The sequence below is a fragment of the Ceratotherium simum genome, chromosome 1 (genome assembly GCF_057802395.1).
Source record: "Ceratotherium simum simum isolate JZ-2026a chromosome 1, ASM5780239v1, whole genome shotgun sequence".
Classification (NCBI taxonomy): Eukaryota; Metazoa; Chordata; class Mammalia; order Perissodactyla; family Rhinocerotidae; genus Ceratotherium; species Ceratotherium simum.
The window spans coordinates 55,696,376-55,768,464 of NC_141900.1; the positions used below are offsets into that span (position 1 = coordinate 55,696,376).

A 72,089-nucleotide genomic window follows, 5' to 3' on the forward strand; every position below is an offset into this window, starting at 1 on the left:
TCTTTGATCCTCCAGAACCATGAGAAAATGAATTTCTGCTGTTTAAGCCACCCAGTCTGTGGTGTTCTTTTATGGCAGCCTGAGCTGACTAATACACTACCTAACAGGGTTGTGTGTGAGAAAAATTAAATCAGATAATGTAAATGTATTAATAAAAGTATCATGTATTGTAAATTGGTGCAGCCACAATGGAAAACAGTATGGGGATTCCTCAAAAATTTAAACATAAAACTACCATATGATCTAGCTATTCCACTTCTGGGTATTTATCCAAAGAACATGAAAACACTAATTCCAAAAGATATATGCCCTTCTATGTTCACTGCAGCATTATTTACAATAGCCAAGACATGGAAACAACCTAAATGCCCGTTGAAAGATGAATGGATAAAGAAGATGTGGTGTAAATATATACAACGGAATACTAGTCAGCCATAAAAAAGATGAAATCTTGCTATTTGCTACAACATGGATGGACCTTGAGGGTATTACGCTAAGCAAAATGTGTCAGACGGAGAAAGACAAATACTGTATGATTTCACTCATATGTGAAAGATTAAAAAAAACTCACATAGATACAGATAACAGATTGGTGGTTACCGAAGGGGAAGGGAGTGGGTGGAGGGTGAAAAGGGTAAAGGGGGACATTTGCATGGTGACAGACGGAAACTAGACTTTTGGTGGTGAACACGATGTAGCATATACAGAAGTCGAAATATAAAGAAGTACACCTGAAAGTTATATAATGTTGTAAAGCACTGTTACTTCAATAAAAAAACAAAAAAGGAACTGAGGAAAAAAAAAAAAGATGTGTTAGGCACCTCCGTGTGCCAGGCACTTCAAGTACATCATCTCTAATCTTCCAGAACTCATGCTCTTTTCACCACCTTACACTTCCTGGTACATAGTTGGTTTGTTGAATTTCGAATCTGAACATCAGAGTCTTATTAACGCCACTTTTATAAGCCATAATTGTTTTTATGCATTTATTCGTTCTGGAATATTGAGTACTGACAATGTGCGCCTCTCTGCACTATGGATCATTACATGTGGAGAAACAAGAAAATGAGGTGCAGTCTTCCACTTAAAGATTTTATGATCTAGTTAGAGTAAGACAAGTATATTAATAAGTTACTTGTCCATGTGACTAATCTTTAGAAAAACAATAACATAAAGTCAAGATTAAGAACAGGGACCCAGAGGGCAAAAGGTCTGCATTTGAATCCTGGCTCTGTCACTTAGCTGTGTGATCATGGTCAAGTTGTTTAACCTCTCTGAGTCTCTTTTCTCATCTGCAAAAGAGGATAACAATAGCACCCACCTCAATCAGTTACTGTAAAGATAAAGAGATAATATGCCTGAAATACATGCCTAGCTAAGTAAAGACAATCAAAGTAAGCTATTGATTTATAGTTTGATTGATTGTTGTTTGTTTCTTCATTCTTACCAGTTCCAGTTTCAGAGATCAGATGTTTTTCAGAAGTCTTTTCTCTAATTCTAAGGCTACCCATCAGGAGCCTCCCAAGAACCAGCTGCACCTACCACATACACTGCCACAGAGTGGGCAACGGATAGACTAATGCAATACGCAATAGAGTGTAAGCTCCTGGAGGAATATACATCTCCATTAAATCTTAGTACAATGCTATGCAATGGAGGGAACGGAGGGAACCTAACACATATCTGTTGCTGTGAAGAGAAGAATATAGGCTTAGAACGTTGTTCTGAGACCAGACCTGCCAAGATTTGAATCCAACTCTGCCATTTACTCAAAATGAGAACCTCGAGAACCAGTTGATAATGCAGAAAAGCTAATTAATTCACCATGGTTACCAGGAAGATAGGGCCTCTTTTCCAAAACACAGCCAAATATATGAGCCAAGATGAGAAAGAAGGAAAAACGTCATCATGCATCTTGTTTTTCAGAAATGTTATATTTAAAAATATATCAATATTCAAACACCATGTGCTTTCTTGAGTTTTAACTCTTACTTTGTTCTCTTTTTTCTGCTAGGGTGTTTTTGGGTGGATACACAATTTCTTATTGCCGTGATACAGCTTGGGACTCTTAAGCACATCAGGCAAGCATATGCATGGAATAAAATATCCCCAAAGAAGAGATTAGTCAAAAAGCATCACTGGGACATCAACCAAATGTAAGGCTCTGCAGGGAAAACTATTCATCAAACTATTATCCTCAGCCACTACCCACAAGGATTTGGTAAATTTCTTTGGAGACAGACTGCACATAACCTTGATAAGACAAGAGGGTATGGGATAAAGGGCAAGTATGTAGGGAAGACTATATATTGTTATAGGAATTGGGAAAAGAGAGAAGTCACAGAGCGCTGGACTGTTCAGGGAAAACTTCACAGAAGTGAGCCTGAGCTGATTTCTGGTGGCTGGGCAAGAGGAAGAGAAGAAGAAAGAAATGCCAGAAAGTGCATGATTATGAGGAGAGGGAGTGAAACACTTTAGGTGGAACAGAAAGCTCCAGGCAGGAAATAATGAGACCAAGTTATAAAAAGAACCTAAATGTCAAGTTAAGAAATTTGGATTTTAGCCAGAGAGTAGCTGGAAAGCCGCTGAATATTTTAGAGGGAAAAAAAATTACAAGGTGCAAGCAATTTATTTTTAGAGTTCAATTTTTTCAATTTTCTTTATTTTGTTGAAAAGGAAATAAATTCACAGAGTCTGAATTTAAAAGGCACAAAAGGGTATATAGTGAAAGGTCTCCCTCCTACTTCTGTCCCCTGCAGCCGACCCATTTTTATCCCTGGAGGCAAACCAATGTTACCAGTTTCCTCTATCTCCCTCCAGAGATATCTATGCACGTGGAAGCAAAGACACACATTCCTCCCCATCTTTTTTGTAAATAGGATGCATATGCACTGATTTACCTTGGGTTTGTCACTTCAAAATATAACTTAGAGATTATTTTGCATGAACACATAAAAAGTTTCCTCATGGCCTTTTTTTAAAAGAGATGGATTGGTACAAAAGAACATAGGTTCAAATTCTCTCTACTTCTTTTACAATTTGCTGCCCAATTCTTCTCCCTGGAGGCAACTCAGTGTGTCTAGTTTCTTATATATCCTTCCAGACATATTCTAGGCATATGGAAGCAAATTAACACAAACTCACACATCCTTCCCCTCTCTTGAAATAAACAAATGAGATGCATACTATACACTATCTCACCCTTCTTTTTTATTTAAAAATATTTCTTAGAAACCTGAATTAGTCTTTATTTGAATTAATAGTATGGTACCAATGTCAATTGTTTGGTTTGACAAAGTATTATGGTTATGTGTAATGTTATCATTGGGAGAAGCTGGGTGAAGAGAGTTCCTGGCGCACATGAACTCTGTGTACAATTTTTGGAACTTCTTGTAAGTCATAAAGTATGTCAAAACAAAAAGTATTAAGAATATTTCTTAGTGATTATTCCGTATCAGTACATAAATAGCTTCCTTTTTTATAGATGCATAGTAGTACTTTTAATAAATAAAATATTTAACTTGTCCCCTACAAAAGCAAAATATTTCAGATTTCCTTTAAATTCCTCAAAATTGGTACAGTGTCCATCTCTGTGTGCTTGGTCTTTGACTCCGTGGTTAAGAGTGGTCTCCGTACCAAACTATGTAACCACAATAAAGATTCTAGTGGGAAATCAGTGGCTGGGAAATGAGGAGAATCCTGTTCTCATCCTAGTCTGCTGCTCACTAGTTGGTTGACATTGAGCAGGTCACCTAACCCTCCTGTCTGGGATCTCTCATCTGTGACATTGGGATTACCTGTTCTGGCTACCTTTAAATTATCTTGAGGGTTATATGAGATGACAGATGGAACACTACTTACTTAAGTTGAATCCACTGTGCAAACAAAAGATTTGGCAAGTATGACTGTCACCTGGAGCCTGTGTCATAATCCTCTATCTGCAATCAGAAATAGTAGGAGTTATCTCATGCCAGATTTAATCTCAGTTTAAAGAGTGTCAGAGAGCTGTACCCTAATCCGTATTATTTTTCATTTAAAATAAAATTACTTTCTGGGCCCTTCTGTTTCTTTATCCAGTCACTAATGACTGTCAGAAGGTGGCACAAAGTAATAGTGATAAATAAAACATTTTCATTTAATAGCCATTTAAAAGGACAGTTTAATAACCCATCCAACCGGTTTACTCCTAGGTAATAGTACATTTTGCACGCAAATCATCCTGTTGGACACATCAAGAAACAATTTTACTTAAACAACAGACATTCCAAAGGGGTCTCACTCAGGAGTGATAATCAAAATATTGGCTTCCACCAATTAGAATGGCATGCAAAAGTCACATCCACACTGGTTCAGCTGGGCTGGAAAGCAGAGTGCAGATTTTATTTTTATCCCAAAGGGAACTTCAAGTTGAATTTCTCCAAAACAAGACAACTACATAGCCAATACCTGCCTTTAAATTTTTTCAAGCTAAACATTTTCTTTTCAGTATTCTATGGTGCAGAACTTGGAAAGATTCAAAGCCTTTTTTTCTAAGGAAATATTTGGCTCCTCCTGCAGAGTTGCTTGCTGCACATATCTTGCTCCAAGTGGGTGTCCGCTAGCCCAGCGAGAAGAACAGCTTATTTAAATCTTCATAGCTGTTCACTAGCCCCGCATTGGTGGTATTAACCAGATAAACGCTTATACCCTTGGATCCAGGAGTTCTACTTCTCAGGATTTGTCCTAAGGAAATGATGGACACTTTGAGGAAGGTGTCAGTTCACTATGATCATCTTCACTGCCCTCCTCACCCATAGGGATGGGTCCCCAGCAGCTCCTTCACAATTGGCTCACCATTGTGACCACACCATTGGCCACAGTTGATTGAACAAAGCATAGATTCCCAACTCAAAAAAAGCCAATCAGAATCTTTTTCCCAGAGTTTGGAATTGGGACAAAGAGATTCTACTTCAGTTTAAAATGGGCTTTTGAAAGACAACAATATAATGTCGAAAGAGGGAAGGGAGCCATCTTCTCCCACTACCACCGCCTAAGTAACAGGAAGCTGGTTGGCAATGGGAGAAATGAAGCACATCCAAAAAAAAGCGCCCAGAAAAGGCTCATCTAGCTAGTGAGTCCAGTCCTTTCCCAGGGCCCTTTGTCTTTCCTCCCTCTCTGTGACACCCACTCTATCATCACCAAAAGTTCACCAATTGGCTGAAGGTAACTTGAATTGGTTTCTTGCAACTAAAGAATGTAACTAGAAAATAGCTTTCCTAGATATTCATTGCAGCATGATGTGCGACTTGGAAGCAACCTCAGTGTTCAGCAGCAGAAGAATCATTATCAATGCTGGCATACACAGGTGTGCAGCCTTTGAGAACACACATTACATAGACCATGTAGCAACAGGCTTAAAGAGTTGTTAACTGATACAAGGACAACACAAAATTTTATGAGATCTTGGGTTACAATTATATAAACATATGTTTAAATATATTTAAAGGCTGGAAGAGAAGAGAAAACAGAAACAAACAAACAAACAAAAGATAGATGTGGAAATATGAGATGGTAAATACCTGAAATTGAACATGGCATAGGAAATGGAAAATGAAAGTAAGGATGTAAATGACCTATTAAAGGAAATGTTGACTGGAAGGCAGCAATTCAAACAGGCTATGAGATTTCAAGTTTGAGTGATTATGAGTATTTTGATGCTATTAACACAAATGGAGAAGGAAGGGACGGGAGGGGAAAAGAAATGAAAGGAAAAGAATATAACATCCCTGGATTAAGGGCTCTGCTTTGTGGGACAGTTAACGCTGCTTTGTGAGGCATAGAATCATATCGGAACACAAACCTGGAGATCTTCAGGTTTTCATTCTACAGATGGAAAATCTGTGGTCCCCAGAGGTGAAGTGACCCACTCAAGGTCGTCTAGCTAAGATTTTGCAGACCCAGGTGCTTAAAATTCAAGTCCAGGGCCGGTCCCATGGCTTAGCGGTTAAATGCATGTGCTCCGCTGCTGGCGGCCCGGGTTCGGATCCCGGGCACACACTGACGCACCACTTCTCCGGCCATGCTGAGGCCGCGTCCCACATACAGCAACTAGAAGGATGTGCATCTATGACACACAACTATCTACTGGGGCTTTGGGGGGGAAAAATAAATAAATAAAAAATCTTTAAAAAAATAAATAAATAAATAAAATAAAATTCAAGTCCAGTGTACTCTACATACACCATCCTGTCCATTGTTTCATAAGAATAACCAAAAAATTTATTAAAGCCACAGTCTAATCGGTTTGATATGTAAATCTTTTCTTGATGACCTATTAATAAATTTAGTTCTCATTTTATAATCAAATTCTTCTCTGAGAAGCATTGCTATTAAAGGGTATTGATTTCATAAGTGATGATGAAGGTTTACAAGTTGTTCAGCTAACTAACCAAACAGCGTTTTGAAATGTTTTCCTTTCTATGAAAGATAGGTCAAAAGTTGGCGATGAGGGCAAGACATATAAATGAAAGCTCCTCCCAGCAGGAGGCACTGTTGCATGGTGGAGTCAGGCAGTGCAAGTGCAAACCTTAGCTTCGCAGCTCTCACTAGCTGTGTAGGCTTGGATGTGTTACTATAGTCTTAGGCAATACATAGTAAGTGCTCTATAAATGTCAGCCCTTATTATTAGCCAAATGAAGTGCAGGACTACTTGCCATGGCTGCTGGTTCCAGGTCAAGGCATTAGGATGTCTTACAGATGTTTGGGGCAAGCCTGGAAGAGTCCAGTTAGGCAGACTAAGCCACACCGGGCCCTGGACATGTAGGTGGGTGAGTAAACAGATCAGGTGAAATCTGAGCAACAGCTCACACTGGGTTTCCAAGAGAAAGTTCAAGGTTAAGTTTAAAGGGCAGGATACCAGGACAGGAAATAATTGGAGAATACTCAGCTTAAACCTAGGAGAGAAGTGAAGCAGGCCAACAATGGTGGTAGTCAGGATGGGGAAGGATATAATGGAAAAAAACAGTGCTCAAAAGCCGTTCAAGACATAGGAAGAAACCCGGTTACCTAGCAATATCAAATGCTATGTTGGAGTTAGGGTCTTAGAGGTAACACTTGTTAAAAATTGCACAGGGTGGGGCCGGCCCTGTGACATAGCAGTTAAGTCCGCACGCTCCTCTGCTGGCGGCCCGGGTTCGGATCCCGGGCGCGCACCGATGCACCGCTTGTCAGGCCATGCTGTGGCAGCGTCCCGTATAAAGTGGAGGAAGTGGGGCACAGATGTTAGCCCAAGGCCAGTCTGAGGAAGACTTTCCTCAGCAAAAAGAGGAGAATTGGCATGGATGTTAGCTCAGGGCTGATCTTCCTCACAAAAAACAAAAAAACAAAAAAAACTGTGCAGGGCCTGAAATTTTACCCTATGTACAAGCTTACAAGTTACTCTTTCACGGACTCGAGCAAAAGACATGAGACTCCTGGGTCAGAGACCAAAGATTTTATTATATGTGGCAAAAGAAGTAGCCAGAGCTTTGTGTTGCTTTGCAGGGGTTCCCCATACCCCCCAAATCCCGCAATGATGACAGAAAGGACCCATCTAGGATGCCTGTCCATGCAGAGGGTTGTGTTATGGGAGAGGAACACTGAGCTGGAGGGATTCACTGTTTTTGTAATGAGCAGAAGCAAGCCAGTTCTTTGTCTGGGAGGAGGCATTACCTTCTCCCTGAAGGTTGCTTGCTGCACACATAACCCCAAATAACGGTGTGGGCAAAGAACTATCAGGGCCTTGCATTCTTGGTATACTTGAAAAAACACACAGGGATGCCCAGGGCCCATGGCAGAGTCTCTCTCCCGACAGCACTTTTAAGCCAGGATGAGAACTTTAGTCAGGGTTGATTGAAAAATGAGGCTGAATTAAGTCAAAAGGAAGGAGACTCCAGAAGTCCAAGAGTGAGGAGCTGGAGAGAGCAGGTGAGTCAGGGACTGACTCTGAAGACAAGCAGAGACTAAATACAAGGATGTGGGACTCAGCAGGGTGGAAGTCATAAGAAAAGATAAGATCTGCGAGGGAGAGAATGCAGAGAGAGAACATGGCCAGAGCAGGACTCACGCCCAATTGAGGGCATGTGACAAGAAGACAGAGGCAGCCAGGTGGACCAGAAAGGACAGGCAGGAGGAGAAGCCGGGCTGCATACAATTGGAGTCCCAGCACACTCAAGCTCAGAGACCAAGGGAAACCTTCCCAGCCCCAGCCCCAGGCCAGGCCAGGGGCCCTTCTTGTGCACTCCCTTAGCAACCTCAGCATGCTCAGCTGCCCTGTATTTGGCTGTCACCCCCATTGGATTGTAACTCCTCCAAGAACGGGGGTGTGTGTGTTTCACTTCCATACCCAGCATCTGCAGCAGCATCTCTCATGGTTGGCGCTCAACAGATTCACTTTGAATTAATGAGTTAGTCAGTTAGTTGGTGAGGTAGTCAGTTTCTGGAAGCATTATGTGGCCCACAGTGTCAGATTCTGTAGAAAAATCATATAAGATGAGGACTGAGAACAAAGCTATTGCTTTTGGAAATTGGGAAGTCACAGGTCACAATTCTGGAAGAAGATTTTGTCAAATTGAAGGCATACAAACTACATCTCCAGAGACTAAGGAGGGGGGTGTTGGTGAAAAGTCAAGATATTAAGCTATTATTCTTTATGTCCCATGCCCCCACCCCTTGCCTTGAATGTGACTATAGATAGTCAGGCAGAGGCATTCGCATTGCCTCAAAGAGAAGCAGGATTGTTACAGCTGATGAAAAGAAATGGAAAGCATTTCAGCTTTTTAAAAAAATTTCCAGGGGCCAGCCCTGTGGCCTAGTGGTTAAGTTCAGTGCACTCTGCATTGGCGGCCCGGGGTTCACAGTTCGGTTCCTGGGCACAGACTTACGCCACTCATCAGCCATGCTGTGGCGGCAACCCACATGCAAAATAGAGGAAGATTGGCAGCAGATGTTAGCTCAGGGCCAATCTTCCCCAGGGAAAAAAAGAATCCACAAGTGGTTTTGCAAATTAAAATATCAGATGTGGGGAGGAGCCAGGGAGTATGTTACAGAGCTGACAACAAAGCAATGGAGTCTGGGAGAGAGAAGAGGAGGAAGAGAACCCTGCCCCCAGGAGACTTGGGGGAGGGCTGAGGGGTGGAGAAGGAGGTCAGAGATGGGGGACAGGAGCCCTGACCTGGAGAAAAGAGGGCCTGCTCCGTGCACCAGGTTGGGGGATCATATTGGGAGATCACCATGCTCCCCGCCTTCCCACTTCAGGGCCTTTGCATTTGTGTTCCCTCTGCCTGGAATGCTCTTCCCATGGCTCAGTCCCTCATTTCCTTCAGGTCTCTTCAGAAATATGGCCTCTCAGAGGGGCATCCCCTGACCATCCTGTCTGAAACAGGAACTCCTCTCCCCACCTCTTTCTAGTCCATTTCCCTGATTTTCCTGACCTTCCTAACACGTGCAGAGTTCCTATGATCCTACTTTCTATTTCTAGTGAAAATGATAAGGGAAAGGAACAAAAATACAAGAGGTTCTGCACTATCACGTATACATTCCTCTCTCTTCTCAGGAATTTTGCGTGCTTGCTACAGGGTAATGTGTCTACTGGAAGGTACAAGTTCCCCTTCCAGGACCCAGATGAAAACAGGAAAGTTGAAATTAGATGTCATCACCAACAGTAACTTTGGTTTTAAAAGAGAAGGCTGGGTCACCTTATCCCTTGGGAAGCTGTGGCCGGGTCACATCACAGAGCTTTACCACGGAAGACCTTCCGTGTGCCCCTCCTAAGACTGATGGAGAGCAGGGATTCACCACCATTCAGACTTTTGAAACAAAAGTGACCTCAGTAGAGGGCTAAGAAGCCATCATGGTTAACATCTTATTAAGTAACCATTACTCTATCTTCTAAAAGAAATATTTCACAGTAGCAAGCATGCATAATCCCTCAGAAGAGAAAAATATTTTTAAATTGCAGAAAATTTTTAAATTGCAGAAAATTTTGTGTATCTTTGTCCCAGAGAGAATCCCTCTCTCATTGCCTTTTAGAAAGAATGAATTAATTAATTCATTAGAGATTACGAGCTCTCACCGTCTCTGGCCACATGAACCTAAACACCATGCTAATGTCTGCAGACCAGCCTATGCCCTTGGGATGGAAAAGTCGGTTTAGTTGGTCCTTTCTTTGCTGTGGGGTGAGGGCCTCCTGTCAATAGGGACTTGCATGATGCCTACAGTTTTTCCAGCAGAAGAAAACCCACTCATGCCCCAAGACTTTGCTGAGCCATTCCAAACTGTCAAGTGTGAACACATCTTTGGTGCCCCAGGACACCCCTGAACAGAATCGGATGCTTAATGCCCGAAGGGATGGAGTCCTAACACTTCACTTGGGTGGGACCAGACAGTGGTCAAATCCTCCCTTGCTACATGTGGGGCTCACTACTATGCCCTGTGGGCTGATTACAAACCCCTAGTTTAAAAACTAAATAGCTAGGACATCTTGAACCTAGTCCTGCAAAGGGGTGTGCCTGGCAGAAGCAGAGAAAAGAAAGCCAGGAGAAGAAAGACAGAGAGGTAATAACAGAATTCATCACAATTCAAATTCAGTTCAAATTCAAAGAAATTGCTTCAAATTCTGAGCCTCTTATCAAATAGGGAAGCTCATTTCCATCAGCATGGTGGGGAAATAGCTGCTGATAAGCAATGAGAGCTGTTCAGTCATTGTTGTCTCCTTCGCTCACTAACACACACACACACACACACACACACACACAGACATGAGCAAACAAGGCATGATGATTCTAAGTACCCCACTCCCACCCCCCTGGGAGTAGGAGAGAATAGCGGTAGTGTCAGTGTTAGGATGTAGCCAAAACTCTGGAAGGAACGAGTAGGAACCCCTGAGTATCAAGAGGTGTGACTTTCCCCATGACCAGGTTACCCAACAAGATTGGAGGCCTTGGGGTAGGGTAGATTTGGGGGTAAAAAATTCCATTAAAGACTAAAACTTAGTTCTTACCTTCCTAGAGGATAGGAACACCCTAAACAAGACTAAATAATCTTGAGAGGGACATAAACTTTTACTAGAGGAAGTGTGCAAGTGTGGTAATATGTTTTGAAATATATTGTATTTTTCTCTTTTTTGTTTCTCCATACATTCATTTATTCATTCAGCCAAAAAATAGTTATTAAGTGTCTGCTCTGTGTCAGACGTTGCTTAAGGACCAGGAGATAGAACAATAAAAAAGATAGGCAAAGTTTCTGCCTTCATAGACTTTATATTCTAGTCAAGAAGGCAGTCAGTAATAGAAATGGCAGCAAATACTTACCTGGTGCTTTATATGTGTGGGGTCCTCTTCTAAACCCTTTCCATGTAGTAACTCATTTTTGTCTTTATCACAACCTATACGGTAGGTACTCTTATTATCCCCATTTTACAAATAAGGAAACTGAGGCATAGGCAAGCTAAGTAACTTGTCCAAGTATGCACAGCTAATAAGTAACAGAACAAGAATTTGAACCCAGGAATTTGAATCTTAGAGTCCATGTTTTTAATTGATATAGATTAATATAGATATGGGTATGGGTATGGGCATGGAGATGGAAATAGAGATAGAGAAAGAGACAGAGACAGAGAGATAGAGACAGAGACAGAGAAAGAGATAGAGATAGAGATAGAGATAGAGATAGAGATAGAGATAGAGACAGAGATAGAGATAGAGACAGAGATAGAGAAGGATATAACTCTCCACCTTCCCAGAGGACAGGAGATCCCTAAGTAAATAATCATGAAAGGAACTTAAAGTTTTACTAGAGGATGCCAGTTGAGAGACAGATGGATGAATAGATGGATAAGTGCTATAAAGAAAGCAAGATAAATAAATAGAAAGCAATGGGAACGGCAGGAAGGTTTTTTCGGATAGAGTGGCCAGGTCAGGCGACATTGGAGTTGTCCAGGGCAGATTCCCAAGGCCTGAGCAAGTATGACTATGAGTGACCAGGTCCCAGGTTTTAGCAGCAAACCCCAGAGAAGACCCAGGCCTGGGAACAGTCGCATCTCAGTGGTCACTGTCCAAGGGCAGCCCCCACTGCAGCAAAGACCAGTTGGAATGCAGAAGATGGGTATCAGCCTGTATCCCATCCTGTGCCATAAGCACCTCCCACAGTCATTCACCACGTACCATGGAGAGGAGAAGGCAAGGGGAGCGGAAATCCGAAAGACTGGACCTTTTACAAAATAGACTGAAAGTTTACCTCAAAAGTCTGTTTAAACCATTGAATCTGAATAAGTTTACTTGACTCCACTAAAATGTAAAGCCCTGTAGGCACCTCGCGCCCCGTGTAGCAGAACACGGGCTCTTAAGGGAGTAACGGAAAAAAATATAGAACAACTCTGCTCTCGATACAGCATTTGTGAGCTGCCGCCCCAACTTGAAGGCTACATTTGGTGTGGAGAGGGGAAACGACACAGGATGGTAGCAAGAGAAGCTAAACAGGTCCTGTTGCTGTCCTTCAAGGTGGAATAGTCACAGTGCACAGATGTTTAGTCATGTCGAGTCAGGAACGAAACACACATATGTACATCTCTGGAGAGAACAAAAGGATTATTCATTGCTTCACTATAATTTTTCTAAAGCTTAAAGCATGATTTAGGGGAAGCCATTTTTTTTTAATTTTATTTATTTATTTTTTCCCCCAAAGCCCCAGTAGATAGTTGTATGTCATAGCTGCACATCCTTCTAGTTGCTGTATGTGGGACGTGGCCTCAGCATGGCCGGAGAAGCAGTGCGTCATTGCGCGCCCGGGATCCCAACGCGGGCCGCCAGCTGCGGAGCGTGCGCACTTAACCACTAAGCCACGGGGCCGGCCCAGGGAAGCCAGTTTGTGGCACTGCTGCATTCAATCGCCCAGCACAAATTTGGATGGGCCTGGCAGCTATTTCCAGGCTTCCAAATGTGGGTTGTACAGATGCGTTAATCAAAAAGGACAATACAATCACGCGGCTTTACGTATTTATCATCCTTTTATGAAGGGCCTTTATTAGCAACTGCCTCCATGAGGTCCAGGCAGCCTGGGTTTTATGTACAGAGATTAAGCAATCATAATCCCTACCCTCTTGAAATTGAAACTTGGCGGTGTTGATCTGAACAATTACCTAAATATACAAGTGAACAAAGCACATCCGCGGTTATTCTGCATCCCACATGCCCACTCTGAGATCCAGCTCTTTCTTGTGTCCACTCAGGAATTCTGTGCACACTGTTCTCACCACCTGAAACTCCATCCAGATTAAAGTAGAAACGTGGATCCTGGTGTCGGGGCTACATTCTTTTAAAACTGAAAAGTGGGGAAGTTGCTTTTCTTGTGCAAAAGGAAGAGTCACACACTGTTGGACACCTGGACAATTTCCATGACTCTGCACTTCTTTTCTATAAAGCACTTCTTTTCTTCAGGGTGGTAATGTGCCCAGCATTTTTTTTTTTTTTAATGCATTTCCCAGTATCACTTGCAGCTAGAAGAGGGCATGTGACACAGTTCTGGCCAATGAGATATAACTGGAAATCACCAAATGGGGCTTCTGGGAAAGCACTTTTTAAAAGACCTACCTCAGTTGGCATTTGCCTTTGCCCTTCACCCTTCCCAGTCTTCTTGCCTGGAATGCAGATGAGATGCTGGATGCTGTGCTCCACCTATTTGTCCTCCCTCCCCCCAAATCTTTGGCAACCATTGACCTTTTTTCTGCTTCCCTAGTTTTGCCATTTCCAAAATGCCTTATAGTTGGAATCATACAGTAGGTAAACTTTTCAGATTGGCTTCTTTCACTTAGTAATATGCACTTAACTTTCCTCCGTGTCTTTTCGTGGCTTGGCAGCTTATTTCTTTTTAGCATGGAATAATATTCCATCGTCTGGATGTACCATAATTTATCCATTCACCTGTTGAAGGACATCTTCGTTGCTTACAAGCTTTGGAAATTATGAATAAAGTTATAATAAACATCTGTGTACAGGCTTTTGTGTGGACATAAGTTTTCAACTCCTTTGGGTATATACCAAGGAGCACGATTGCTGGATCATATGGTAAGAGAATGTTTAGTGTTGTAAGGAACTGCCAAACTGTCTTCCAAGGTGGCTGTACCATTTTGCATTCCCACCAACAATGAATGAGAGTTCATCATCACCAGCATTTGGTGTTATCAGTTTTTGGAATTTAGCCATTGTAATAGATGTATAATGGTATCACATTGTTGTTTTACTTTGCAATGCCCCGATGACATGTGACGTGGAGCATCTTTTCATATGCATCCCATCACTTTTGCTGTCTTCTATTCATTGGAAGAAATTCACTAGGTCCAGCCCACACTCAAGGGGAGAGGGTAACATAAGGGCATGAATAGCAGGAGATGTGGCCATTGGGAACCATCTCAGAGGCTGCCCAACACGATCTGATTGAGAATAGAATGGAGGAGAGAAACTGGAGACAAATATAGAAAACACTCTTGAGGAGTTTTGCTGTAAAGAGAAACAAATGAGGGGTTAGTTGCAGAAGGACGTAGAGTTAAAGAATGTTTTTATTTTATTTGTTTTACAACAAACCAGATCATTCTTATCAATAAAGGTGATATATTTGACATATTGAATATGTAACTAAATAGAATTCTATTTTATACCTTTAGTCATGTATTTCCTAGAAGCATTGTGAACAATGATGCTCAGGTTTGTTATGGGGATTTTTTTAATAGTCTGTTTTGTACCCATGTGGGGGTCAGAAACAAGCGCATCTGCGTCTCAGGGCTTCCAGGACACTCACCTGTACACCCTCTAAGTGCTGAAATCAGCCACACAGGCTTAGCCAGGCAGATGAAACCAACAGGCCTCAGTGAGAGCAGATGTTCTCTCTTGGCTGGAAAACAAGCCCACAGCTGCTTGGAAAAGGCAGCCTGCTGGGCAGAGACCTTCATGTGGCAAATGGCCCAATGACGCCAATTAAAACGTTCCCCCACTAGAGTGATCATTTAAATCATAAATAATGTAAATAATGTCTGCAGTTGCTTTATCTTCTGACTCTACATTACAACAACACAATAAAATGTGCACTAAACACAGAGACAGAAGTAAATGAATGGGCCAATTAATTTGCGAAAGCAAACGTCCTAGATCTGTGTCTGATGTAAGTCCATTGAGAACAAGTCTTAAGGTCGTCTGGGAATAGGGATCAAGCAACAGCAGGGCTGGGGCAGGGTGAGAAATAATGTGCTGTCTTCCCCTTCCACATCCAGAACCCACTCAGACATAAGACATAGAATGGAAATTAAAGTGTTAGCTTTGCTACTAAGATCATCTCTTCAGAGCTGAGTGTGTTCTACCCCCGTCCCAGTTTAAACCTTGGGTCACCATTGCCTTATACTGATGCTGAGCAATGAGGGAAAAAAAAGAACATGAATCCTCACAGCTTACAACCTTCTAATGGATTTGCTCTTCTTTAAGAAAGATGAGCCATTGGATGTCACCAGCCATAACTTATGTGGGGGCCAAAATTTTTAAATGAGTAAAATGCAGGATTATGTTATTGCAAGGTTAATGAGAAACACTATCTTTCATTTGGTTTGGACTATTGAAAAAGCACAAAGATAAAGGTAGTGACACACATATTGTACCCAACTGACTGTACACTGAACCAGAAACCCTCAATGGCTTCCAGGTGGTCACTTCTTATCCTCTCTCTCCCCCTCCCTTCAGAGAAGATCAGAATCTTAGCCTGTTCCATTGAGAACACAGGGCAGGCGGAGGATGGAAGCCAACAAGCCTACCCCAGTTTGCATGCTCTACAAATTCATGTTAGCACAGGATTTTATTGAAATTCCTTCCTTTTCTGAAAAGGAATGAGGAAAGGGTGGGCAGAAGCTCAGGGCATTATCCAGCAGAACTTCCTCCACATTGTCTGGCATTATGCAGCAGAAGTTCCTCCACGGAGAAATGGGGTGGGTGCGGGTGGGGGGAAGGCTCCATTCTAGCAGCAGCAATACTAGCCAGAGAAGTGCCAAACGCCTCCTGAGGCCCCAGGATGCCTGCTCTTTAACTGGTTCATCACCTATGTGAAAGGCAAGCCAAATACGCACCAAGAAAGGAAATCAGCAGGTTTTATCAGGCACTTACAGTGCACCAACCCAGGCCATGTACTGGGTATGCAGAGATAAACTCACACTCACACTCAAGGTGACCCAGGAACGCTACAGCCTGAGATAAGAACCCCCAACCCCACCCCCCCACGATGAGCCCTGAAGAGGTTTAGTGTATGAATACTCAACTGCTTTGGGAGAATAAACAGTGAATCTCTTTCCCTGGACCCATTTCCCCTCTACTCAAATATATTCCAGACACTATGCTGAATTCTGGGGGTGGAGTAGAGTCCTCATGGAACTTACATTCCACCATCAAGACAGCTCTGCCTTTGGACAGCACTCTAAGGTGGGCTCTACTCCACCAGAAAGAAATCTGGACGATCTATAAAGTCCCTTGTACTCTATGATTCTTTTTATAACTCGCTTGGCCTCTTTGATTTTTCCCTCTCCTATATTTGATGTGCTGTCAGCTTCCTGCTGGTAATGCTGGACTCAGCATGGGTACCCTCTCCTCCAGGTAGCTTTCCCTGACCTCTTAGCAGGCTGGGCTCGGTGGCTTTGTGCTGTGCCCTTGGCGCACTGTGCGGTTCCATCAGCAGGTGAACCTCACTTTGTGTTCCTTGAGGGTAGGGGCAGTTTCTCATTCAATTTAGCACTCCCCAGCACGGATTACAGTGCCTGGCACAAAGTCAGCACTCCATAAATATCTGTTGCACTAAACTGTCCCTCCAACCAAAATGATCTCAAGTGCTCCAGTTTCTGGTAAGCCCCAAATCTCAAAATTCCAAGGACAGATTAAGGATAAAACTAAATGTAAGAGCAAGGCTGGGGACTGCGAGTCCTGTGGCTTGCAGACCGCCACCGGCATGGGATACTTAGGAGGAGGGGTTGGGGGGGGCGGAGATACCTAACATTACGTGAGCCAGGCGAGGGAAGTGGAGACCACACTCAGGGAAGTGTTTGGGGCAAATGTTCCCGAGTCCGCAGGCTCCGAGGCCGGGGCTGGGGAGCCCGGGCCGCCGCCCGCCCCGCTGTCCCCAGGCCGCCGGCAGGGAGCGCGCGAGGGCCTCCGGGCGCCGCCGGCAGGGCGGGCACTGGGCCGGAAGGGGCGCCTGGGCAACTTTTTGGTTGGCTGCCGCCGGGCGCTGACGGCCCAGCCTCCTTTTAAACTTGGTCTGTTCGGCTCCCTCCCCTTTCAGCCGCGGCCCGCGACTCGGTAAGTGGCTTCCGACGGGCTCGACGCCGGAGCCGGCCACGTGGCCTGGGGTCTCTCCGGTGGCAATTACTAGGCGCGCCCCTCCTTGTCCCCGTGCCCACCCCGTCCGGGCGGCCGGGACCCGGGTTCGGCCTCAGCTCGGTGTCCCCTCGGGAGAGGCCCTCCCAGCCCCGGGGAAGGATCACCCTGGGGAGCCCTGTGAGGGCCCCCTTTGGGTGGGGACGTCTTCGTGGTGCCGGGGGCCCTTCCCGGGAAGCACCCTCGTGGCGCCTAAGGCCCCTCCTCTCCCCAGTGGCCGGGGCGCCTGCAACATCTCGTGCATGTGGCCCCGACGCTCAAGGGATCCGGGCCACAGGGAGCTTCAAGCTCCTTTTTCAATGAAAAGATAACATTTCAAGAATCAAACTGACCGGGGGCAGAGGCGCAGAGCCCGGGACGGTGTCCGAGTCCTTGGCGCCCTCGGGGCTCCCGCCTGTCCAGCGGTTCCCCTGACACGCACACAGCCAGTTTAGGAAGCGCATGTGGTTATAGATCTGAAGCGCTTTCCGTTTCCCTGTGAGCAGTATAATTCCGGTGTTAGCAACAAACCGAGGTGATTTCGCCCACACAGCCACTCCGCCACAAATGCCTTTCAGCTGCCACTTTGCACGGTGGTTGGGCTTCAAAACGTCTGGGAGTGAGTCTTGCGGGAGCGGATAACTGCTGTGAGCCTTAATGGGGGAGCCTGCAATTTTCTCCCCCAGGTTCACCTTTTTAGGAGTGGCCAGTGCGTTACGCGCCGCAGGACCCTCATCCAACATTTTAAGTGTTCTTTACTGGTACACATTACTGTACAAATGGTTATTCTCCGAATTTAGTAAAATTTTTAAATATCTAAAGTGAGTGAATGAAGCTGTCATAGGGTACCACTTATTAGTCACCTCTTGAAATGTGAGCGTCGTGGGGTTTACTTGTTCTCAGAATTGTGAGAGACTATTTTACTGATTAGGAAACCAAAAGGGATATCAATTTTATCATGCTCTTATAGAGGAAAAAGTGTCGTGTTGCAGGCTGTGCTCTAGGCACCCTTTTTCCAGCCATATACATGGGCCCAGAGCCCGTGGACAGCTTTCCCTGCCCCTACTGCTCCATCTGGTCAGTAGTGTACAACACGGAAATGCCACGGTCAAGCTGTTTGACGACTGCTTTAGGTGTGGGGGCTCCCCTTGAGCCAAACTAAACAATTCCATCTGAGAGAGCCAGGCAGCATGACCGGGAAGCCGCTTGAGCCAGCGTCTATTTGAGGATTATGGAAACTGAGCAAGTGCTGAGGACTGTTCCCAGCTTCTGGGCTCTGCTTCCACCTCTGAGAGGTAAACAAGTTTCAGGCTTCCTTTGGTTTTTAAATGTTAAACGTTTGTTTCACTTCTTCCTAGGTAAATACTGTTGCCAGTATTTTTTTTCCTAGCATTGCTACTATTCCATGCTCATGTAACAAAGAGATAAAGTTGGAAAGATTATGACTAATATTCTATTAAGTGGATTCCCTGAGTATAGGAATTTAATTCATTATTCATTTTACTCTTGGCTGGAAATTATAGGTGATTCCCAAGGAAATTTGGAGAATGTAGCTTTTTTACAGGAATTGTATTCAAAGGTAGTTTTTTACTTATTCATCAAAAGTAGCTAGTAGATAGCCACAATAAAAGCCACTCTTTACAAAAAAAAAAAAAAAACCATGAAAAGTTAACTGCATGATATCCTTAACATTGTTCTCCCTTTTCTAGCAGGTTCAGTGCAGTTCAAGATACTGATGAATTAAGGTATGGACCAAAGGGAAAGAATTTGGCTTGAATTACTAAATAGTTGAATGGAAGTCTTGGCCGAGGATGAGAACTCGAATCTGATCGGATATGCTTCTGCTCTGATGGGTTGAAGGATTTACCTGAGGCCAACTTGATAGGGAGGAATTTATTACATACAGTCACATCCCCTCCCCCCCCATTTAAGAAGTATGTTTTAAATAAAAAGAAAAAAAAAAGTCTCCGGTAAATACGTAATACTTTATTATGCCAAGGAAAAGATTATTTTAGAAAAGGTGGATTTTTAAGTGATGGACATTAATCTTTCAAAATGTTTATCTTTTTCAATGGTGGCTATTTTGGTAAATTAACGTCTTTTGAGAAGCTTTTGAGTTTGAGTCTTATGGAAGGCTGAGGTGAATTGTTAGCGTTAGTAACATAGGATTTTGAGTAAAAAATTTGTTTTTTATTAGGAACATCACTATGTCTGAGTTGGCAATGTGTAGCAGCACATCGGGGAATTCTGTTTACTTGTCTGCACAGCTTTTGTAAATATGATTTAGAAACCACTGTGTTTCTCTTGATAGTAAATCTTTTATTGAGTAATTTCTGATCTAATTACCTCTGTGATATTTCTTTTACAGGGCTGGTGCTTGAAGGACATAATTGTGCTTGAAAGAAGCTTTTCAAGTAGATAAGGAGTATTTGAACATGTGACAACTGATATACACAGAATAGAGGTTTTTTTTCTTTGTCCCTTCTATGGTGGTAGCAGGGATGAATTTTGAGAAGGTAGGTGCCAAGTATCTGTAGGAATATATATCTGCCCTATAGAGAATTTCCATAGAATTAAATTCCATTTAAAGTAGTTTTTCTATCAACTGGCCCCAGCCTGAAGTTGGACACAGTAACTAGCTAGACTAGCTCTTCTACAACTATTTTAAGATAGCTTTGTCAGCTGCTTTAATTCACAAACGTTACTTTTAAATCCTATTCTTTTGACTAATCTAAAGATTATATGTACTTTTGTGGTGTACTCTTACTTAAATATTACTTTTGAGGCATATATATGACAATGTTGGCTTAATTCTGCCTGAGATCTCTGCACTGGGCAAAAGATCCTGCATATGTGTAGTAAAACATGAAGCCGCCTTCATTTTGTTGGTATACTAAAGAAAACTTTTTCAAAGTGTCTTTAAAAACTTGGCTCTTATAGTTATAAATTATTCCATAATACATCATTTAAATGATTAAATCTGACCCTTGACAGAAAACAAATCAGTGGATCCCTAGGGATCAGGGAGAGATTGGTTGCAAAGGGGCATAAGGGAGTTTTGGGGGAAGTATTCTACATCTTGCTTATAGTAGTGATTGCATTGGTCAACTTTAGGGGTGAATTTTACTGAATGTAAATTATATTCTAATGTGACATTAAAAACTTATCCTTTCTGGCATCTTAATGACATTTCCAATGAAATCTAAGGGAAACCATCTTGGGTCAGCATTTCAGTGATTTACTGAGATGTTAAAAGTGGCAAAAACAAAAATTGCTTTGGGGTATAAGTCACATAAATAACTCATGCACACAATAAATACCTGAGAAACGAGACCAAAGGGTACATGTTGGCCCACGCATCGAGGATATAAAATTTCTCTATGGATGTTTCAGGTAACAACATATTCCTCATTGTCTTAACAGCTGCATTTTAAATCTCATCTGTGGCGTGCCACTTTTCCCTCAGTCTCTTGACAATCCATTCTAGTGGCCACATGGCAGCAGAAAATGGAGTGTGGAAATTCTGTTAACCATATGCCCTGTACCTTTGTTAGTACTACTTGGGGTTCATTGCAGCCTTGCATTTTCACACTGGCAGTTTTCCATTCCAGGAAAATTGAGAATGGCCTTGGCTGTTCCTGACTAGCCAGGGAATTGGGGAAATGAAGTGAGGTTCTAGGTGCTGAATAATTGGGCTTGGGTTGATTTCAAAGCTTGATGCATAAGCCACATGGTTTACTCCTGAAAAAACCAGTCTGAACTCAGTCCCTGTTTCTCTTGGGGTATTCAAAGATGCTTTTGAAAGGGATGGGCCAAGTATTGCTTGTGAGTCATTGTTCTTTCCTGTAGGAATTAGGTCTGAACACAGAGCCTGTTGAGCCCGGCCCCCAAGACCATGGGTACTTCTGATGAGCTAGGTTGTGCCATCTTGCCTGTAGGAGCAAATAATGTCCTTCAGATGCCCCCATGTGGTTCCAGGTTTGATACATTCCCTGCTCCATCTCCCCTAAATCCCCTCCCCTATACCATCGCAGCATAGAATTGTACAATACCTTAAGTAGAATCTAGCCTCACCAAAGAAAATGGGATGAGGAATTGCAGCCAGTCACATGATTCTGCAGAGTCAACTTGCCTTCCTTGGCACAGCACACACTCACATGTTGAGCAGAGCTAAAGCAGGAATGGAAAGATGCCAACCTGACTGTTAAACTACCAGGCCGTTCTTTTGTGCTTGAGTGCCCTGAAGAGAAGTGAAGCAAATCTGGAGTTGAATGCAGTGTTTTCAAGGAGGCCTTATTAGTTCCAAGGGAGGAGCTTGGTCATGAAGAGAATATCTGATTATGACTAGAAAGGAAAATGTGATCAGAATACAATTTTATGCTAATGCTTATGATTTCATTGAAAATATGAAATCTTACTTGAGGACTCCAGTCGCTAACCTCTCCTGATGTGACCTGCCCAGGATCACAGTTATGCTGTTGCTATGTCAGTTCAGGTAGATTGAGTCACATAATTGGATTTCAAGAATGGGCATATCCTTTTGTTGTTTGAGGTACAGTAGTGTTCCTAAGCACTTGGGTACAAGTAGTTTTTCTTAAAACCAGGCAAATCTTTGTAGTTCAAATGAATATTCCAAACTATGTATTTTTTGAGGTTCTTAAGACCTTAAATATTTAATCATCTAACTTGGCAAATATTTACTCTTTCTCCTATGTGTTAAGTCCCATGGTGGGTGATTCCTGACTTTATGGAGCTTACTCGGTGTGACTTACCCATATTGCTATGTAAAATGGAGCCAGTTAGAATGCCTCAGTCGACTTCTATTATGAGGAATTTCACCTAATATCTGAAGATTCAATTTTAGGGTAAACTGTGGAGAGACTATTACATCTGTTTACATCCCCCACATCACCACGTTCCCAGAGTGATTTGGGGTCGCTTATAAACAAATAGCAAACAATGCAATAATTAGAAGAGGGAGTAAAAGCTCAGCGAGGAGAGAGCAGGGTTAGAAAACCAAGCCATTGGACCTGGGGTTTTAGGCTTCCGCCAATTTGGCTCTGAGCCTCCTAGGGGCCAGAGGAAAGAGCTAGCTGCCAAATTTGTAATTTGGTACTTGAATAGAATTTTAGAATGGAGGGGGAGGAGGGAGAGGAGGGCTCATTTGCATTCTAGGCTCCCAGGAACCCAAGTGAGAAGATACATTTTTCCCCTCTTGACCTCAAGTACCTTGAAGGGAGAAGTAGAACAGAGAAGGTGTCCAGATAAGGGGATCTAGAGATCATGGAGATGGATGCATTTGGCTCTGGAGGAGTGAGGTCAGTTGGCCAGTGACCCTTGGGAGCCTGGGCATACTCAAAGCCAGGGGTAACACCTTTTGAGAGAAAAGCCATGTTTAGATTGTACAAACAGATAAACAGATGTGTTTGAAAGGCTTATTTTTATTTTATACTCATAAAGATCGCCTTTCTGAAATTTACCTTGTATGCATAAACTGAAAAGTTCTGATTCAGATATTTTGTTATAAAGTTGTGATTTATCACAATCTGGGACTATGCAATCACGACTAGAGGCCCCCTAGTGGAGTTTATCTGTATTGCAAGGGGCCGGTTGTCTTGAGGTACCCTCCATCCTTGCCATCTGTCTGCATTTCCTGAAGGACTGCTCCACATCAGTCTGTCTCAGAGATGAAAAGATAAAATCCAGTCAAATCAGTTTGATGTATGTCACCGGGATTTGTTTGTGGGAACAGAGTAGAATGTTGTAGTTGATGGAACACAGCCTAACACCATTGATTTTCCAGTTGGACAAATGCCTTGGTATGTTACCTCCACTCCTTAAGGCAGAATAGAGCCCATTGTATCATTTACCAACCTCCTATAGTGGAGAAATACATGGAACATTGGGAATAACCACAGACTCAAAAACCACACTCCAATACAGTAACCACTAGCCACCTGTGGCGACTGAGCACTTGAAATGTGGCTAGTCCAAACCGATATGTGCTGAGGTATAAAAAACATGAGATTTGGAAGAATTAATACATTAGAAAATTGTGAAATATCTCAATTTTGAGATAATATTTTGAATATATTGGGTAAAACAAAATATATTATTAAAATTATGTAAATGTGAAACATTGTATTTCTATTGAGCAACACTGGTCTAAAACATGAATCAAAATGATCGTGGAAGCATGCAGATAGTGGTTCCACAATCCAGTAGAGAGAGGTTACTTTCCTTCTACATAGGACCTTGAGGAAAAGTAAGAGTAAAATTAGTGCTTAAAATGCATACTTTACAGGTGAGCAGAAGGTGCAGGTGTGGGGAGCCAGTGCTACTTAGAAGACTTGACATAAATTCTACACTTACGCTGCTAGCACTTCTGGGGATTCTAAATAAAAGACTTCAGAATGTATTTATTAAACACTCTTGTTCTGTGCCTACTCTGCAAGTACTTGTGTGTTCATTAGAATAATCAAGGGCCAAAGGACTTGGTATGCTATATCGTGTCAAAATACAACTTCCTTAGTGAAGAATCCATATGAAGAACAGTTCTGGTTCCCTGACCTGGTTAGTTTGGGGGGTGCGTGTATGTATTTGTGTCTGTAGTAATGTAGTCTTTCAGGTTTTTTTATGGAAAGGAGAGATTGAGGGAAGTGGCACCATAAATACTACAAGAACTTATATAAAGTACAATTTTTAAAACTACCTTATGTTAAGCAAAATATTCCACAAAATTCTCTCCTTCCCTCATTGTCACTTAGCTCTAAAAAGCAAGTCTGTGTAAAATCCCCTTTTTGTAGTGTCCTTAGTACCACAGTTATGCGCCACATGTGATGGACCGCATATATGACACTGGTCCTATAAGAGTAGTACCATACAGCCTGGGTGTGTAGTAGGCTGTACCATCTAGGTTTGTACACTATATGATGTTCGCACAATGATAAGATCGCCATCACCCAACAACACATTTCTCAGAATGTATCCTGTCGTTAAGCTACACAAGACTGTAATAATGAATTTTTGTCATTTTGGTTAATAAATGGATTCTTCCTTTAGTTTCCAATTTCTCTTAAGCACTAGTTCTTAAGAGTGGCTAGAGGGGAGACAATTTTGTCCTCCTTGGGGACATGTCTGAAGACATTTTGATTGTCACAACTGGGTTGGGAGGGATGCTACTGGCATCTAGTGGGTAGAGGCCGGAGATGCTGCAAAATATCCTACAATGCACAGAACAGCCCCCACATCAAAGGATTATCTGACCCAAAATGTCAATAGTGCAGAGATTGAGAAACCCTGTCTTAGAAAATGTCATTTCCAACAAGGCCAACCTGCTAAGGTGCCACTGAATAAGCTACAGACTATTCCCAAAATGTGACTTTCCCACACACAGAAAAGTTCTCTACTTTAAGGCCTCAGGGGGCTTAATTGCTAGCGTCATGGTTCTTAGTTCTAAGTGAACTTATATATTAGAGCATTTACAAAATAGCATTTCATTATTATTTTGAGCAAAGAGCTACATGGATTTTCTTCTAGGCTCCTCAAAAGCTAGTTTTAGTGTTGATTGTTTATAAGTGACCTGAACTCAAAATTTGCTCATCACAAACTAGTGGGGTTTTTGGGGGGGTTTTTTTGGTGAGAAAGATTGGCTGTAAGCTAACATGCATTGCCAATCTTCCTCTTTTTGCTGAGGAAGATTAGCCCTGAGCTAACATCTTTGCCCATCTTCTTCTACTATATATGTGGGACACCGCAACAGCATGGCTTGTTGAGTGGTGCGTAGGTCCGTGCCTGGGATCCGGGCCTGCGAACCCTGGGCTGTCAAAGTGGAGCACGCAAACTTAACCACTATGCCACTGGGCCAGCCCCGTGGTTTTCTTAATCAGAGTTAGTCAAAAGGGAGGTCTTAGCTTGATCGCTGAGGTAAAGCTTGCCCAAGTCTCCTGAGGGACTGTCAGATCTCTGGCCTGGCCCTAGAGTCTAGAAACCACTCAAAGGTTGTAGCCAGGATCTGCTTCTCCAACAAATAGCTTCAATCCTCATAAGGGGCACTTGACACATCAAAAGAACATTCATGAACCAGCAGCAGAACAAAAGCCCACACCCAAGGAATTGATACCAAACATCATTGACCAGAAGATTCTGACTAATTTTAGAACCTGAAGAACAATAAAAACCCGAAACCAGAAAATGTTGAATTATTATATTGGCAAAATTAAAACAAGCCCCTTCAAGTTGTCTGGAGTGGAATCCAGTTTAGTTAATAGGCCTGCTGTGAGTCAGAACCCTTTCCAAGTCAGGCTAGTACCTATCACTGCAAAAATGCATTTAATGCAATTGATGCTATCAGCAAAAGGTGATGGATGACACAGTTGCTCTCAAATGTAGCAGCAGAACAAGGTAGAAACCCAGGAGCAATGCAGGGAAGTCACTGGAAACTGTGAGATGGGGCCAGTGTTACTAGAGCTCTGAGTGGTCAGAGGTACTGCCTACCTCTCAGGTTAAAGGGCCTTTCTTCACTGTCTTCTGAGCGTGGGCATTTATAATCTTACACTTTCTTGCACAAAAAAAAATACAGCACAAGCTCCATGGTTACAAACTGTGGAGATGAAGAACAGCATGCCAAACTGCTGTGGCTGCGGGACCAGCATGACAAGCATGAATTGGATGAGATCTGTGAGGTAGTTCAGGGAGCACTGCACACTGTTCACACCACCCGTCTCCACTTATGGAATGTTCTCCTGAAGAAACTGGGTCACAGTGAGTTCAAAGGACCAGAGACCTACAGGGCAGCAGTGTTAGGGGAGAATAAATGTAAATAGATGTCATAGACCTCAGTGAGGAATTCCGCCTTTGGCACTGACTGGCATCGTGGAGTTGGGTAAACGAAGCTTTCTGGGGCTCAGTTTCCTCATCTGTGAAATGGGAATATTTAGAGCACTACTTCACGGGGGGCTAACATGAGATAGTATTGGGAAGTGTGTAGCATGATGCCTGGCCCTGTGTGCATGGTAGTTACTGTCACAATTTGTGGTATTACAATTATCTTTTTGAATCACCATCACCACCATCATCACTAGATAGCAATATAACTTCATTGTGGATGTATTTATTTATGCCTCCACTTCATTCCAAAAATGTTGAGGACAGAGAGCAAAGTCTTGAGCTTCAAATCTAGTCCCAATTCCAGATTTTTCCTCTTTGCTTTTGGTTTAGCAGAGAAGGAATCAGCCTCCTCTCTCCCCACAGCCCCTACTTTCAACTACACGAAGAGGCCACATTTGATTACACTTCAGAAGCATCCTCAGGACCTGCTATCCAGGCATCAAGTAGGGCAAAAGCCAGCCATGGTGATGACAATGCTGTCCTTAAGTGACAGCATTGGGGTTCTGGTGCCTGCCTCCATGGGCACCTGCTCTCAGCTATGGCTGTCTGGTTGGTTTTCCAGCAAGCTGGACTTCTGGATTCTCCCTGAGATCCAGCTCTGGCCCTGCAGAGGCCTCCTGGTTGCCTCTGTCCTGATCCCCAGACTTAGCTCTGAACTCAAGATTTATTTGGATTGAATATGCTATGTTCTCCAGTGTCTGCCTTTGCAGAGCACTGGCCAGGCCTTCTGTCCTCCTGGGCTGGCCTTGCCACCCTGATGTGACCTCCACCTGGGGACCCTGACCAGGCCCCCCATCCTCCTGGGCTGTCTTGACCACACGGCATGGCCTCTAAGTCTCTCGGGCTTGGCCTGCCTAAGGCCGGGCCCTGCACTGGACTCTGACCTGGAGCTCACCCGTAAAATCCCCACACCTGGCCCTTAACAAGCAGTGCTTACAGAGTCAGGGAGTATTTGTGAAATGCTGCAGTGGAACAGTGTGCGGCACTCAAAGAAGTGAAGGCTAATTTGCACTGACAGAATTATTTCTAAATTGAAGGCATAAAGAATTACAGTTCTTAGATTTTAAAAAGCAAAGTGACTTTTGGCCAATGTGCCAAATCTTGTTGTTGCCAGAGTTCTGTAACTTAGTTTGCATCAGAATGCAAACAACTGTTTACTGAGCAAATGCCTAGGATGCGCTCTGAGCTTGGGGGTACGTGGTAGACACAAAGACAGGCCACAGGCCACTGGTCCCGGTGAGAGGAGCAGTCATCACAGCCACCAGGCCTGATCATGCTAACCACGCTAACCAAGCCACAATATAGCCTTTTGGGCACTGGTGCTTTAAAGTGTGCAGTTTCAACCCCACACCACCAACCCCAGGGTCACTCATAATCCTGCTAGGAATAAATATAAATGGCACTTGCTGGCATTGGGAGTGCGGGAGTCACACAGCATCCCTTCCACTCAGCATCATGGTTCTCTGTCTCACCAGCTATCCCACACTCCACCCTTACACAACAATGCTCATGAAAGCACCAAAATTACACCCAGAATATAATAATGATGATGAAGACTGAAGACGAGAGTTAATATTCACTTTTAACAAGTAGCTCCTATACTTGGGCAAGTTTTATGCTAAACACATTACTTACAGGAATTATTTCAATGCATCCTCAGGACTTCCATAACGAGTAGGTGCTATCATTATTATCCCCTTACAGATAAGGAAACAGTGACACTGGGAGCGCAGGTAACTTGCCAACATCATCAGGCAGCCTGGCTCCATGTCCTGAGCTGTCTCCCTCACGAGCATCAAGAGTGTTCTGTGTCTCTGGAATCCTTATCAAGGATCAGCAAAAAGAATTGCTATTGCAGCAGAGAAAAGCCTGAAGTTTCTCTCATAATGAATGCTTCTCCAGATTGCAAGCATTGCCCATGAGATTTCACTTTTTCCAAGTGTGATCATTTCCTTTGTGTCAGGAAGAGTCAAGTTATCCGGTGGACAGGAGTCACTGGTGTACTTTTTTTTTCTTTGAACTAAAAACTTTATTTTCATAATACAATATGAATTGCATAAATCTTAAATGGCCAATCTGCTCTCAGTTGTTTGTGCAATTAAAGGCTGGAAGTGCAAGCCAAATACCCTAATAAAAGATCATCCACCCATCAGGTACTACACTTAAAATATTTTAGAGGTGAAGTAATCTCCAGATGAAAGAACAGGTTTCTAATCAGCTATTTGGAATTAGGAACACAACAGAAAGAAACATACATATGCATTATATCAGAGAAAGGAGGTTCCCAGGCTAGCCCATGGTTTTATAACCTCTAGGTCCAACCTGAATTGGACCTACTAAACTCGCATTTCCCCTCTCCCAGTCCCAAAGCTTCTGTGGACCAAGGGGTTCTGGATCTCCATGGCAGAAATCAGGAATCCCAAACGCCATGCTCCCACCCCACTGTGGCCCCAAATGTGAGAAGGTGAAGCTCTGAGCCCCAAGAGGGCAGGGACCTTGCTGAAGCCCAGTGTGTGGAGTAGTGGATGACACATACAGAGGAAGTGTGCAGGGAAGTTTGTTGAATGAATGAGGAATACACTCTCAGCTTTTGATCCAATCCTTCCACCACCCACCATCACACTTTCCACTCCCCCCATTTCTGACCTGGGAGTAGGGAACCCCCCCGGCTCTGAGCTATGTCCTCAGGGAGGGATTTTGAAGGTGGTGACTTTGGATTTGGGGGAGAGAACAGGGCTTGGGCAGTGAAATGATGCTCTCTGGGTGGAAACCTGATCACAGGGATTCCATGTCCAGGAGCAAGGCCCAGACCTTTCCCAGACTGGGAATCTGCAGGTCTACTCAGGCCAATGTGCTGTTAGGTGGTTGCTGTTGCCATCACTGTTGATCCCCAACATGTCACTGTTGGATTCATCAGGCATCAAATGACCAAAATGTAAAAAAAAAAATGTTTTTTAAACACTCTAACTAAATCAGATATATCCTCACTGCCAGGTATGAATGACATATGGTTGGTGGCACAGTTCCAGGACCAAGTTCTCGGGGCAGACAAACTTGTAGACCCTCAAAGTTAGGCACTCTGTCTCTGGGAAAGGATTTCCCTCCCTTCCCTCAGGCCACTAAGGAAAGCTTTGGCCCCACCAAACTGCCCTCTTTCCCCTCTCCCCATCCCAGTTCTACAGAGAAAGATCCAGGTCAAAATACTCCTATAATGTGGATGCCATTTGTGGCATTTACGTACTTGACACCCAGGAAATAACTATTTTCACTTCCCCAAATCTCCACATTTTCACATTTTGGCCTTTGTACAACTGTCCGTCTTGCCTAGAGCACTCTTCCCTCTCCGTGTCACCTGCCTAGCTTGCCTTTCATGGATATCTTAATTGTGCCTCCCTTAGGAAGGCATCCCAACTCCCAGGACCAGAAGTGGTGTCCCTCCTATACGTTCCCAATCCTTCTGTCCTTCCCTAACATAGCTCCTATCACTTTGTATCATTGACTATTGTTGAATACTTACTCACTGGTCTCCCATCCAGACTGTACGCTCCATGGGGCTAAGACCTTGTCTGATTAAACTACTCTTGTATCCCCAGTGTTTAGGACAGCTCTTGTCACATAACAAGTTCTTGTTGAATGAATGATGAAGAATTACAATGACACAGTGGTAAGACCATCAAATGCTTCTAAGATTGCTTAGCAACATCACAGGCTGCAGAATCCCACAACACACATGACCCACTGCTCACCGATTCTTGCCAGGATCACACCCAAAAAGAGCAAGATGGTGGAGATGCAAGACTCAAGATGCTTGGGGTCCTGCTCGCCTTCAAACAGAACCGTCCTATTGGTCCAGTGGATCGAGGAGTGGTCCAGAAGGATAGGTTGGTTCACATTTCTTTCAAAGGAATAAAGGTGAACCTGGTCCTCTTTTAGCAATCATAGTTTGAAGAAGAGATTTTGCTTAACAGAAGTGGGGAAATAGCCAGATCAAAAGGACTTCCAGGGGCCGGCCCAGTGGTGTAGTGGTTAAGTTTGCGCACTCCGCTTTGGCTGCCTGGGGTTCGCAGGTTCGGATCTCGGGCGTGGACATACACACCGCTTATCAAGCCATGCTGTGACGGCATCCACATATAAAGTAGAGGAAGATGGGCACAGATGTTAGCCCAGGGCCAATCTTCCTCAGCAAAAAGAGGAGGATTGGCAACAGATGTTAGCTCAAGGCTAATCTTCCTCACCAAAAAAATAAAAGGACTTCCAGGAGCAAAGATAGAAAACACCCAGAGCATCAGACAACCTACATGGGTGGAGCCCATTGGACATGATTGCCATGGTGACCAAGCCATAGTGCCCCCTGAGCCTGGTCAAGAGAATTGTACCCATCAGGCCAGACAAAGCCAGAAGGGCCATGAGGACGCCCAGCAGGGAGCCTCTGATCCCTTGGCTGAGGCATAGCTCACGGTGATGCAGTCGAATCCCAGCACCATTGTGTAGAGGAAGGCCAAGCCCAAGCCAGCCAAGAAGACAGTCTGCCTACAGTATGTTTCCCACCCCTGATGGCACATGTGAAGTAGCCTTCAAGTGTTTTGAAGCCAGAGAGGAAACCCTATGATTGTAGTCTGTTGTCCTTCAAGGTTAGACTTGTGGCCCTTTGGCTCTCCCAAAGTTTTGGAATTGTTGATGAATCCATAACTGGTTTCCCAAGAGTCCATTTCACCTAAAATAAAATTCAAATAAGCTCTATATCAGTGCCCTGCCCTAATGCCCTCAGCCCATCCCCAACTTCGTCTGCTTCTTTGTTGGACAACACCTGTGTGCACCAATGGCTTCCTATCCCAAGCACCTGTGTCTCTCTCCAGACACAGGAACAAGACAGCAGCCTGTAGGTGCCCATAAGTCAACACCCCTGGGAACAACCCTCGACCGATGAGTGACAAGATTTGGTGGAGAAACACCCCAGTTTCCTTGGTCCTTGGTGGGACAATTCTGAGGTATGTCCTACACAGTCTCTTAGAGGGCCCCAGCGGGATTAAGCCCCAATTCCCCTTGGCAGTAACCCATACATTAATACCCACTTTATAGGCTATCCTCCCTTCCCTGTCTCACTTCCCATTCCTTCACCATGCTTCCTGGATTGCCTTCCAAACAGATTATTTTTCGCCCCAAATCGTTGTCTCAAGGATTGCTCTTGAAAGAACCCACACTAAGAGACACAATGAAGTCAAGAAGGTGGGTGTTGACAGGAAAGGGAAGACACAGGGGAGGGTGAAAGACAGCATTTCACATGCTTGAGACGTGGTAATGAACTATTGGAAATAGTGATGGATATTTCCTTTGGTTATTTGTCTGAAGAAACAGATAACTTATTAAAAGAAAATGATAAATACCTGTCAGTCTTCCAGGATAGAATAGGCAAAGATTGTAAACACATTTTTAAAATATACTTACATCTATTTGTGAGAGGTATTTAGCACAAATTAAGACAAGCTCTGAAAAGGACTGAAAGAACAAAATGTGGCTGTGGAGGAAGGAGAAAGGATCAGGTGGGCCAAATCCATTCTAGCCTAAGAACTGTGGGAACGGCGAAGCTCTTGGTTATAGAAAAGAATTTATTGCCAGAGCAGATTTTTTAAAAATAAGATAATAGTAACAATGAAACAACAGCTAATATTGATATATAGCTAATATATGCCAAGGAGTGAAACAGGGCTTTACATAGACTATCTTGTTTAATTACATCTCTGTGATCAGTTCTGTTATTATTGTCCTTACTTTACAGAGAGTGACACGGAGATTCTGAATAAATTAACCCTGCATTGTCACACAGCTAATAAGTAACAGATGGGAAGATACAGCACTATCTATCTATCTATCTATCTATCTACTTATCTATCTATCCATCCGTCATCTGAATACGTATATCTATCTATCTATCTCTATAAATACATATATTTTATTCATACAATGAGATATGGTGGGGTTTAGCTACAGAAAAACTTGAGAGAAAAGATAATTAATTATAAGAAGTCCAGAAAGAAAAACTGAGGTCAGAAGCAATGTCTGGGATGTGTTGTACATGTGTGGCAGATGGGCAACATCATCAATAGGCAGGGATGGCTCTTATCTTGGGAGAATGAGGTTATATTTATTGGCAGGTCCCCCTTCTTGCCATCCTCACTCTAATGTTAGGGAATTTATGATTAAAAAGAAAAAACAAACTGCTGATAGCAGGGATGGCCAATTCATCATATTGTCTTGACCAAAGAGCAGCCCGTATTCTCTGACATGGTTGTCTCTCTAGCCTAGCATCTTTAGGGAGGAGATATATCAGTGAGATAAGAAGGAATAATTTTCCCCTAGGACCATGGAATAGGTTGTGCAGGTTATTTACTGCACAGTCCCATGGGAGTGCTACTTACATTGGAGTCTCTCTGGATGGATACCCTGGAGTTATACAGTGTACAACCTTTGTGACTGTGCATGGCAGACCTGCCCCCACCAATGAGATCAGCCATATGAACTGCATGACCAGTGGCACAATTGGTGCCTTCTCATTTCTCACTGTTCCTGTGCACGTTTGCAGACAGAATGTTTAGATTATAATTAGACACTGGAAGCTCTGGAAAGAAGAAATGAAACACTGATGTAAAGAAGGAAAAAGAGCTGTCTCTGAGTTTGCATTACCTTGAATGTTCACAGCCTCCTGTTGCCTTTCTAGGAAGTGCTCCCCTGTTTGTTGCTGGGGTTTTACTGCCAATTGGGGAATTAGTTGAAAAACGCTGGATGGAAACAGAAACTCTACAAGAAGTGAAACCAAGTTCCAGTCAAGAATGAAACCACAACCGATCACATGAGATGCCCATGTCATCACCTGGGCCACAGACAGGGGAGCAAATATATTGATGATCTGGTCCAGCTGCTGGACTGCTGCATTCATCCTTGTAAGTGAGAGGAAGGAAATATTGCAACTTAGTGGATGTCTGTCCTCCGGATGACTTTAACGTCATGCATTTGCTAGATTTGCTTGCCATACACAGGGTGAATGATGGTAAAAACAGGAATTATCCCTTTCAGTCTAACTCTGGATTAATTATAGGATTTTCAACCTGGAAAAGACCTTTGGGATCAGTTCTGTTGGAACTTCAACAATTGACAGATGAGTAAACTGAGAACTAGAGGGACTAGGTTACTTGGAGCTAATTGTTCCAACTCCTGTCTCAGTGCTCTTTCTATCACATCTCACTGTCTTAACAAGGATAATATTCATAGCCATTATTATGACTAACATGCTGAGAGAGGAGAGAGGTAACAAACAGGACAGAAGTAGTTGGATACTTCCTCTGTGCCAGGTGCATGGTTCTAAGCCTTCTACATAGAGCCATCTCACTTAATCCTCACAGTAACTCTAAGAGGTCAATAGTATCTCCCTTTTACAAATTAGGAAACTGAGGCAGAAAGAGGTAAGGTTATTGGCTCAAGGTCACAGAGAAGGTAAACGGTGGAGCTGAGCTTCAAACCCAGGCAGCCTGACCCCAAAGCTTATTCTCTTAACTATCCCACCGTCATTGAAGAATATATTTACAAGATCATTTTAAAAATTACAGTGAACTCCAAACCAGAATCTGTATTTTATTTTAGATTTCTTTAAAATTAACTAACAGACACTAGGAAGAGTTTCTTTCACCCAGAGACAGAGGACACTTTCAACACCATGTCACCCAGCTATTACCACATAGCTGTTCTATTTTGGGTAGTTATTTAAGCCACAGTACATGCAAATAAGTGTAGTTGGAAAGAAAACATGATTATAAGGGGCTTCTACTCTTTGTAAGGAGTCTATTTTAATAGACTCCTCTGTAATAGCTTCCTTCATCTTGGCTATCAACACTCACGAACATTTTCTAGCAGAGAGTACCAATTGCACAAATACAGAGTAGGGCAAGATCTCCAGCTTTAAGCTGGCAATTTGAATATCTCACAGTGTGAACGGTCCAAGTTTTATAAACGGAAGAAAAAAACAAAGAAGATGCCAGATTCTTCCATTTAGCTCCATTATTGAAAAAAAATCCACCCCTCACTATCAGTGATAAGTAATAATCAACAGTCACATTTGGGGATGAATTTTTGGAGGAAAGTAGAAGCTTATCCCTGGCCAGAATTAAGAAATCTCTTTGTGTGTGTGTGAGGAAGATTAGCCCTGAGCAAACATCTGTACCAGTCTTCCTCTATTTTGTATGTGGGTTGCCACCTCAACATGGCTGACGAGCAGTGTAGGTCCACGCCGGGATCCGAACTCAGGAACCTGGGCCACCAAAACGGAGCATGCCGAACTTAACCACTATGCCATGGGGCCGGCCCCTAAGAAATCTTTTGATTCACTTATTTTCCAGGTCTAAAATTACCAAGGAACTTCTATAATGTATTCTGAGTAGCTTCTTTCCCTAAAGTACAGTCTATATATCCTTTTGATAATAACAATATCATCCATTTCTTATGTGCTTCCTATGAGCAGACGTAGCACCAGCCAAGTGCTTTACAATTCTCATATCTCAGAATCCTTTGCAAAAATGAGCTGGTGGCAGGGAGAGGGAGGGTGGTCGTTATTTCTCCCAATCTACAGATGAGGAAAGTAAAGTCTTGAGATGTTAAGTAACTTGCAGCTGGCAAGAGCATTAGCTAGTTTTAGCTGGATTCAAATCCAGGTCTGTTTGATTCCAAATACCTTTCTCCTAAAGGTTACTTGGCTGCTTCGGTTGGAGCCCTGATTGGCTCATCAACTCTGTTCACTAAGCCAGGCCTACTTCTCAGCTGAGTAGGTAACCCGTGATGACCTGTGAACCCTGTGGTGGCACAGCTCACCAGCCAGCTGGCCTCTGTTGTCACCTATGAAGCTCACAATCCAGTCCCTCTGAATGATGATGGTCAGCGCTGTGCTGGGCAGATTTGCCAAGGCCGCCAGGGTGATCACGGCTGCAGAGCCGGCCACCTACAGAAGGAGGGTAAAAGGAGTTTGGAACCCAGGAATAGACTTTCTCAGCCCATTGTGGTACATCCGGTTATTTATCTGACAGCTTGAGGAGCATCTAAATGAACACACAGACTTTTGAGAGAAAGAGGTTCAATGTAGGTTTGGAGCCAAATGTGTTGATTCTAAACATTTTCTTCTTCCCATCCCATTAGCATCAAGATCTGATGCTAATTTGTACCTTGCAGACAGACTCTGCTGTTCTACTGTCTTCATGTCTGTGGGATTTAGGCTCTGATTCACAAATTAAGGGTGAGGAGAACACTGGAGAAAGATTAGCCAGATCCAAAACCGGCAAGCAGGTTTTGCTGTACACTGAACCGTACACTGAAGGGCATTCAGGTCTTGACTTTGACGTTCACTCTCATGGCGCAGGACGGGGGGAGGACACTCACAGTGAACCAGGCATGCCAGACTTGTTCCATCTCCCTTTTGTAGGAGAACACAAGCACCAGGACAACACAGCAGGCGGTGACAGAGGCCTTCTGAGTGAAGAGCGAGGCATAAGCAACTGTGAATAGAAACAATATTTACTCTTGGTTTTAAGTGACAGCTTGCAGCTACATCATCATTTAATGCAGAGTAACAGCATTTGACCAAATCCCTGTGCCAACCAGGGTTATCGTTTCCATCGGCAATCGCAGCCTTGAGTAGAAGGCAAAGAGCAGGCTCATGTGCTCGCTAAAGGCAAAGCCTTTGCAACCAAAAGAAAAAGAAAGAGCTGGGGTTTGCAAGTAAATGAAAACATACTTTGAGAGAAGGATGATATACAAAAAGTGAGATAATAGACAAATCAAAAAAATTAAAATTTTTTACTGACATATCACACTCTTCAGGATTTAATTTATGACTGAAGTTATCAGTATGGCCTAAGGACCAACACACTAGATTTTAAATGTTAGCCTTTTCAATGGTGGGGCTTCAGAGAATGCCTTTCCAAGCCTCCTAGGTGGAATGAAAACAATCATGTTGACTAATAATCAAAAGAATAGGAAAAACTTAGGAAATTCTACCTTCTTGTTGGGTAAAGGAGAGTTAAAGAGATAGTAGAGCCAAAGGCTGAAAGTGGATCTACATTTGAACAAATAAGTCTCCAGATATTAATTCCTAGTTTAGACAGATTACTTGGCAGAAAAGATATCTTTTACACATGGAAATTTTCTTTAATAAAAATAACACTAGTGTGTTATACGTAGATAACACCAGGGTATTAAAAAGAAAGCATGTTTTCAGGAATTTAATATTAAAAACATGTAACGAGTGAGAATCTAAAATCTACCATAAAATATTTTAAATGTAGTACTAGAGAAAGACACATGGCTGTATAACTCTTTTTCTAGTTTTTAAACGTTGTATTCTATCGCTAGTAAGTTCATATCTGTATTTTATTTTACTAAATAAGCCAGAACAGCTAGTGAGATCATAATTTACCACATAATTATGTATGTCATAGGTAAGAGTACTACCTTTATTTCTTGGTTTCCTGTCAATCCAATCACCAATTAAGACCCCAAATATTAATACAGATCCAGCCACTACTAAGCCAATCCCTGTGTCTATATAATTCTATCAGGAACACAGACATGGCAAAGTTTCACATTTGGTCTCCCTGCAAGGCAGTAGAAGCAAAGCATGTTTCAATCATTGACCAAAAAGATAGAACAAAATTAGAATCCAGAAAGGTACATTTCTCCCAAAGGACATGTAATATGCAGGATTTAAAATCAGAATGTCAAAATTATACTTTTATGCAATACAGCTATAACATTTTTTAATGCAACATAGTCATACTTTAAAAAGCTGGGCACAATATGTTTTACAATCTTAAAAGCATCAAAGAGCCAAGAAGCCCATGAGAAACTATCAGAAAAACACTTGTGGGAACTTCAGAACCCCAAGAAGTAAACCCAGGCTACCCTGAGATATCTGCTGACTCCAAAGAAATAAAAAAAAAATTTTTTTTCAGGTGCCAGGGATGGGGGTCAGGTACCCAGGATGGAGGTCAGGTGCCTGGGGTGGGAGCTCAGGTGCCAGGGATGGGGGCACCTATAATGTAACAGAGTAAATGCTGTTACTCTGTGAAACAGAGCTACAATTTTGGTGGCCTCAGAAAGTCAGATGATTGAAGTCCATGCCCACCAAAGAGGAGACAAAGATAAAATAGTTCCCACTTTAAGCTGAGATCCCACATAACTCCACCCACAGGGTAAGTAAGGTTAAACTACAAGTAAGCCAACCCATGCCTGGACTTATAGTCCAGCTTACCTCATCTGATGGTAAATCTCAAGCCTTGAACTTGGATGAAACTGGTCCCAAATGGCTAGTGCCCACTACGCATTTGGTAGAAACCAATTAAAATCCTCTCTAAAAGAAGATACTGTCATCTTAGGCTTCAAAATACTCCTACAATAATTTAAAAACACAATGCCCAGCATGTAGTCAAAGATAACCAGTCATACAAGGAAATGAAGCACCATAAGCAAGCTCTGCAATAAATAACAGACGATAGAAACACACACTGGCTGTAAAATAATAATGCTTACTATATTTAAAGAAATAAATGCCAAGTCTGACAATCTGAGCAAGGAATTGGAAACTATGAAAAGTAACATAGCCAGTTTGAAAAAGAACTAAATATAAATTTTAGGGCTGAGAAATATAGCCATAGAAATTAAAATTAAAAATTAAATTGGTTTTCTAGCAGATTCTAATTAGAAAAGTCAGTTAACTGTAGCTATGTCTGAAGAAAAACTCACAATAAAACACAAAAAGACAAATTGAGGGAAAGAGGGTAAGAACAGAAGATGAAAAAGAAGAAAAAGAAAAATATAACGGGCCAGACGAATAGAAAACACAAAATAACATGGTAGATTTATCTTAACTATATCACTAGTTATCATTAAGCTTAAATGAACTAAATGTTCTGATTAAAGGATGAAGATTGACAAATTGGATTTGAAAATACAACTAGGTGCTCTTTACAAGAAACACATTAAGACAAAAGAAGAAGAAAGATGGCAAGTAAAAGGAGGAATAATGATATACTATGCAAACACTAACCCGAAAGAATCCATGTCACTAAACTGATGTCAGACAAAGTAAACTTCAAGGCAAAAAAAACATTGCTTGAAATAAAGAGGATCACTTATTAATGGTAAAGGCTCCATTCATCAGGAAGACACAAAAATTCCAGTTTTGTATGTATCTAATAACAAGGGCTCAAAATATATGACTTGAAAATGTGTAGAATTAAAAGAATAAATAGACAATCATTGTGGGAGATTTTAACTCACCACCTGCCTCTTGGTAATTGACAGCACAAGCAAAAAATATAGATACATATTAAGGGCATACTTAGATGTATTTTATATATTATATAGAGAGATGGATGTGTGTTCTACTTAAAGGTTACATAAAAAACACCATCCCTGACAACTTCAGAATGCACGTGCTTTTTAAGCACATGAAACATTTGTAGCAACTGACCAGACAGTGGATCATAAAACAAATCTTAATTTCAAAATATCGAACCATACAGAGGATGTTCTCTAACTTCAAGGCAATTAAGCTAAAAGTTGATTTAAAAAAATCAGAAATTCTTCATATGTTTGTAAATTAAGGACTTCATTTCTAAATAATCCATAGGTCAAAGCAGCAATCATAAAGGACATTATAAAATATTTTTAACAAAGCAGATCAGAACTTGTCAAATACAGCTGAAGTACTGCTTAAAGAGAAATTTATAGTCTTAAATGTATATTTTAGAAAAGAAAGGCTGAATTTAACTAACTGTATATATTAAGAAGTTAGAAAGGGCACAGCAAATTAAACCCAAGAAAACAGAAGAAAAGCAATAATGAAGGTAACAGCAAAATTTAATGAAATAGAAAAATGGGATACAATAGAAAGGCTTAATAAAGCCAAAATCTGGCTCTTGGGAAAAACTAATAAAATAAATTGTGGTTTATTATACAATGGAATAGCCAGCCCTGGTGGTCTAGTGGTTAAGATTTGGTGCTGTCACCACCACAGGCTGGGTTTGTTTCCCAGTCAGGGAACCACAACACCTGTCTGTCAGTTGTCATACTGTGGCAGCTGCATGTTACTGTGATGCTGAAAGCTATGCCACTGGTATTTCAAATACCAGCAGGGTCACCGGTGGTGAACAGTTTTCAGAAGGGCTTCCAGACTAAGAGAGACTAGGAAGAAGGATCTGGCCACCCACTTCTGAAAATATTGGCTATGAAAACTCTATGAATAGAAGCAGAGCATTGTCTGATATGGCACTGGAAGGTGAGAGGATGGTGCGAAAAGACCAGGCAGGGTTCTGCTCTGCTCTACACAGGGTGTCTAGGAGTCAGAAGTGACTCGAAGGCACTAGCAACAAATACAATGAAATATTATACAGCAATGAAAAGTACCAACCCAGGGCTGCTTGCAACAGCATGTGTATTACAAACATAATGTTGAGCAAAAGAACCAAGACATTTATAGAAAGTTCAAACTAAACTTGAACTAAACTCAACTGTAGCATTTAGGGATGCCTAAACCAGTAGTAAAACTATAAAGAAAAGCAAGGAAGTGAATGTCACAGAAGTGAGGTTCATGGCTACTTCTTTTTTTTTTTTTGGTGAGGAAGATCGGCCCTGAGCTAACATCTGCCAATCCCCCTCTTTTTGCTGAGGAAGACCAGCCCTGGGGTAACATCCATGCCCATCTTCCTCCACTTTATATGGGATGCTGCCACAGCATGGCTTGACAAGCGGTGCGTCGGTGCACGCCCAGGATCCGAACCGGCGAACCCTGGGCTGCCGCAGCAGAGTGTGCTCACTTAACCACTTGCGCCACCTGGCCAGCCCTCATTGATGAGAAAGGGCTGTGATTGAGAAGGGCCCCATGAGGGACTTCTTGGGTGCTGGTTACATCCTAGTTTTTGACTTTAGTGGTGGTTTCATGTATTTGCTTTATAATTATTTATTATAATCATTCCTTACACGTATATGTTTTATGCACTTTCCTCTATTTGGTAATTCAAAATATGTGTGTGTCTGTATATATATATATATATTTTTTTTTTTTTGAGGAAGATTAGCCCTGAGCTAACATCTGTTGCCAATCCTTCTCTTTTTTGCTGAGGAAGATTGGCCCTGGGCTAACGTCTGTGTCCATCTTCCTCCACTTTATATGGGACGCCACCACAGCATGGCTTGACAAGCGGTGCATAGGTCTGGGCTTGGGATCCAAACCTGCGAACCCCGGGCTGCCGAAGCAGACAGCACGAACTTAACTGCTGTGCCACTGGGCCGGCCCCCCAAAATATTTTATAGTAAAAATATACATACATTTTGCGTTGAATACTTTGAGACATTCTAATTATCTATTAGAGTTCTTTTAATTATTAAAAATACATTAATTTCATTTTGATTCATCTTTCTCATATTGATAAGGTACAATTTATATAAATCAAAAATCTTGGACTAATGAGGTAGATCAGAGTTGCTCCTAAAATGCATATATCCATTAATTATTAAATAGTAAAAAAATATGTATTTCTTTAAAGCAAATTTTGCCTTTTAACTCAGAGGAAGTAAAATCCTGTCTAGCGCTAATTTGCTTTTAGAGAGTAGCCTGGTGCTAAACAAAAACACAGGCAACAATAAAGCACATGGGTTTGCTCAACAAGTTAGGGGATTCTTAGGGCTTCTGCTTTGTTTTTCTTTGGTTCAAAGCAGTCTTCATTTGTCACTGAGTGACCACTAGGGAAATATTCAATCATATTCCTCTTCTCAAGTCTAGAGATGGAGGGAGAGAAGTGAGCAAACCATTACACTGCAATACATGCTTTAAATGTAGCCCAAAGTGTGATGGAAGAACACAGAAATGGCAGCAACTCAACCTGGGAAGGCAGGACAGGGGCTTTGAGTGAATGTAACCCCTGAGGAACATCTGAGGGCCAAGAGGGAGTTGAGCTAGCAAGGCGGTTTGAGGTGGAGATAGCTTTCTAGGTTGGGAGAACCATGGGTTCAAAGGTCTAGAGAAAAGAGAAAGCATAACTGCAAACAAGAAAATCCAGAGGTTGGGATGTAAAAGTTAGAGGGAGTCGGAAGGAGGGAGGAGGAAGCAAGTCCAAACGGGGATTCCCTCTTTCCCAGAAGAAACAGAAGAGAGGTGGATCATGAAGCCACTGTGCCCCTGTGTGGATTCCCAGCTGCAGGGGCCTCATCTCTGGCCTTTAAAACATACCCACTCTCCCCGTGGAGCTGTGGGCTAGACTCTATCTCAGCTATTCACCCAGGAACCCTCTCCTGCTTCCCTCCTGCCCATCTTGACCATCACTCCTTATTCTCACCTTCCTGACATCCTCGCCAAAATGACTCCTGATCCCCATCTGTGCCAGCCACTGCCATCCCAGTCTTCCTGGTCTCCTCCTGCAACCTCCAGTGTGTCCTTCTTGTTTTAGAGAGCCCTGTTGAAAGTCCTCTTCATCTGCTCCCACCACCCTCCATCTACTTGTGTTCCTGTATCTTCTATAGAGGCTACCACCAAGTCAGATCCATCTTTGCAACCCTCATCCAGAACAGCCCTACTATAGTGGCAGGGATTCCACATCTATTCTTTCCTTCCTTCCTTCCTTTCCTCATGCCTGCATACTCTCCTTTACGTATTCATGCATTCTAAATTTAGTGAGCGTCTACTATCTTTCAAGTATTTTGCCAGGCACTGGGAGTAAAGTGGTAAAAAAGATAGACAGGGTTCTTACCCTTCTGTTATCCAGGGATAACAGACAATAGACAATGAGCTATAACCCAGTGTGATGAGTTTCATGTTAGATGGGGCTGGTGCCACCCGGTAACGCCACAAGCCAGTCATGGAGGAACCATGGCAGGTCGCTTAAGAGGCCCTCTGGAACCCAAAGGGCAGCATAAGGCACTGAGGAAGGACGTCAAAGTTGGACATACCATCTCTTGATACAGGAGCACTACCCAGCCACCCACCCCAAAGCTGGAAGACTAGCGCCTTGAGTCCTTCACACCTGTAGAGATCACCAACCCTGTGGCCTCTCCCCAGCGCACCCCCATTCTTTACCGCCTCAGCAATGCCTGAGGCATCAGGGTTTTGCTGTTCATGTCACAGCCCAGCACTGGACAAATCTTCCAGTGACAAGCACTGCATTGAAGAGCAGGGTCTTTGGCGGGTATCACAGCCTGCTCCAGGTCAGCCCCACTGGTCCCCAGCTGGTATCAAGAACTTCTTGGGAGCTGGCCTCTAACATCAGGAATTCCCTGGACTGTTTCCAGATCTTCCATATGGCCCAGCCAGTGGGGAGGGTCTGGCAAGGGGTATATTACCCCTCCCTGGCTAATCTCACTTCAAATTCATATCACTAACCATAAGTGGGTCCTTAGGCTACTCTGCCCTCAGACTGCATTTTTCTCATCCCTTTACTTTCCCACTCTACTGACTTCTCTTCTCTCCTGAAATCTTTCCTATCCTCACTCTGAGCTGATGGCCTTGTTTCCTATGTCACTAAAGATAAAAGCAGTGGAAGAGGACTTCCTTGAGTTCCCATCATCGCACCTGCCCACCTACCCACAACTGTGCCCCACCTTCCTTCCTGTTCCGATGGGCACCTGTCTGCACCACTTACAACAAAACCAACTCCTCACCACACCTCTCTCCCCTCCTTCAGGAGTATATCAATTCTTTTTGATATATAAGATGTATACATAAGTGATATATCCTTATTATGTTAAGGTTAGATCAAAAAGAAATATTTCATATAAAACACTGGGGAAAATCACTTAAAATATTTATCCTAAGGGTGAAATCTACATTTGAAGGTAGAACAGTCACATGGCTTCTGTCAGTGATAGGACAGCTCCAAAGGGTCACCACAGGGAGACAGAGCAATAGGTTACAGATGCAGCCCCAATAAGATACTTGAGTCAGGAAGCCTGGTGGGCCTGGTCGACATGGTAGAGAAGGGGTGTTCTTAGGCCTGCTCTAAGCCAGCCCTGCAATAGATCTTCCATGTAGCGGTCAATGTCATGGTCAGTCACGTCCCAGATGTTACTGAGAAATGGGATAGCCAGCCATAATATACACGAGCACAATGCCAGCAATCAACACCAAATGCCAAATCATCAGACAAATGGCCCATTGTGGTGGTGAAGGACTTATGAACACTCAAAGACCTTCTGAGCCCAGGCATGCAATTCTATGCCTTCCAAGGACACATGATTATGGCCCTCAGTGATGATTTGGTGGCTATTATTGGTCTGGGAATTCATTCCAATACATCTACAATGAGCGTGCAGCATCCTTTCTAAAAGAAAGCCTCCTCTTGGACCAAGGGATAGGGAAGAGGACAAGAGGGAACTTGAGTTATGACTATTACTTGCCGTGATCAATAAATGGGCTTCTGTTTAAAGATCCCAGATGTCGAGAGTATCCTATTATATTGGCCTCACACAGGCTGAGGAGAAAGTAAAAATTAGAACAGCTGCTGAAAGCTTTCAGTTCTCTTTTTCTTTATTAAGCCTGATGACTCAGACTGAATTGGAGCTTTTTGTAACAGCCAGGCACATCCTCCTTGCATAAATGAGAGAACATGCAGCCCACTTATTACAGTGCCTCACATATAGAAAACACTCAATCAACTGTGGTAATAATGTGATGACAAGTAGTACATATTCTATTCTGCTGCATAATGTCTATCACAATGAGAACAACCCTTAAAAGTAAACTGTATACTGAAATGTATTACCAAACTGGAAAGTGAAACAAAGGATAATTTCATGTATGGTTAAAAAGTTTCCATTTCACTGGGCTAAAGAGACCAGGTGCAGGAAAACAAGAAACCCCAAGTCTCTTTTGGGGCACTGTCTCGGTGTTCTGAGCACCCGATTTCCAATACGGTGGTGGAGTGCCCCACACCAACAAACAATTCTCAGATACCAGCAGGGTGTCCAAGAATTCAACTCAGTTCTGACACTATCTCCGCAGAGATAGATCAGATTCCACAGGTTAAGGGTTCAGTCCTACTGTCCCCCCACCCCACAACCTGAAGACACCAGTCACAAGCCCAGGCTGTTACTTGTGTTTCTGACCAACGGCTACAGATTGGAGGATCCAAGGACCCCCTCCTTGGACTTCAGATGCCTGTTGCAAGCTCAGGTTGTTACCTGTACTTCTGACCGACTGGCTATAAATCAGAGGTTCCCACAACCCCCTTCTTGGGTTTGGTTAATTTGCTAGAGTGCCTCACAGAACTCAGAGAAACATTTTACTTACTAGATCACCAGTTTATTATAAAAGGATATAATGCAGGAGCGGCCAGATGGAAGAGATGCACAGGGCAAGTTATGGGGAAGGGTGCAGAGCTTCACGCCCTCTCCGGGTGAGCCACTCTCTCAGCACCTCCATGTGTTCACCAACCCAGAAGCCCTCCAAACCCAGTCCTTTTGGGTTTTTATAGAGGCTTCATTACATAGGCATGATTGATTAAGTCATTGGCCATTGGTGATTGATTCAACCTCCAGTCCCTCTCCCTTCTCCCCAGAGGTAAGGGGTTGGGACTGAAAGTTCCAACCATCTAATCATATGGTCGGCTCCACTGGCAACCAGACCCCACCCTTAGGTGCTTTCCGAAACTTACCTCATTAACATAACAAAAGACGCCTTTATCACTCTCATCATTTAGGAAATTCCAAAGGTTTTAGGAGTTCTGTGCCAAAATGGGAATGAAGACCAAATATATATTCCTTATTATAAATCACAGCATCACAGGCACCATTTCTCTTTTCTGTTAAACAGCAACATGATATAGTGAAGAATGAGTTTTGGTTTAACTTCGTTTAAAATCATTTCTGTTACCTAGTGAAAAAGAACAATTTCCCCTCTAGAGAAAAAGGACATCTATGTAGCAAATGGAAAGCAGCTGCCATTTTCTCTTTTTCTTGTTAATAGGACATCAATTTTATTCAGGGAGAGAGTGCACCCATAGCCCAAGGGGATGAATCACAATGGATGTAAGTCACTTACTGCGATGCCTTTTCCCAGATCCCCTATAGCTGGGATTGGCCTCTGGCTGTTCTAGCAACTGAGAAGTAAGCAGACGTCTCCTGGGGGCTTCTGGAAAAGATTTTGCTTTCGATAAAAGAGGCAAGTGCAAGAGAAGAGCTTGCTTCTGCTGTTCCCCGTCCAGGCCCTTGCCTTTGAATGTGGCCGTGATGCCTAGAACTGCCGCAGCCGCCTTGCAATCATGAGTTGACCGTGTCAGAAGCCAATCGGCTGAGCGTGACAGGGCAGATGGGCAGAACAAGCCAGGGTCTTGATGGCATTGCTGAGCTGCTGAACCAACCCTGACTGGATAACTTCTGGACTTCTTATTTAGTAAGTAATGAATGTTCTTTAAGTTTCAGCACTTGTCAGTTGACTTTTCTTTTACTCGCAGCCAGAAACATTTCCAACAGATACACAGACCTTCAATTACTGGTTCCATGACTGTCCATATTCCCAGTATCTAAATTTAACTATTGTTAATATTTACCACATTTGCTTTATCTCTGTGCGTACATGTATTTTTGTATATGTTGAAAATAAGTTGTAGACATCATAACATTTCAGCATATATCTCCTAAAAATGAACACATTTTCCTTCATGACCACAATGCCATTATCCTTCCTAAAAATATTACTAATTCTCTGATATGATCTGAGACCTAGTCCATGTTATGCCCCAAATGTCTTTTTGTGGTTAGAGAAAACTTCCATTTAAATGGTACAAATGGGACTTGGGATTTTGTTTTACTTTTTCTTCTTCTTGTAGTCAAAAGGAAAATTCACCACTCCCTCCTCCCGTAACAACAAAGTTTCCTTCTCCAGGCCATTATGGCTTCTGAGCCCAGGGGAGCCCCTGGGAAGATCTGAATAAAGCTTTGGAGTTAAGACTGTCACAGATCACCTGAGAGCCTCAGCCACATATCTTTCAAAAGTATTGTAAGAATTCCCATTGGAAACTTATTTGGGATTGAGCTCCTGGTGTACTAATGCGCTTCTCCGTTAGACAGCAGGGCAAAGGACTGGGAACAGTCAGTGCGGAGTAAAGCATCGTCTCTGGGAGGCAGGTTTCTCTAATTTGGGGGCCTATTTTATCCCTCCTCCCCAAACAACCCTACACATCCCACTCCACAATTTACGTGTAACAGTGTGAAAAAAGGAACAGGAGATGACATTTTTTTAACCCACAGTTGTAGTAATTATAATGCTAATTTTGTATTTGAATAGTCAACACTCTTTATAGACATAATTAGGAAAAATTAAGATGCCACCACACTCTGGAGGAGAGACAGATGAGAAAACAAAGCTAATTGTTTTGTGACAGACATTTAAATTAGTGAAATCAATTGAGATTTTTGTAAAACATTGTTATGTAAAAGGACCAATGTTGCCTATCTTTGCTTATTTCTTTAACTGCCCATTCTACTTACTTAAAACCACAGTGCTCAGAGGAACTGTGCAATTTCAGATTGATGATCTGAATGCAGCAGTGTGGGCTCCACAAAGCCACAGAGGCCATGTGCCCCCTTTCTCAAGTAGAGCTTTCTAGGGTAATGTCTGACCAGAGATTTACCTAAACCACTTTTCTCTCTCTTTATTCACCTGGTGCTTGTGGTTTTAGTCTGTTTTTTTTTTTCATTTCCAGAATTTTCACCTTCATTTAATTCTCCCACCATTACCAAATGCTAGGAGAAAAAGATTTTAAATAATGAAAAATATATTTAAACTACTCTAGTATGGTCATAAACTGGAAGAAGTCAATGTACTTTAGCTTAATTCCAATTGGATTCCTCTAAAACTGTTAATATTTCATTTATTTCAACTGCAGAAAGTTAATTGTGTAATTTATTATCAGGGCTTTATTGCATATGAATAAAGTCATAGCATTCCCATGCTATGCTATCAACATATCTGTTGACAGATAGAGGCCTATTATTATGCTCAAAACCAGTTATTTTGGGAGAAATACTCAGCTAGCTATAATCAGAGACTCACAAATTTATCACACACAAAAAATGGTTAAAGATATGTTTTGACTAAATTATCTGTGTTACCTTTCAACCCAAGAACAATGATATAAGTAATTTATCCTTCTTTAACATGTTATTTTTTCAACTTTAATTTTTCAAAAGGGCAAATTTGTTAAGCTTAGTATAACTAATTCAAGCCATAAATAAAATCTTTGTTATGTTTTCACGAACATGTATCCCTGAGAAGCAAATGCTTGCTTCTGCTAACGACTATTTTACTTCTAAATGGAATTAAAAAGAGGAATTTCTAAAAATTTAACATTTTGCTTACCGAGCATAGACAACAGGAAGGCTTAGATCTTTCGCTGGACTCCCAGAGGCCGTATAGAAAGATGAATTACAAAGCAATGAGTGAACGGCTTCTGAACCACACATGGGCGTTGCTACCACTTTGTACAGCAAGTGCTGGAGGTGCAAATATCTCCTGTGGTCTGTAGAAAGAGGCCAGCAGTTTCTGCCGCCAGTGACTTCACGGCACAGTATATGCTCTGGTGGGGGCCCTTCTGGCCTGGAGGTCGCTGCACTGGAAAAAGAGGACACATCGCCTCTCTTGCCTCAACATGGACAAGGGCAAGAGATGTCCAAAACATCCCTGTCTTAAAAAAACCTAGGACACACGCAGAAGCATTCGTTAAGGTTTTTAAAGAAGAAAGTTTCATTTTGCACTTTGAAATATGTCAGAAATTGCTTAGCGGCAAACAAGAGCTGGCCCTCTGCACAGCTAAGTGGCAACACACCTCCAGATGGCCTCCCTGCTTAGAAAGTGTCCCCTTAGGACCATGGCTCCCCAGGCCTTCCCACGGCTGGCTGCCCAGCATCTTTCTCTTTCTCCCTCCAGGCTTTGAAGCATTGATGCTCATCTGCGGTGCCTCATTCCCTCAGCAAACAGTACTGGCCAGGCCCTGAACAGATGACTCCTACTAAAGGTTAATGCCAAGCAAAAGTCTTGGGCTTGTCCTCCAGGGTTGATCGGCCTTCTTTCGAAGAGCAATGTAAAACTAACAAAAAGGTGTTCAGTTTTTTTACAGGAATTTCAGGAATCAGTAGTTTCTCTTGGGTGGAGGAGGCTGGGATTGGGGATGGTTCCAGTTCTTTGGTTCATAACATAATGGATAACACTTAGTAGCAGCTGTGGCCCAACAGATCTTTCTTTTTTCTGTCCCAAAACCTTAGAACAATGAGTAAAGGATCCTTGAGGCCCTGATTGACTTCAATAATGACCTAAAATATTTCTCTCAGACAGGCTCAGATTCTTAAGACTGCCTCCATGTTTAGTCCATACATCTTGTTCACAGTTAACGGCAGAGAGTTAGTTGAGAAACCTAAGAAAGCTTTTACATAATAAATGTTCTACCAAAGAAAGCCAAAAAGACATCATGAAAACATTCAATTTGACACATTCCAGATAAATTATTTAAATTTTTCTGCAAATGCTTTAGCCTAAAATAAATGGTCACGTTTGCAGAAATGTGTATGATACCCCACATTTGTCAAAGCTCCTCTCCCATCTGAAAGTGCTGTAGTCCTGGTGACTGGGGGGCTGGCAGGGAATGACATAAGCCCCATGAGGGCAGGGCACACACCTGCTCTATTTACCACCCTATATCAGGTCCCATGCACAGGGCTGGGCATAGAGCAAGCACTCAAGAAATGAGCCCATTTGCTATATTTACATGTGTAAAAATATAGTAATATCACCAGGCCTGACCTGTAGGGCAAAGAATAAAAAAGATTTGTGGCCACTTCATCTTTGATGTACACACATGTAATGCCACGTGGAGGAAAAAAGGAGCAGGTGGAGTAGTTCTTTTCAAAAGGAAAATATTCACAATATACGGAAATATTAACACAACATTGACGCTGCAGGCGGTTTCCCTAAGCAGGATGAGCCTGGAGTCAAAAAAGCCAGTTTAGCACACTAGGCAGAAACTTGCTGGTTCTTGGGAATGGGATAAGAATGTTGCAGTACTTATCAAATGGCACACACACACACATTATATTATAGATGCATCTATATGCATATACATACACAGTATATACATGCATATGTACGTAAGTATATGTACAGTACATATATTTAAACAAAGATTCCTGTGATCTACCTCAAACTTTCCATAATAAATCAAAGATACTTTGATCATGAATAGAGAAATAATGAAATGATTCCCAAAGTTTGGACTGAAGCGGGGGACGGGAAGAACACTGTTCTTTATTTAGCATAAGACAACCAGCATCCTAAAAGTAACTTTCTCTACATAAACTATAAAAATCATTTCAAAACTTATCACTTTATGCTTTCCATACCTTTAAGGAACAAAACTGACATATCCGAAGTCAATATTAAAAGAAGAGAAAGGGGATTATTCCCTGGCCCCGGGGAAGCCAGCCCTTCTCTCTTTTAAACGATATTTCTTATTTTGTTGTTGTTTTAAGTAAGAGGAATTGGGAATTGAGAAATTGTTGTGAGGCTCGTACATAGTAGTAGACGGGTTTTCACTCTCCAAAGGAGAATAATTTTGCCCTCACTACACGTTGCCAGATAGAATTTCACACTTGATTTAGTAACCCTGCGGCAATTGAAACTTTAAGTTAAATGGCTCAAAGGAGCACAAGGAGGAAGCGATGGGGAACCAGATCAGACAGAAGGTCTCCCCAAAGGCGTGCACATCCCAGTTCAGACCAGTCTTATTTCCCAGCCTGGCCGCACTCCTCCTACAGACACTGGTCAGCTTTCCTCCCAGTGCAGGAACTGCTGACACCTGGGCCCAAGCACAGACTCGGTCAAACTGCCTGCGTTCAGATCCAGGCTCCTCCCCCCACCAGCCGTGTGGCTGCAGTCAAGTTCATTGCTTTCTTCAAGCCTCAGTTTCTCACCTCTCAAATGGGGATAATAATAGTACTTACCTCTCAGAGTGGGTTATGAAGATTAAACAGGAATGATAATGCACAAGGGTACTTAGAAGAGTGTCTGGGGTGGAGTTAGTATTCAAAAGAGCATAGCTATTGCCATTTATTATTAGCAGTATTGCATTTTCAATTATTATTATTATCATCATCATCATCATCATTATTACATTCAAGGAGTTTGGTCTGACTTGAGGTAAAAGTGTGAAATGGCAATCAACATGAGGGGTAGTTTTGGGAAGATAATAAGTAGTTTTGGGAAGATAAAATTAAACCCACAAACATTTTCTCTCCTTTCTCTCTATGCCAGCCCATCACCCCTAAAGTTTTGGGATTAATTTAGGCATTCCCCTGGGATTAAGGTAACAAGCTGAGTCCCTCTGAACATGATCCATACTGATAGGAACAAAGCCATCAGGGTGACATAGAGCACAATAAAAAATGTAGTTTTACTCTTTTAAATTAATTCTTAAATAATTAGGGCATAAATAGATTTTCCTCATAAAAATTAGAACAATATAGATAAGGACAAACTTTCCTTTGACCACCATCCCCGATTCTAGAGCCCTCCCCAGATATAAGCGCTGTCATCAGGGTGGAATGCAACCCTCAGACCTCGTCCATAGAAAATATACACTGTTCATTTGGTTCACATAAATGGACTCATATGCTATTTGGCAACTGCTTTTTTCATTCAATGATGTCTAGAGATGTTTCCATGTTAATATATATAAATAATTCTAGTTTATTCATTCTTTTCAATGTATGCTTATTCCTAATAATCGAATGGATTGGTTCAATAGGTCTGATGAGCATCCATCCCTGGCCCTTCTGTCTGTTCCAGAAGCAGTTGCTTTGTGGGAGAAATGCCACTAGTTTGGGAGTCTGCAGATTTGTTCTTTGGTTCTAGCACTTCTAACTAGAAGTGAGACCTTGAGATAATCATTAAGGCACTCTGCACTTCAGTTCCTTTATCTATTAAATGAGAGAATTGGATTACATGGTTTCTAAGTTCTCATGCAGCTACAATAATCAGGGTTTTGGGTATTGAGACAGAAAAGCTACTCCCTCCAGCTGTCGGAATGAAGAAAGTTGTGTGAGTGGAAAAAGCTGATGATTTTTGAAGAGGTTATTCCTGCAAATAGGTATGTGCTTTCCACAAAGTTAGATCCATTTATAAACTAAAGTCTGGCTTACCTCATTCTTTTAATGTGCACATTGTATTCAATAGTATGAGGGCTTTGGCATCACAAGGGTCAAGATATTCTTGAGTAGTCACAGAAGCACAAATTCTTCTGGTAGAATTTAGTTGAAAGTAATTGCAGCTGGGCTGTTTATTGGGGGATGCAATTAGGGCGTTAGAGCGCAAATTTGGGAAAGTGAGTGCTAAAAGGGAGGGATTGCAGTGCCCTAAAAACGTTCGTTCAATTATTTTTTCAACATTTATTCAATGCCCACTATGTCCAGTGGTGGAGATATTAAAATAAAGAACCAAGATTGTTAGCCTTTGTGCTTCCAAAATCTCAGCCATTGCCTGTTCTCCATCCAAAGGCTGTCTGCATTATGGAGTAGTTCTCTTGCTCCCCAATCCATCACCAACGTACTCTGCTGCTGGAGAGTTCAGATGAAGCCTTGAAGAGCTACTTGTCAGCACATCTTTTTAATGAGATTCCCTTCAACCTCACCATTAATGTTTTAATCAATAGAGGAGAGAGGGGTGGTTAACAATAACCATTTTAATACTCTTAACAGTGTTTCTGGAATATATTTTTTAAATTATCATTACTGAGACCAAAAAGAAACATTCTTTCATCAAAAAATAGAAAACCTGGACCTATTATGGTGTAGATGAACAGTGATGAGGTTTAGTGTGTGTGGGGAGGTTGAATGTGAGGGTTGCAATGTTGGACGAGGGGAAGATGGAGACCCAGCAAACCTTCACCTACCTTCTTTCCTTTACTCTCTGAACTGCGGTAGGTTGTAAAGACTTGGAGAGTCCATAGCATTTCTTGCCCCACACTCCCTGCTGCTGAGCCTTCGGAGAAGCTAAGTTCCACTCCTTTGCCCTACACTCTCACATTCTGTCGGAACAGTTCACATCCAAAACCACATTCCCACTCCACAGAAGCAGTCCCAGAGCTCTAAGTTTTAGGGGCTCCCAAATTTATTTGTTACTTCACTCCCAGGATTAGCCTTTTCTACGGGCTTAGAGATACAAGCACAGAACCTCCCAGCCTCATCGGGTTCTCTAGTTGACTACAGAAGTCAATCTGCAGTCTCCAGCCTTTAGACTCCCTGCCTACCTGCATCAAACAGAGTTATAGTAAAGCCAACATTGGAATAGACCCTAGTTTTCTTTCATAGGATGCTAAACATAAATCCATGAAGGGCTGAGCAAATCTTCCCTTGCCTCATCTCCCACCACCACCCACCCCCTAGCCTCCTCACACTAACCACAACAGTTTAGAGCCTGCAGAGACAAAGTCTAGTGGTCTTAAGTAAAACTGTAAGGTAGTCTCATTGGGTTTTTTGCTCCCTTTCCTTTGCAGTGACTTCCCCCTGTGCTCTCCCACTGCCTCTGGATGCCAAGGGTCCTGATTCCAGGCTCCCCACTGCAGGAGAACCTTCTCAGCCTCACCAGTCATCACAGTGCCCCTTCCCATGGTCCTTGTTAATGGTCCAGACCACAGAGAAAAGGATGGGATCGATGCATACATCCTCCTCATCTCTGAGCCCTGGGAATAGATGTCTGCCCCATACTTCCCAAGGGAGTGACATTGTATAAGAGGGTCCCTGGAGACAACAATGTTTTAAAAAATTTGTCTCTGGGGCCGGCCCAGTGGTGCAGCAGTTAAGTGCACACGCTCCGCTTCGGCAGCCTGGGGTTGGCAGGTTCGGATCCCGGGCGCACACAGATGTACCGCTTGTCAAGCCATGCTGTGGTGGCGTCCCATATAAAGTAGAGGAAGATGGGCACGGATGTTAGTCCAGGGCCAATCTTCCTCAGCAAAAAGAGGAGGATTGGCATCGGATGTTAGCTCAGGGCTGAATTTTCCTCACAAAAAAAACCCCACATTTGTCTTTAATGGTATATTTCAGACACTACCACGTGAAAGGGGGTTAGAGTGTTTTAGGTGATAAGTTTTTTCTGAAGCACCTTAAATCTCCCCACATTGCCCTGGTAAGAATGGAAATTCATTATTCTATGAATGAATTTCCCTAAAATCTCTTTTCATCCTCAAAACTGGAGGGCTGTAATCAGGGAATGAAATCGCCTACAATTCAGCAAAACACAAGAGGTTAGAACATATAAATTATCTTTTATGTAAACTGAAAACAAGTCTAATCATCAGTAAACTAAAACTGGATTATATGCACACTTTGGCAAAAATACTGTGGACTTTAAAAAGCAGTCAGTAAATCTACTAATGTCTGTGTTAGGCTGAGATTCTCAAAAATATTCCATATAGACTGCTCATGTATACATACATTCCTTTTCTGATAAATCATTCCATTTATATTAATTTGATGTCAGAAAAAGCTTTGACTGGCTTAATCTTGAAATTTCCCTTTTAAGTGAAAATATTTGAATTATTGAAAACAGATTTCATTTTAGATAAAGAGTTAAAAATGCACGTGTATATTGTGTGTGTATGTGTGTTTAATAAATTTTTTAGAATTCTATTTTGTTTCCACTATGACTAAGAGCATTCTAGTAGGTGGAAAGAAGAATATGTGAAATTGAATAAAAGGTCTAAGGTCCTTTCTTCCTCATTTTCATTCATTTGCAACCCTTTCCACAGTACCAGACTCTGTTAAAATTTAGTTCTATTTGAGGGGTTTATATGTAAATGTTATCTTGCCAAGACATCTCCAGAGGTATTGGGGAAAATTACAGAAATCTAAAAGCTATGCAAATGGTCTTAGAGAAAAACCCGACAAGTTCTGAAACCCACCGAGTGTCGCTCTGGGAGCCCAGACCCCTGAATTCCGCAGGCATGGGGACCATCTGAAGTTCAAGGCCTTCCTTTCACCTTTATCCCTCCCTGTGAACTGCTTTGCATTTTTGTCTTAACCGCTATGTGACTTTCAGGCATTCTTATCACTTTTTTCCTCACATCAACCTTATTTTGCCCCCGACAGTGAGGCAAACAACCCTGAAAAATTTTGGAAGCGTCATTTCCATATTGCAAGTCATCATATTGCATCTGCTGAAATCCACTCATCGCTTCTCAGCTAGTCATGGTAATTTAATATTCCACCCTTTAGATCTCTCGTGCGCACTGCTATTTCCCTAAACGATAAGATAACATGCAGGAAACCGTGTAGGGCAAAGATAGCAGCAAACACCAGCAAGGCAGAGAGGCTGTTTTTATTACTGTGATTTCCTTATGTTGTACACACTGTAATATCCAGCTAGACAAGCTCTGTGGTTAATATTATATTTGAAAAAGTAAAGATTCCAAGTTCTGCAAAATTTGCATTCTCAAAGGCTGTCTTCTTGATTTTCTATATTTTAAAAACAATCTTCTGAAAACTAAGATCACATTTAAATCGGCTTTGCAAATTCCAGCAAGAAACTGAGTCCACATCGCTTGAGGATCTATTCTGTCGACTTCCTTTGCTTCCTCCTAGCCAAAAAGATAAACCATTTAAAATTTTTTCATAATTACTCAAAAAAATTTTTTTTAAGTATTCAGCATACAGCTAGCTAGGCTCCCTGGGAGATATGGTACAGAAGGAGAAAGGGACAAAAAGACACCACGCCAAGAACTGGAAGAGGAAAATTCATAACCTGAATATGACTCTAAAGCAATGGAAATAAAGTAAACATTAATGGGCAGACTGCAAATCTGGTTTAGCTGTTTCTAAACTAACCCTGAACTAATTTTTTCAAAATGACCCCTCCAGAGCTGTTTTAAGGGCACACAGTTCTCCAGTGGCATGAATTCCTTTCATGTGACAAGTAAGCAGCCTTAAGCCTATAGCTGACTAGCAAAACGCACAGCCCAGGAAGAGAAGTGGGCTTTGGTCTCAGTTTACCTGCAAACTCCTGACTTGATGAAGTCTCTGAAAGTGTCTGTACCTTAGTTTTGCCTTTTGTACCGTTCTCTTTGGTTATTGCACGGATTTAAAAAAAAAAAAAGGTGGGGCAGCCCAGTGGCTCAAGCAGTTAAGTGCATGCGCTCCGCTGCGGCAGCCTGGGGTTGGAAGACTCGATCCTGGGCGCGTACTGACGCACCGCTTGGTAAGCCATGCTGTGGCGGCCTCCCATATAAAGTAGAGGAAGATGGGCACGGGTGTTAGCTCAGGGCCACTCTTCCTCAAGAAAAAAAAAAGGGAGGATTGGCATCGGTTAGCTCAGGGCTCGTCCTCCTCACAAAAAAAGAAAAAAGTTCCACGGAGAATCCCCTGGCAGAGGGAAGAAAGGCCTTCTGTTCCCATCTCCCATCCTAAGCTTCTCTGCCATCTGTATTTTTTTTTTCCTTCCCAAAGAGGAGTCTTCTCTGTCAGTCTGGGAGTTCAGAGTGCAAATCCACCCTTTATTAGCTCTGAACATTGAGCAAGTGACTTAACTTCTCTAAGCCACACATATTCAATGAATACTAAGTTACGACTTGCCAAGCAGTTTTCCAAGAGGTGAACAAGACAAAGCCCGCACTTACTAAGCTCGCCTTCTTGTGAAAGGAGAAACAATGAGCAGATGGACAAGGAGGCATTTAATCTAAAGTCAGGTGGCACTAAGCACTGTGAAAAAAAGAAAGCAGGGGGTATGGGAAGAGTGAACCATCAGGAAGGGCTCTCTGGGGTGTGAGGTTGGATCGAGACTAACTGAAGTGAGGGACTGAGTCATATCTGGGGAGAGAACAGCGACAGATGGGAACAACTTGGCCTGTTCCAAGGATGGCAAGGAGCCAGTGTGGCTGGAGTGTGGTCAGTGTGGGGCAGATTAGGAGATGCGGTCAGAGGGGTGTGTGGGCCAGGGCATACGTGCCCTGTGGGCCACTGTGGGACTTTAGATTTTATTCAGTGACAGGAAGTAGTTGGAAAGTTTTAGCAGAGGAGTGAAATGATCTGATTTCATGTTATAAAGATAGCTCAGGTTCATTTGGTGGAGAATGGACTATGTGGGGGTAACCATGGAAGCAAAAAGACCAGAAAGGAGGTTATAATATAAGCTGTGGCAAGGGATGATGGTGGTTCATTAACCTATAATGTGAGGAGGATGGTAGCAACAACTGTGTGGCACTGTTGTGAGAATTAAGAGAAATAATACATGTAAGTAACTTAACTTAGCACCTAGCATGAAGCAATAACTCAGTGTTAGCATTACTATTGTTATCATCATGATCATTTTGGGGTGATTCTTCTACCCCAATTGGTAGCTCCTTTTCTAAGTTTTGGCACTCCCTTTGCTCGAGGGATTCCAAATACTCCTTTATCCCCTCTAAATGTTTCCTCCTGTGTCCTAGAGCAGCCTTGCATACAAGAGGGTTCATGTTTCTGGTCAAAGATGTCAAAATGCTTTCTCAAGACTATTGTTATTCATTGTGGTTGTAAGTCCTGCATTTATGACAGCAGAGAGGCAGTGTGGTAGAGAGCTCTGATATAGTACCACTTCCCAGGGGGCATCTGGTAATGTGGGGGGCCATTTATGGATGTCACAATGAGAGGGGGACAGTGCTTGCACTTAGTGGGTGAGGTCTGGGGATGCTAAATGGGACAACCTTGCACAATAAATGATTTCCTACCCAAACTACTCATGCCATCCCACTGGGAAACACTTAGGGGGCAGGAGAGTCTCCATGCAAGTTGTACACAGCCCAACTCCAAGGAAGTTGTGCAGCAGGGGAGAGGGGACCTGGGGATGCCAGTATAGAGGAAAGATCATTGAGATGAGGATCTGGTCTCAGCAACCACTCTAACAATACGAGTCACGTGAATTTAGATATTTCATTCATCGTTTTTGAGCATCAGCTTCCTTATTCACAAAATGAGAGAATTTTCCTTGACTACCTCCTTGGGAAGTTAAGGAAATTCAATAAGCTGATGCCTGTATATGCATTTATTAAACTGTAAATCATCATAAGGCTGAACAACCCCCATCTCTCTGCACACGCAAGTTGCTAATGAGATAGAAAATACAGCCTCTGCCCTAGAGAATTTATAATTCAATCATCATTAACAAAGAGCTGCAAGCTCCCATTAGAGAATAAGTAGGAAATGTGCTTTCAAAATCACAGGCCTGGTTTTCACAAACCAAACATTTTATATTTAATTAAACTTTGCAAATGCCAATTCTTTTTTTCCTTTAATTGAACATATTTTCCCAAGTATATTCGTATTGTACTAAAACATATTAAGTAAAAGATATGCAAAATGCAACTTAGCCTTTTTAAGTCAAAATTACAAGGAACATTGTTTATGACACCCACCTTCTTTTAAAAATGGGAAAGGAAACAACTCAATGGCACAAATTAAGTTTTTTTCTGTTTGCTTTGTTTTTGTTTTAATTATTATGATTGTCTCCTTTATCACAAAATAATCTCATTGGGAGAAGTTCTGATCTGCTAGAATAAAATTGAACTGATCTTTAATCAAATTTCATTTTTGTAGTCAGAAAATAGCTACTACTACGCATTCATTCATTGTTCTCTCTCTCACTAATAGATTATAATTATTATCTACCGTAGGCCAGTTTTGTACAAACTTTCAAAATTTATTCTAAAGGGCACTCTTAGCCCAAATAAACAACAAAATGGGAATAGGAAGTATAGGGGCAACAAACACTAAAAGCTAGACCTTGTGTAATTCTTTGAAGGGGATAGTTTTCCTTAGTAAAATAAATTATTAATAACAAATAAAGGATTGTGTTAAAATGTACTGAGGTTAAAAATTTGTCAATTATCTCAGTATATTAGATAAGATTCACTACTATGGCAGAATTGACTGTTGTTTACCTTATATTCACTCCCCCTCTTTCCTGCTAACAAACACCAACTTATTCAGGTAGCAGGTAGAGAGAGGTTTCAGAGAGCAGGTTTCAGTGTAGACGGATTCCTCCTCCATTTCCAGAATATGAATCTTAATTTGTCTAACCCAGTCACTACCTGTGGACAATGATTGCTACAAAGGTAGTGATGAGACCCAGTTTTAGCCAGTAGGATGTAAGTAGACAACTGCTGGGTGGGATTCCAAGATAGGTGTTAATTCACTGTATTAAAAAGACAAACTTTGGGGGCTGGCCCCGTGGCTTAGCAGTTAAGTGCGCACGCTCCGCTACTGGTGGCCCGGGTTCGGATCCCAGGCGTGCACCCACGCACCACATCCACCGCATCTCCGGCCATGCTGAGGCCACGTCCCCAATACAGCAAATAGAAGGATGTGCAACTATGACATACAACTATCTACTGGGGCTTTGGGGAAAAAAAGGAAGAGGATTGGCAGTAGATGTTAGCTCAGGGCCAGTCTTCCTCAGCAAAAAGAGGAGGATTAGCATGGATGTTACCTCAGGGCTGATCTTCCTCACACACACACAATAAACAAATAAATAAATAAATAAATAATAAAAAGACAAACTTTGATTAGGGATGCATATTGTAATTCCTAGAGCAAACACCAAAAATAATAACACAAAAACGTATAGCTGGAGAGAAGTCAAGATGGGGGCGTAAGCAGACTCTGAACTCACCTCCTCCCGTGGACACAGCCAATTTACAACTACTCGTGGAAAAATTACCCCTGAGACAGAACTGAAAACTGGATAAGAGGAACTCCTGCAACAACGGACAATCCTAACTGGGGAAGAAGAGGCAGAGACTCCTTTCTGGAGAGGAAAAACGCCGCCTTCACAAGCCACCAGCTTCACGGCCGCCCGGGAGCAGCTCACAGGTACGCAGCCTCCCTGGAGGCACAGGGTCCTGAGCCGGGGAGCGCCCCCGCTGTGGGCATTTTGTGGACCCAGCACAGTCAAGATGAGTGGTATAATATCTGACTTTGCCTGCTACTAAAACATTGGGGAGTACCCCCAGAAAACCTGGTTCACAAAGAAACTAAAACCGGCTCTTAAAGGGCCCGCACGCAAACTCACCTGTTTCAGAAAACATCCTAAAATCACCAGAAAGAAAGGTGCACAGTGCTGTGGTGAAAAGAGACTCACCTAATAGGCCCTGAGTGCATCTCGGTGAGAGGTGAGACCTCTCCAGGGACTGGGACATTGGCGGCGCCATCGTTGTGGCCTGGTGTGGGCGTGCTGACACAGACGCCATTGGAGTTCTCCCTGGGGCCTGCTATCCCAGGGTCTGCCCCACCGGCTAGAGCACCGATTTAATCCAGCTCAGCCAGGGCAGGCAGCCCACCCTAGAGACTGGCCCCACCAAACAACAAGCCCTCAGGCAACTTCTGGGCCTGCATAGATTGGTGACTGGATTCTCTGCAGCCTGGCAACTGAGCCCACTTCAGTGGGGCAGGGCGTGCACAAGGAGTAGGTGGAGAGTGTGGGGTGGTGGTGGAGTGTGTGGGGCTCCCGCCATGGAGAGACTGGGTCTGCTTCGGGAGGTCGGGGCACACACATGGGGCAGGACCTGTGGGTGGCAGGGCTTGTCTGTGTGTGTGGACCTGTGGGTGGCAGGGCTTGTCAGCTGCAGAAGACTTGTGCTTCTCAAAGACCCACATAGGGGGTTTGCCCCACCTTCCAAAGCCTGAAACAATTGGGTGCTCCTGTGCCTGAGGCCAGCCCCACCCAGCTGCAATCCTCAGAGAGCTGACAAGAGACCTAACAGGCTAAAGGCTTATAGCAATTGTAAGGCCCTGAGCCTAACAACCTGCCACACTGGGGGCCTACTCACTTAAAAGAAATACTGCAACACAAATGTGGTATTAGAACTTGCAGCCAACTGTGCTGGGGCTCCCCACACCTGATAAAGAGACTGAAGGGCCCACAACAACTACAAGCAGCTGAGCATTACAACAGCTGGCCAGGAGCATAACTCGGCCTCCCTGGGCACCTACAGGGAGAGCAAACAGGCCACAACAGAAGGACACACGTAGCCCACATAGGGGTCACCCCTGGAACATTGAGAACTGAGGGAAGCACACTGCAGGCCTCCTAAGCCATCACTTACATAAGGTCACCTATCCAAGAGCAGGAGACGTAGCTGACCTACCTAATACGTAGACACAAGCACAGGGAAAGAGGTAAAATGAGGAGGCAAAAGAATACATTCCAAGTAAGGGAACAGGACAAAACCCCAGAAAAGGAACTAAGTGAAACAGAAATGAGCAATCTACCCGACAGAGAGTTCAAACTAAGAGTGTTAAGGATGCTCACTGATGTGGGGAGAAGAATAGATGAACTCAGTGAGAATGTCAACAAAGAAATGGAAGATATAAAAAAGAACCAATCAGAAATAAAGAATACAATACTGGAAATGAAAAATTCATTAGAGGGACTCAAAAGCAGAGTAGAGGATACAGAAGAATGAATCTGTGAGCTGGACGAAAGACTAGAAGAAATTACCCAAGGTGAACAGGTAAAAGAGAAAAGAATTAAAAAGAGTGAGGACAGTCTAAGGGACCTCTGGGACAACATCAAGCGCACTAATATCCGTGTTATAGGTGTCCCGGAAGGAGCAGAGCGAGACAAGGGGGCAGAGAATCTATTTCAAGAAATAATAGATGAAAACTTCCCTAACCTAAGGAAGGAAACAGACATCCAGGTACAGGAAGCACAGAGAGCCCCAAACAAGATAAACCCAAAGAGGCCCACACCAAGACACATCATAATCAAAATGTCCAGAATTAAAGATAAAGAGAGAATCCTAAAAGCCGCAAGAGAAAGTCAAGTTACATACAAAGGAAACCCCATACGGCTATCAGCTGACTTCTCAGCAGAAACCTTACAGGCTAGAAGAGAATGGCACGATATATTTAAAGTGCTAAAAGGAAAAAACTTACAGCCAAGAATACTCTACCCAGCAAGGTTATCATTCAAAATGGAAGGAGAGATCAAAAATTTCCCAGACAAGCAAAAATTAAAGGAGTTTGTTAACAAGAAACCAGTGCTACAAGAAATGTTAAAGGAACTGATTTAAGGGGAAAAGAGAAGACCACAAATAGGAAAAATTATCTATTTCCATGATAAGAACGTAATGGATACAAATGCACAAAAAAGAGGTTAGATATGATATCAAAAACATAAAAAGAGGGAGGAGGGGAGTTAAAGAGTACAGCTTTCAGACAGAGGTCAAACTAAAGTGACCATCAATTCTGTATAGAAGATAAAGAAACAGAGAAGGACTATTAAAACACTGAGAAAAAAAGAAGAAAAGTTAAAAAATGGCAGTAAGTACATACTTATCAATAGCTACTTTAAACGTCAATGGACTAAATGCTCCAATCAAAAGGCATAGGGTGGCTGATTGGATAAAAAAACAAGACCCATATGTATGCTGCATACAAGAGACACACTTCAGACCTAAAGACACTCACAAACTGAAAGTGAAGGGATGGAAAAAGATACTCCATGCACATGGCAATGAAAAGAAAGCTGGGGTAGCAGTACTCATATCAGACAAAATGGACTTTAAAACAAAAACTGTAAAAAGAGACAAGGGCATTACATAATGATCAAGGGAACAATCCAACAAGATGATATAACACTTGTAAATATCTATGCACCCAATGTAGGTGCACCTAAATATATAAAGCAATTATTAACAGACATAAAAACAGAAATAGACAGTAACACAATAATAGTAGGGGACTTTAACACTCCACTTACACCAACGGATAGATCATCCAAACAGAAGATCAATAAGGAAACATTGGCCTTAAATGACACACTAAAACAGATGGACCTAGTAGATATATACAGAGCATTCCATCCATAAACCAAAGAATACAGGTTCTTTTCAAATGCACATGGAACATTCTCCAGGATTGATCACATATTAGGCCACAAAACAAGTCTCCATAAATTTTAAGAAGATTGAAATAATACCAAGCATCTTTTCTGACCACAACGGTATGAAACTAGAAATCAACTATAGGAAGAAAATCAGAAAAGCCACAAATACGTGGAGATTAAACAAAATGCTACTGAACAACGACTGGGTCAACGAAGAAATCAAAGAAGAAATCAAAAAATACCTGGAGACAAATGAAAATGAAAATACGACATGCCAGAATTTATGGGATACAGCAAAAGCGGTTCTAAGAGGGAAGTTTATAGCAATACAGGCCTATCTCAACAAACAAGAAAAATCTCAAATAAACAATCTAACAATGCACGTAAAGGAACTGAAAAAAGAAGAACAAACAAAGCCCAAAATCAGTAGAAGAAGGGAAATAATAAAAATCAGAGCAGAAATAAATAGAGACCAAAAAAACAATAGAAAAAATTAATAAAACCAAGAGCTGGTTCTTTGAACAGATCAACAAAATTGACAAACCTTTAGCTAGGCTCACCAAGAAAAAAAGAGAGAAGGCACAAATAAGTAAAATCAGAAATGAAAGAGGATGGGCCGGCCCCGTGATTGGTGGTTAAGTGTGTGCGCTCCGATGCTGGTGGCCCGGGGTTCGGATCGCGGGCGTGCACCGAGGCACCACTTCTCTGTCCATCCTGAGGCCGAGTTCCACATACAGCAACTAGAAGGATGTGCAGCTATGACATACAACTATCTACTGGGGCTTTGGGGGGAAAAATAAATAAATAAAATCTTTAAAAAAAAAAAAAAGAAATGAAAGAGGAGAAATTACAACAGACACCTCAGAAATACAAAAGATTATAAGACAATACTATGAAAAGCTATATGCCAAGCAATTCGACAATCTGGAAGAAATGAATAAATTCTTAGAATCATACAACCTTCCAAAACTGGATCAAGAAGAAGTAGAGAATTTGAATAGACCAATCACCAGTAAGGAGATCGAAACAGTAATCAAAAACCTCCCCAAAAATAAAAGTCCAGGACCAGACGGCTTCCCTGGTGAATTCTACCAAACATTCAAAGAAGACTTAATACCTATCCTTCTCAAACTCTTCCAAAAAATTGAGGAGCGGGGGAAGCTCCCTAACTCATTCTACAAAGCCGACATTACCCTGATACCAAAACCAGACAAGGACAACACAAAAAAAGAAAATTACAGGCCAATATCACTGATGAACATCGACGCAAAAATCCTTAACAAAATACTAGCAAATCACATACAACAATACGTTAAAAAGATTATACACCATGATCAAGTGGGATTTATTCCAGGTATGCAGGGATGGTTTAACATTTGCAAATCAATCAACATGATACACCACATTAATAAAATGAAGAATAAAAATCACATGATCATCTCAATAGATGCAGAGAAAGCATTTGATAAGATACAGCATCCATTTATGATAAAAACTCTGAATAAAATGGGTATAGAAGGAAAGTACCTCAACATAATAAAGACCATATATGAGAAACCCACAGCTAATATCATCCTCAATGGTGAAAAACTGAAAGCTATCCCTCTAAGAACAGGAACCAGACAAGGATGCCCACTGTCACCACTCCTATTTGACATAGTACTGGAAGTCCTAGCCAGAGCAATCAGGCAAGAGAAAGAAATAAAAGGGATCCAAATTGGAAAGGAAGAAGTGAAACTGTCACTATTTGCAGATGACATGATTTTATATATAGAAAACCCTAAAGAATCCACCAGAAAACTTTTAGAATAAACGAATATGGTAAAGTTGCAGGATACAAACTCAACATACAAAAATCAGTTGCATTTCTATACACTAACAACAAAGTAGCAGAAAGAGAAATTAAGAATACCATCCCATTTACAATTGCAACAAAAAGAATAAAATACCTAGGAATAAACTTAACCAAAGAGGTGAAAGATCTATACACTGAAAACTATAAAACATTGCTGAAAGAAATTGAAGAAGACACAAAGCAATGGAAAGATATTCTGTGCTCTTGGATTGGAAGAATTAACATAGTTAAGATGTCCATACTTCCTAAAGCCATCCATAGGTTCAATGCAATCCCTATCAAAGTTCCAACAACATTTTTCACAGAAATAGAGCAAAGAATCCTAAAATTTATATGGAACAACAAAAGACCCCGAATAGCTAAAGGAATCCTGAGAAAAAAGAACAAAGCTGGAGGTATCACACTCCCTGATTTCAAAATGTACTACAAAGCTATAGTAACCAAAACAACGTGGTACTGGCACAAAAACAGACACACAGATCAATGGAATAGAATCGAAAGCCCAGAAATAAACCCACACATCTATGGACAGCTAATCTTTCACAAAGGAGCCAAGAACATACAATGGGGAAAAGAATGTCTCTTCAGCAAATGGTGTTGGGAAAACTGGATAGCCACATGCAAAAAAATGAAAGTAGACTCTTACCTTACACCATACACAAAAATTAACTCCAAATGGATTAAAGACTTGAATGTAAGACCTGAAACTATGAAACTTCTAGAAGAAAACATAGGCAGTACGCTCTTCGACATCGGTCTTAGCAACATATTTTCAAGTACTGTGTCTGACCGGGCAAGAGAAACAATAGAAAAAATAAACAAATGGGACTACATCAAACTAAAAAGCTTCTGCACAGCAAAGGAAACCATCAACAAAACGAAAAGACAACCTAACAATTGGGAGAAGATATTTGCAAACCATACATCTGATAAGAGCTTAATCTCCAAAATATATAAAGAACTCATGCATCTCAACAACAAAAAAACTAACAACCCAATTAAAAAATGGGCAAAAGGCCTGAACAGACATTTCTCCAAAGACGATATACAGATGGCCAACAGACACATGAAAAGATGTTCAAAATCACTATCAGGGAAATGCAAATCAAAACTACAATGATATATCACCTCACACCCGTCAGAATGGCTATAATTAATAAGACAGGAAACAACATGTGTTGGAGAGGATGTGGAGAGAAGGGAACTCTCATACACTGCTGGTGGGAGTGCAAACTGGTGCAGCCACTATGGAAAACATGGAGATTCCTCAAAAAATCAAGGATAGAACTACCATATGATCCAGCTATTCCACTGCTGGGTATTTATCCAAAGAACTTGAAAACACCAATGCGTAAAGATACATGCACCCCTGTGTTCATTGCAGTGTTATTCACAATAGCCAAGACTTGGAAGCAACCTAAGTGCCCATCAAGGGACAAATGGATAAAGAAGATGTAGTATATATACACAATGGACTACTACTCAGCCATAAGAAACGATGAAATCCAGCCATTTGTGACAACATGGATGGATATTGAGGGTATTATGCAAAGTGAAATAAGTCAGAGGGAGAAGGTCAAATACCATATGATTTCCCTCATTAAGTAGTAGATAATAACAACAATAAACAAACGCATAGAGACAGAGATTGGATTGGTGGTTACCAGAGGGGAAGTGGAGAGGGAGGCGGGTGAAAGGGATGATTCGGTACATGTGTGTGGTGATGGGTTGTAATTAGTATTTGGGTGGTGAACATGATGTAATCTATGCAGAAATAGAAGTATAATGATATACACCTGAAATTTATACAATGTTATAAACCAATGTTACTGCAATAAACAAAAAATTTAAAAAAAAATGTATAGCTAAAATGCCAGCAGGTAAATTAAGATGGAATACTGAGAAAAAAATTTTAAAGTGAAAAAAAAAAGTGGGAAGAGAACAACAAAAAACAGAGGGTACAAATGATGAGATGATGAAATGGTAGACCTAAATCCAACCATATCAGTAATTACACCAGGTTAATGATATAACCATTTCATTTAAAAGGCAAAGATTATCAGAAAGGATAAAAAATCAAGACCCAACTATATGCTCCCTACAAAAGACATACTTTAAACAAAAAGACACAGGTTTGAAATAAATAGGTTTGAAAGAAAAAGGAATAAAAAAATATGCCATGAATTCTAAAACAACATTTAAGCAACCTAGATGAAGTCAGAAAAAATAAAATAAAGAAAGAAAAACGAAGGAACTAATAGAAGACAAAAACTAGAATGGGAGACTTAAATCCCAACATACCAATAATTACATTAAATGTAAATGGTGTAAATACACCAATTAAAAGATAGAATACTGATTAGTATATAGACCAATAGAATAGAATACAGTCCAGAAATAGATCCATACATATATGGTTAACTAATTTTTCTTAAAGTGCCAAGGCAATTCAATGGGAAAAGGAAATCTTTCAACAAATGGTGCTAGAACAATTGTCTATCTATATGAGGAAAAAGAAACATCCACTCTTTCTTAAAATTGTACACAAAAGTTAAGTCAAACCATATCACAGACATAAACATAAAACCTAAAACTATAAAGTTTCTAGGAGAAAATTTTTGTGACTTTGGATTAAACAAAATTTCTTAGATAGGAACACTAAAACATGGATCATAAAGGGAAAAAATGATAAATTGTACATCAACAACCAAAGATACACAAATGGCCAATAAGCACATAAAAAGATGCTCAATATCATTAGTCACAAGGGAAATGCAAATCAAAACCATAAGATACCACTTCACACGTAGTAGGATGGCTAGAATAAAAAAATACAGAAATAACAAGTTTTGGTAAAGAGGTGAAGAAATTGCAACTCTCAGACTACTGGAGGATGTATAAAATGGTGTAGCCACACAGAAAAATTTTAGTGATTTCTCAAATGTTTAAGCATGGAGTTACCATACAACCCAGCAATACCACTCTGCTATGGTCTGAATGTTTGTGTCCTCTCCCAAATTCGTATGTTGAAATCTCAATACCTAAAAAAAAAAAAAAAATCTCAATACCTGATGTGGTGGTATTAGGAAGTGAAGCCTTTGGGAGGTGCTTAGGTCATGAGAGCAGAGGCCTTATGAATGGGATTAGTGTTCTTATAAAAGTGATGCCACAGAGCTCCCTAGCCCCTTCCACCATGTGAAGGCACAATGAGAAGTCTGTGACCCTGAAGAGAGCCCTCATCTGCCCATGCTGGTGCCCTGATCTCAGACTTCTAGACTGCAAGACTGTGAGAAATAAATTTCTGTTGTTTGCAAACTACCCAGTCTGTGGCATTTTGTTATAGCAACCCAAACAGTCTAAGACACACTCCTAGGCATATATCCAAGAAAAATGAAAACATATATCCACATAAAAACTTGTACACAGATGTTCATATCAGCTTTATTTGTAATATCCAAAAACTGGAAACAACACAAATGTCCATTAACAAGTGAATGGATAAACAAATTGTGGTATATCCATACACTGGGATACTATTAAGCTACCTTAACTACAAAAAGGACAAACTATTTGATTTACACCATAACATGGATGAATCTCAAAATAATTATGCTGAATGAAAGATACAAGAAAAAAAGTATGTACTTTATGATTCCATTTATATAATTCTGGAAATGAAAACTAATCTTTAGTGACAGAAAGCAGATCAATGATCACCTAGGAATGGAATTAGAGGGAGGGTTAGTTTTCCTTTAAGGAAAAGAAAAAATAAAATATAGCAACAATATTTAAGCTTATGTAGAGATGGAATAATGTGAATGCAGAGGAACTGATTAAAATAAGAAATGTGATTTGGCTAAACTTCCATTTAAAAAAAGATAAATATCTGGATTAAAAAGAAATCCAATAAATCTGATGCTTCAAGGGGCATCATAAAAACCAAAATACACAGAGGTGCTAAAAATTAGGGTGATTTAAATTGTAATCGATCTGAATTGTCTTGATACAAGAAAACTAGGGATTACTATCATGATAGTGAGCAGAGTATATTTCTTAGCAAAAGCATTATGAAGTAAACAAGCTCCCTATATGATTGTATAAGGTATAATAAAAAGAGAAAAACTGACAATACTGAAATTATATGTCTAAACAATATAGCAACAAAATACATAAACTAGAAAGTGCCAGAAATGGAAAAATAAAAGGTAATAAAAGTATAATTAAAAATCCAACATTCCATTTTCAGAATATGACAAAACATGCACAAAGACAAATGTCTTCTTAAAAATTAAAAGTTGAATAAAATAATAAATAATGTATTAATAACTCAATTCATTAAAAAACTTAATGGTAAGGCAAGAAAACATGCATTCTTTTCAAGTTATCATAAGTTTTTCACAAAAAGTAACTGTATTTTAGGAAACGATATAACTGGGAAATGCACAATGGCAGAAATTCTGCAAACAAGGTACTCAGAACACAACAAAATTGTATGTGACAACTGTAGAACTTAAAAGTGTCCAAATGGAAGTATGTTTACATACGCTTTCCTAATGCTTAGCTAAATCACAAGATAACAAAACATACAAATCCCTTATGTCAAAATTTATGGGATATTGCAAAAGCAGAACATTAAGGAAAATTGTGTTGTTCCAGAGGTTTCTAGTACTAAGAAATAAAAAGAGAAACATCAACTGGGTTCCTACTTTAGTTTGAGAAAAAACAAACTGAATAGCAAGTCAAGAGAAAGAAAGAAAATAATAAAACTAAGAGTAAATATATACTAAGGAGAAGAGAGAATAACATTAATAACACCAACATTTGATCCTGCAAAAAAAAATTAATGAAAAACTTATTAGCTCAAATAATGAAAAGGGAAGAAAAAGCACCAATTAGTAGAATGAATTGCTACCTAATAAATATTTATTGAAGAACAAGTTAATGAAAGCAGAAAAGAGAAAACAAATATAAAAGAGAGTTAAAAATAGGAGAAATATAATTTATATGTGTAATATACATAAAGTGAACATGGCAAAAAGAAAAAGTACTATAATCTCATAAGTTTTTATTTTATATGTCTTTCTAATATTTTCCCAAATGCAGATGTATTTTTACATGGCATTATGCATTCTTATTTTTCACACAGAACATCAAATATGTTTCATTTCTACATGTTATTTAATAAAAATGAAATATATTAGTTATGGAGGATTTGTTTAACATGATTAATAATTTCACCATCTAATAAAAGGGATTTATTTACAGGAACATACAAAACTCTAATAAAGGGGAAAAAAAGGATAAATTTATTGAGGTGGTCTGGTGGCGTAGCGGTAAAGTTTGCTCACTCCGCTTCAGCGGCCCGGGGTACTCAGGTTTGGATCCTGGGCCCAGACCTACACATCGCTTGTCAGGCCATGCTGTGGTGGCATCCCATATAAAGAAGAGGAAGATGGGCACAGATGTTAGTCCAGGGCCAATCTTCCTCAGCAAAAAGTAGAGGATTGGCAACGGATGTTAGTTCAGGGCTAATATTCCTCACACACACAAAAAAAAGGATAAATTTTTGAAGACATATGCCATCTTCTTGTCTGAGAAGACTAAGTAAAATATTAACATGTTCACTGTTAGATTAAATTAAATACCAGTTACAGTCTCCAGCCTACTCTCTTGACAAATTAATAGTGAAATTTACCTGGAAAGACTGGTGAACCAGATTATCATACAGTGCCATTATTATTTGATGATAATGATGGTGATAATGATGATTAATAGTAGTAGTAGTAGTAATAGTAATATCATCATCATCTTAATGCTGGTACCCTTTTTTCCAGAATGACATTTACTCAGTGACTCAGATCAATTGTTTCCATCTCCACTGACTCCTTAGTCAAGAAGAGAAAATTCACATACCAACATAAACAAAGAAGCAATATGGGCTAGGAATAATTCAAGAGGAGGGATGGAAGATTTTTTAATACGTCACAATCTGATGTACTAAATCCGAAAGTAATTCCAAAGAGGTTAGCATTAAACATTAAAAACTATTTTAAAAGCTAGAAAAAAACAGACTGGTATATTTATATCAGCAATGGAAGAATGATACATCACAAAATGGATGCCATTTCATGCATGCATAATAAAATTTTTTAAGAGTATAAAATATCAAAAGAAAAGCAATAAAAGAGAGAAGTATGTAATAAACTATTGATAAAAGCTTACTACCCAAATTATCAAACAACAATTTCAAATATATAAGATTAGTACCTTATTCTACTTGACTTATAGTCAACATGGAAAAACCATTTACACAAGCAGACTTGCAGGCATCAAATTACCAAGATGAAAAATGCACAGCCTTGGTGGATTTCTTTAATAAGGAAATGGACATTCTAGGGCACAAACACCTATTAAAAATTAAAAATGAGTTAAAACTCAAGATTGGAAGCACGGCTGGTGGAAGTTGGGATTGGATGGTGGGGAGAGTAATGCATAGATGCTAATGCATAGATGTAACACATAATTTGCAGCAATTCAAATTTTTTATTGTTCAGAAAATCTACCTAGCAATGAGCCATAAAAGAACTGACGTCTTTAAGTTGGTAATTCCACTTAGAAGACTATACAAGTATTAATTTGAACCAGGATGTTCAGAGTATTGCTATAACCCTGGACAAGTCATTTAACTACTCTTGGTTTTGTTGCTCTTAACTAGATGTGATGGGTTGGGCTGAAGCCATGGTTCTCACATTTAGTGTGCAAGTCAGTCATCTGGCCAAGGCTGGTCCAAGCTCCTACCAAAAGAGAGGTGGGGAAACTTCTTTTGTCTCCTTATTTGGTTCAGATAAAACATGCCTGGATTTTTAAAAACAAACTTTTATTATGAACAAAGGTAAAAAATAACAAAAAAAAGTATCATCACCTGGTGACATCTAGCCAGAGATTGGCTGAGACTAGCACATTACCTTTGCGCTCCGGTGTGACCTCTACACAGAATCCCTCAGCCTCTCCATCTAGACCCTTGAATCTAGAAGATCTGTTAGAACAGGAGAGCCAAAAACTACTCGAAAAACATTTCTTGTGGGCTTTCTAGGTGTCAGACACTTCATTGAAACAGATGTTTTCCCGGGGTTTATCTAAACAAATCATCATAAAGAAATATTGTGTGTGTGTAAAACATGTTGAAGGACACATAGGTAGATCCAGACTGATGTACTTGTTAAAATGCAGATTGCTGTGTTCCAATCCCCACATGCATCACCTGCTGAACCAGAATCCTGTTGATGATTGCAGGATTAGGAGGTCTCAAACATGATGTGTAAAATGTTACTAAAATGGGTAAATTTTCATATTTTAAATTCATAAGCAGATTTATTTTAGTAATCCAATTACTTTGGGAAATAAAATATGTCATTACATCTTCCTGGCCAACCAATTTTAGTTAACTTCTACTGAGTTTACTATAAGAAAGTATTCCAAGAATGTGCTTATTCTTTCTGAAGTATGTTCACTCAAAAAAAAAAAAAAAATCTTGCAAAAATCTACAGGAATTATGTGGCTCTCATTATTTCATGTTAATGCTTATGTTTTATTATATTAAAGTAGCTACTCAATTAGGGCTTATCTGTTTAGACTTCTACATTTTGAGTACATGAGTTTTAGTTCAATCAAAGCCTATAGCTAATAACATTTCATGGAAAAGCTAAAGTAATAACTATGCGTAGTGCTCATTTACATGGGTTTTGGCTTCAGGAACAGAAGAAGAATTTCATAATCTTTTGGCTTTGTATGGTAGCATCTGGAGACAATTACTGAAATTGGATCTTAGTGGTTGCCATCAAATTCATGGCTGCTTAGAGGTCTTAACCCTAGAAGGTATCAGGTAAACAGGGTCCTTGTGTGTGAGAGCAGCAATATGCAGGTTGTGGTGTTTTGTTTTTGTTTTTTCTTTGGCTCGTTTGTTAATTTTTGTAATTTTATTTATTTATTTTTCCCCCAAAGCCCCAGTAGATAGTTGTATGTCATA

General features: G+C 41.4%; 2 long non-coding RNA genes and 1 other non-coding gene across 7 annotated transcripts; 2 read left to right on the forward strand and 1 right to left on the reverse strand.

Moving 5' to 3' along the window:
- Positions 1 to 17,342: 17,342 nt before the first annotated feature.
- Positions 17,343 to 53,929, forward strand: LOC147918207 (uncharacterized). Of its 5 annotated transcripts, none has more exons than XR_015551575.1 (4): positions 17,343 to 19,909; positions 31,139 to 31,270; positions 45,512 to 48,405; positions 52,850 to 53,929. It is a non-coding gene; the product is annotated as an uncharacterized LOC147918207 (long non-coding RNA). The 5 variants fall into 5 exon arrangements; XR_015551574.1 differs by lacking the exon at positions 52,850 to 53,929 and having other exon boundaries at positions 45,512 to 45,699; positions 48,235 to 50,997; XR_015551572.1 differs by lacking the exon at positions 52,850 to 53,929 and having other exon boundaries at positions 45,512 to 50,997.
- LOC147918208 (small nucleolar RNA SNORD93) lies at positions 19,196 to 19,269 on the forward strand. Its single transcript, XR_015553599.1, has one exon. It is a non-coding gene; the product is annotated as a small nucleolar RNA SNORD93 (small nucleolar RNA).
- On the reverse strand, positions 33,584 to 45,559 carry LOC147918209 (uncharacterized). Its single transcript, XR_015551579.1, has 3 exons — positions 45,349 to 45,559; positions 44,963 to 45,109; positions 33,584 to 35,815 (listed from the first exon to the last, which is right to left on the reverse strand). It is a non-coding gene; the product is annotated as an uncharacterized LOC147918209 (long non-coding RNA).
- Positions 53,930 to 72,089: the final 18,160 nt, after the last annotated feature.